The sequence below is a fragment of the Aedes albopictus genome, chromosome 3 (genome assembly GCF_035046485.1).
Source record: "Aedes albopictus strain Foshan chromosome 3, AalbF5, whole genome shotgun sequence".
Classification (NCBI taxonomy): Eukaryota; Metazoa; Arthropoda; class Insecta; order Diptera; family Culicidae; genus Aedes; species Aedes albopictus.
The window spans coordinates 75877535-75949623 of NC_085138.1; the positions used below are offsets into that span (position 1 = coordinate 75877535).

The window sequence follows — 72089 nt, forward strand, 5'->3', positions numbered from 1 at the left end:
CATTTGAAGGCGTTGAATGCATCTTTCCTCGTAAATCTGGTTCGTGAACCACTGTGCAGTGGTTACGGAGAATAAGATGAATAAAGTGAGCAAATCTGCATGAAATTAGAACAAAAATCGATTTCAAATCGTCAGCCTTGTATAAAAAGTCGAAATACTTCCGTTCTACTGTATTTATTTTTCCTCCGGGTTTTCGAACTCAAGGCATGATTCTACACTAAAATAATCATTAGCTTACAGAGATCAAAAATGATATAAACTTGTGTTATCTAAATCCGTTGATCATTCTTGAGCCACTTTGTGACATAATCAATGTTTTTGGCTGAAAATCTTACCACTTCATCATCAATATATTGATATTGTATGATAAAAATTTCAAATTGATAGAAATAAGTTGCCCGTTTTACTCTATTCCACCCTATATTTTAGTGAAAATATCGCTTTCAATCCGATACTGATATTTTAGTAGAGTAAGGTGGGGCAAAAGTTCGACCCTAGTTGAAAATTCAATTTTTCTCAAAAAACCGAAGCAGATGACAATAAATGAATTTCGTGTGGTGAATCTACCATCCATGCGCTAAAATTTTGCTGAACAAAGTTACGCCAAATGTATTATCAATTTTGAGTTACAACACTTTTTGTATGTGTGTGTCTTATTCGAACTCTTGCCCTACCACTGGGGCAAAAGTTCGAATCTAGTGTTTGTGGAATTTCGCTAACCGTAGCACACTATTTTGCCACTTTGGTAATAGGAATATCTGGAACCACTTAATATTTGATGTTGGAACTGGAATACACTTTAAAGTTTGATCTGGATTTTACCCAAATCAGATTTAAATTTAATACACCAAAAATTAGTAGTTTTCCGCAAAATCCAGATAAAACGAAATTTTTTTTCAACTTTGATCGAATTTTTTCACTAATTCCATCATTCTTAGAGATAATATGTACATTTTGCACAATTTTAGTTTTTTACCTAGAGTTGCCACATGACTCGAACTCGATCTTTTGCCCCACAATTCGAACTTTTGCCACACTATGTGTAAAATATGATTTCCTAATCTTTTTTGCAAAAAGTTACACATGCTAAAGCATCTTCAAAAAATACCTAGTTACGCCCCAAAATAAAATACCGAATTCGATTTCATTACAATTCCATTTCATGCGTTGGAAAGACCATGGCATGTTACAGTTTTTTGATCAAAAACCAACATTTTGTTATAACTTTTCGAAATATTGATCAATTTCCATAATTTTTGGAGTGAAAGACTCTTTTTCAAAGAGGCTTCGAACAACCTTGACACCCGAAAGAAATAATTTGAATTTAACTCAAAAACTTCAAAAGAAACTCTTGTTCCACTCGAACTTTTGCCCCACTTTACTCTATAGTCATGTTCAAATGTAACGTTATCAACTTTACAGAATGGGATGGTGCTGATGGACGGGTGTTTCCAAAGGGATTCCAGGAAAATCCTGACAGGAGTTGCAGGGAGAACACTAACAGATAGGGAAAGCCTGGCAGGCAGGGATAACAGAAAAATGCTGACAGGAATTCCGGGGGAACTCAGATAGGAATTTGGGAGGGATTCCAGACCGGAATTTCGGAAAAATCTTGACAAAGATTCCGGAGGGATGCTTAAAGGAATTCCGGAGGCATCCTAACAGGAATTCAGAAGAATTCCTAACAATAATTCCAGAGAAATCCTAACAGGAATTCTGGAGGAATTCTAACAAGGGTTTCTAACAAGAGTTCCGGTGGAATTATTACAGGAATTTTGGAGATATCCTAACCAGAAATCCGGTGTAATCCTGAGAGTTAATTCGAAGGAATCATAACAAGAATTCCGAAGAAAACAATAATCCTGACAGGGGTTCCAGGGAAAATCATGACAGGAATTCCAGGGGATCAGGACAGGGATCCCAGTGCAATTCTGGCAGGAATTCCATGGAAATCTTGACAATAATTTAAGCAGAATCCTGGCAGAAATTCTAGTGGAAATCTGGCAGAAATTCCAGACGATTTCTGGTGGGGATTCATGGGAAATCCTGACAGAGATTCCAATTCAAATCCTGGCAAGGATTCCAGAGGAAATCATGACCAGTAGAAATCTCGACAAGGGTTTCAGTTGGAATCTTGACAGCGATTGCAGTTGGAATTGTTGATATCCCAGGGCGCAGCGGGCGGACACGGTCTCACAAAACAGACTAGATAGCATACCCCGAGGTTCGCGTGATATAAAGAAAGTAAATCACATATTGCGCTTCTTAACGACGTCTAGTACGGACTAGTACGGACTAAATATAAACAAAAATACATTCATTGCATATTAGCTCTTATGCTTCGTCATCGTATTTATACACACATGCAAACACTCATATAATTGTCATGTTGACCAGGGGGTTGACTTCTTTTTCACTCTATCGATCTTACCAGGGGGCTGTCACTACACCACTCCAACAGGAATCCAGACATGGATTCCAGTGGGAATCCATTTAGGATTTCCCAGAAATTCTTGTCAGGAATCCCTGTACAATTCTCCAGGAATCCTTGTCGAGATTTCCCTGGAATCCTTGTCAGGATTCCTCTGGAATCCCTGTCAGGATTCCTCTGGAATCCCTGTCAGGATTCCTCTGGAATCCCTGTCAGGATTCCTCTGGAATCCCTGTCAGGATTCCTCTGGAATCCCTGTCAGGATTCCTCTGGAATCCCTATCGGGATTCCTCTGGAATCCCTGTCGGGATTCCTCTTTAATCCCTGTCGGGATTCCTCTGGAATCCCTGTCGGGATTCCTCTGGAATCCCTGTCGGGATTCCTCTGGAATCCCTGTCGGGATTCCTCTGGAATCCCTGTCGGGATTCCTCTGGAATCCCTGTCAGGATTCCTCTGGAAACCCTGTCAGGATTCCTCTGGAATCCCTGTCAGGATTCCTCTGGAATCCCTGTCAGGATTCCTCTGGAATCCCTGTCAGGATTCCTCTGGAATCCCTGTCAGGATTCCTCTGGAATCCCTGTCAGGATTCCTCTGGAATCCCTGTCAGGATTCCTCTGGAATCCCTGTCGGGATTCCTCTGGAATCCCTGTCGGGATTCCTCTGGAATCCCTGTCAGGATTCCTTTGGAATTCCTGTAAGGATTTCCCTGGAGTTCCTGCCAGGATTCCTCCGGAATCTCTGTCAGGGTTTTTCCGGAATCTCTGTCAGGATTCCTCTGGAATCTCTGTCAGGATTCCTCTTGAATCTATGTCAGGATTCCCCAGGAATCCCTTTTTTGGATTCCCCCGGAATCCGTGCCAGGATTTGCCTGGAAACCCTGCTAGGATTTCCCCGGAATCCCTGCCAGGATTTCCCCGGAATCCCAGGCAGGATTCTCCCGGAATCCCAGGCAAGATTCTCCCGGAATCACAGGCAGGGTTTCGCCGGAATCTCTGTCACGATTCTCCTGGAATCCCTGTTAGGATTCCTCCAGAACTCTTGTTAGGTTTCCTTCGGAATTCCTGTTAAGATTTTTCCGGTATAGCTGTCAGGATTCCTCCAGAATTTCTTTCCGTTTCTCCCAGTTATCTTTGTCAGGATTCTTTTGCAACACCTGTCATAATTCCCTTGACATTCCTGCCAAGATTTCCCCTGGAATTCCTGTCAGGTTTTCCCCGGAATTATTTACTAGATTTACCCGAAAGCACCGCATACCATCATCACCAATTAATTCTGAAGAGCTTTAACTTCAAATTTGAACAATACTATATAAAAAGTATCAGTATCTGATTTAGAGCAATATTTTCACTAAAATTATAAATATAGGGTGGAATAGGGTAAAATGGGCCACTTTTTGAACTCAGCTCAGCACCACCATCCAATACAGTAAAGATAAAAACATCAAGTGTGTACTTTACTATACAAAAAGTCACCAGCATCGGATTTAGGGGATATTTTCATTTAAATTATAAATATAGGGGAAAGACGATTTAAATGGACCATTTCTTAAACTCAGTACCGCATGGCATCACTGCCATTTAATTCGATATTGATGATATCATACAATTTGTCGATTAGTTAGTAAAACATTCTGCAGAAAACTAAATTATAGAGATCTGTTTTGCTAAAATAGGGTGAAATGGGGTATAATGGGTCATTACTCAAACATGTCACAGCATGACCCCATCATCATTTAATATATATAATTCAATACTACTAATATAGGGTGAAATGGGGTAAAATACGCCACTTCTTGGACTAAACATTCCATGATGTCATCGTCATTCAATTTTGTAGATATAATAGCATGAAATTTCTTCATTCAGGTGCAAGAAAATCTGAATGAATTAAAGCTACAGGCATATATTCATTCAAACAATAAATATACAGGGGATAGACAAAATGATCGGGACAGGCAAAATTTTCACCTCTCAAAAAATTTTCAAATAGCTGTAACTTTTCGAAAAGTGCAGCAAATATTCTCAAATTTTTACTGTAAGTTGATCATTTAGTTGTGTATTAGTGGTCCATTTTTGGAAAAGATCGGGCTATTCTGCACGAAGTTATAAAGATTCTAAGAAAAAGGTATATTTTTCCGATAGCCAACTTTGACCTGTTATATCTCCGGATTCAATGAACTGAATGAAATGAAATTTTGACCAACTATGACTTACATAATGAGCTATGAAAAACTTTTGACTTAACTTAAAGTTCTTAACATGAAAGAAAATTATAACGGTTATATTATTTTTCTAATAAAACACCAAATTATCCAAAACTTCAATATCGCATCAAAATTCAAGATGCAAATTATAGTTCACATAAATGCCCTCTAAATGACTTATACATAAATGTGTTTTAAAGGAAAGTAACAACATAGCTGACAGTAAATTGAGAAAGTAATGGGATGCATATTAAAAATAGATCAATTTACTAAAAAATCGTGAAATAACTGAAATCGCTATAACTTTTTCTCTTGTTAAAAATTTCAAGTTAAGCCAAACGTTTTTAAGAGTTCATTGTATAAGTCATAAATGGTCAAAATTCCATTTCAATCGGTTCATTGAATCCGGAGATATAACAGCTCAAAGTTGGCTATCGGATAATTTTACCTTTTTCAAGAATCTTTATAACTTCGTGGAGAATGGCCCGATCTTTTTCAAATTTGAACCACTGATGCACAACTAGTTGATGCACTCACAGTAAAAATTTGAGAATATTTGATGCACTTTTCGAAAAGTTACAGCTAGTTGAACATTTTTTGGAAAGTGAAAATTTTGCTTGTCCCGATCATTTTGTCTATCCCCTGTAGGGTGAAATAGGGCAAAATAGGTCACTAATATTGCTCAGCACTGCATGAACTCTTCCTCAGTCTATTCTGTAAACATAATAATACCATATTCGTCAATTCATTTACTAAAAAAAATCAGCGGCGTGTAGATTTATGGAAGTATATCCATTGAAAACGGCAGTTTGAGATTGAAAACCAGCGGCTTCCAAATAAGTCCAGTTACGGGCCCGTTTCTGCCCACTGTGCGGTGTTTCAGGATGGTCAATATGGAGTGAAAACTGCAGGCACCCACATTGGTACTTCAACTTTGACGATTGATGTGGCCCAAACCACTGGATAAGAACATTTCAAATTTTGACCACAACATTCCCTATATTTCCTGATCCTACAGTGAAATTTTCATGAAGCCACATAAATTTTTCACTGAAATACGGATTTTTGAAAAAAAGGAAGTTCAAAAATGTTTTTTTTTTTCATATAAGTTAAATATCATAACTCAAAATATATCATTTCTATCAATTTTGACCATACAATGTCAATGTATCGATGATGAAGTGATAAAATTTTCAGCCAAAAATATTGATAATTGCCAAAGTTTCAGCAGATTGAACATGACGGATTTTGGGAGAAAAATTCAGCTCGGTTTTTTTTGCTACTGAGTGTACTTCTGACTGCACCTTCAGGACAGACTTGTTAGAATCCCAAAATGGCCGCCACAATGACCAACTTTGGCACCTACTCACGATTTCGAGCGCACAAATCTTCTCGAAAACAAAACCAGCGCACCTGATCTTCTTATTTTAAGCTTTCTTCTAGTGAGCACGAACAGAATTATAAAATGCACTGTTGTTTGAAGTTTGCTTCTTGAGATTTGTGCGCCTGAAGTTCTGATGCATTGTTAAAGCGGGATTTCAAAACGTTTGTCCTTCACAGAATCCAGTATGTCTGTCCCGCAGGCGTGGTCTAATTCAAATACATTCCCTTACCCAACTAACAATCGCCAGCCGCAAACAAGCATGCATGTTGAATTGTTGCATTACAATAGTAATTATAGCGAACTAAAATTATGCTGTACACATTACTGTATAAGTGCTATTTCAATTGAAAGAGTAGTCAATGTTTGGCTTTTCGTATTGGTATTAACAATGATAATTTAAAACCCTTTTCAAGCGTTCAATAAGATTTTTATTCGACTTGCAGTAATTCCTTTACAACAAAGTTGAAGAAGTTTTTTTCTGCTTCTTGTTAAGTTCATGTAAAAATTAGCGCATGCATCTGTATAATGTGTTTTTCACAAGTCAAATAAGCGCTTTCGTTTCATCATACTTTGACTCAGAGTACATGATGAAAAACACGTGGTTTTTACTGAACAACAGCTGAATTATTCTGTTGTTCAGTCGTTAACCATAATTTTGTGCTAATTCACCACTGCTGAATAGGATTCAAAGTCTGATTATTATTAAACCACGGGAAGTTTATGTTTTGATTTGAGCGCTGCAATTCATCATCTCTAGGATGGCGCAGATAGGAAGGCATGCGGCTGGCAATCGACGGGTCTCGAGTTCGAATCTGGACTTAGGTAAATTTATGTGTAGTTATTATTTCACAATATTTGTTCACAGCATTTTTGCTAAAGCTGAATAACAGCTTTACTGTATAGTTGTAAAACGATTTAAAAACAAACAGTTCAGGTGGTACACAACACAATGCTTTATAGTTTCTCCAAAATTGTGTGAACAAAACCCGAACAAAGGTCGTGCCTGAAAATTATCGAAATGTTATTCAGCATCATGCTGAATCAATTCGTCGTAAAGGTGCTTGTAAAATAAGTGATTGTTAGTTGGGTTAACTCTACCTTTATTAGATTTACATTTGTTACATTTGGTCAGTAAGTCGAGGATTGGCGTTAACCCGGGTAGAGGTCAAGTACTGACGATCAAAACGTGATATTGGTTTGATTGAGATAAGAGGTAAAAGTACTGAAAATAATATCTAAAATTTGTTCTTGAACCTTCTGACCAATAGCAAAATTTGATATTTGAATATCAATCAAATAGCTCACTGCTATTGGTTAGATCTTACCAACAGCTAAATGAGCTATGAGGACGATGTTCCAGGAGTAAATTTGAGCTATTGTTTTCAGTACTTTTACCTCTTATCTCAAACAAACAAATATCACTTTCTGATCTCCATATCAAAATAAGTTATTATTGAGCTTTTTTCCTCTGCTCGGGAAGTCAAAAGCTGTAATACATCCTTGTACAAAGTAGTCAGGCATCTACTTAATCGGATTGGTTCTCTGTTACTTAAAATCCCGTGTGTCAATTCATCACGTCCACGCGGTTCTTCTCTTCAAGCCAATAAAGTGTCACCAAATGCAAGCAACTTTGACCCGTGACTGGATTCTCTCGCATTTGCCGGCTTTTATATTTACTGCACGGATTAGCCCCATCGCATCGATCGAGCTTTGCACTTTGTAGAACACAGATTAGATTGAAATCGCCGGTATACAAACAACCCCTTACACAGCAACAACAGCGACAACAACGCCAACGGCGATAATCGAGCGTCGCTTTGTGCTGGTGGCTGATAACCCCCGCGCGAGACGATTTTGGTTTCTATTTTGGATGGTTTAAAAAACAAAATCGCACAAACCCCGAACGCGATAAACGGCCATATAGTTGCGGTTTTAATCAACAAATCGTTGTCAATGCTGGATGGCGAATTTTCGGGCTTGGTTGGCATCCAGCCCAGGAAAAATGTTAGTCTGGAGGCGAGCGTTGGTGGGTACGGATCAAGTGGAAATCCCTGAACGTTGAACTTTTGTGAGTGGGATGTGCCTCGTCGAATTGGATTGAAGCAGTGAAAATGATTGCGCTGATAGTGATTGTTACAGTGCTCGCGTATGTTCTGGGCAATTTCTTCAAGGAAAAACGAAAACTGCAGAAAATTGCCGCTCATTTTGGAGGTCCGAAACCGTTGCCATTGATTGGAAATTTACTGGAGTTCAACACCGACATTCCGGGTGCGTATCAGATACATGTGCGTACGATTGTTCAAGAAATTTCCTAAATAGGATTTTATCTAATTCCCGCAACGACTAATGATGATCGGATTGATTCTTGCACCTCCTCGCCTAACGCCTCATGGCCAATTTGGTATCAAATACTAATAAGATTGAATAATTGTCTCTCGATTTCAGTTTCCGTCTAGTCCACGTCTATTTCGGGCACAACCTGAATTCAATTCTCGGCATACGTCCTACGTGACACAATGCTACACTATGGTGGGATGGACAAAAATTTTGATTTGACCGTAGGTGTTTATTCGAAAAGGCGGTCAAATTCTTCGCAATTCAAATAAAATCATGTGTTCAAAATAGTATTGAGCAAAAAGCTTTTGAATTGAGATGGTCGTAGCTTTAGAATAACGACCAAAATGTTTCAAATAATATTTTTGCCCACTAGATCATAATACGCCCTCACAGTGCAACGGAGAAAGCTTTCTCTGTGGTTGTGAAACACGATGTTTCGTGTGCAGAAAATCCACGCATACGTTTACTTGCATCCTCCTTAGGCGAAGGCAACTTGTGATTCGTTTGATTAATTGAACAGCTTTTGCAGTGAAATCTAACTTTGAGGTGCCACAGAGCTTTTGTGGGGGTGTGAGTGAACTGAAGGTTGGTTCAAAAGTGAATCTGGCGAAGTGAAAATTGAACGGTGATGAAGATCAATTCAGCTAGCTGCTGCTTTGATACGGTTGTTTTCGTCGTACGCAAAACAAGAACATTTTTCAACCCGTAAGTAAAGTGAAACTTTGAGTTCAATAGGCTTCAAAAAGCTCCCCATGACGAAGAGATAAACTGCCGAAAACACATAAGCTCTGCTATCGCTATATATAAAACATAGTTTGAATTTTCTTTGAGGCAATAAATGGATGGACCGATCAACTTGATTTTTGCACGGTTCGAGTCGTCTTTGGCTCGGTTGTGTTCATATATAGAAAAAGTTAAGAAAATCAGCCAATAAATAAGAAAAATTCTAACAGTAGTAAAATTTACATGAGCTGGGAGGAATTTCAAAACGATCGCAATAAAACCATAAGGCAATCTGGCGTTCATCACCCTTCTCTCTCATGCAGCAGCAGAAGATAGCAATTTTTTGTTTAATGTTTTCATAGGAAAACCATTGGCGTAACTAGAGGGGGGGCTGGGGGGCTAGACCCCCCCCCCAGAATCCACCAGCCCCCCCCCCCCAGGAATTTTTCGTGACTTTATGTATAGAAATTAGAAAAAAATCTGAGAGCCACTGTCTTAATGATAAACATAGATCCATAAAAGACATTGATTTGGCACAATATGCGTTTGAATTGATAGTTATTGGAGAATATTCTTAACTTGCCACATTTTACAAGATCATTGTCCAAAATGGACTATGTGATTGACTCTATTAGTTTTGTTTGGAAATATGATACCAGAAATATAAATTATAATTACATATATAAATAGCAATTCTTTGTACGACTTCTTTTTTAAATCGCCGAAAAATGAAATCTTAAGTTTTCACAGGAATTCTTTCTTAGGTATGCCAAAGAAGTTCTGAAATTTCTAGCAGCATCACAGAATAATATTGTTAAATGCTTGGTTAAATGCTTCCTTGTGGAATTCAAGTATCATGTGGAAAAAAACTCTGTTAGAATTTGAAATGGAATACAGCAGAAGTTTTTGGAGCCCAGAGAAAATAGATGTCACATTATAAAAGGCCCATATAGCTGAAGCGTACACGCGAGTGTATTCATTGAAACCATGCTGAAGGTGATTTCTAGTCGATAACTATAAATTTCATTGACTTTCTTCGAGTATTTGCGTGTCTATCAAAAAATGCACAAAAATGTTCATTGAGGAAGTTATAATATTTTTCAACGTTCTCATTAAACTCTAAGCAATTCAGGCGTTATCCTAGTTTAGACGTTACGCCAAAAAGAAGAGAGGGTTGGATTGAGCAGCCTCAGCAAATTGATACCAACTACCTTTTATAACTAAACGTAACACGATGAAATTGGAAATAATAACATTATAAAGCCTGTATCCGCAATAATCGGGACACAGAAATACAGCTGAAACTCTTCAGATTTGTTCATTTCACCTACAAAATTTCAGTTGAGTCGGTGCAGTACTTTTTGTTGTAGCAATGAAAGAGTAGAATGTGTGCCATTGAATTTTGTAGAGCCCCTAGTTTTGCTAGTCAGCGCTGTAACTTTTGAATTTGGCAAAAGAAATAGCTGAAATTTTGAACACAAAGCTCTCAATCTACATTTGTTGCATAGGCAAAATTTCAAAAAATCGATGCGCTATTAACAATTTTATAGTCGAAACATGTATTGGGACTGAACGTGATTTTAGCCCCTCAGACAGCAATAAGTCAGCTACCTTTATTGTTTCGGTTGTACTTTTGAAAGTACTATACCAATAATCATCAAATTTTGCAGGCATAATATATACATAATCAACTACCTTCTGTGAAAATTTCATGGAAATTGGCAGAGAAATTCAAAAGTTATGAATAGGCAAATATTTCACATGAAAAACACGAAAAAATTTCACTAAGATTCACCCCTATCAACACCAGTATTTTGCAAACCAATTGATCAAAGTTGATGAAATTTTGCAAGAAAGTGTCTCTATAAGTATCATAACTGCTAACGAGATTTCATAATTAACATCACAGAACTAAGAACTGTTACGCAAAAGAACCATCTATTATGCGAATGAAAATTGGTCATATTTGTACAAAATGCTTAAAACCATGTCTGTTTGTTTTTCATCCACAATTAAAAGTAATGCATCGATTTTTATAAAATTTGGCACACATAATAAACATGCACCAAAGAGTTCTCAGTCAATTATTTGGCCAATTTTACCGATTCATTACAGAGCTACAGCTGGACTTCTGTGTCCCGATTATTGCGGATACAGGCTCTATTCTTGAAAAGCATTATTGCACTCTTCAGCATTCACGCTGTTGTATTTTGTACATTACGTTAAAAAAAAAAACCTCACCTATCCTATACAAATCAGTGTAGTGCTGGTAGCGGTGATCAATTTCTGGTTTTCCCATATGAACCTCCATACAAACTTCAGACGAGTTTAGCACCGCCCAATTGTGAATTACTTTAGCTGAAAATCAGAACGAACCGAAAGGGTGCCCATCGAACTTTTTGAGATGTAATTATCCCATATAAGCTTGAGGTGTCCTAGTAAGAATCTCGGCAGGGAATCCATGGAGAAATTCTTGAAGAATTTCTTGGAAGTATTTTCGGAGAAAAAATCTGGAATTCCACTGGAGGGATTCCTCGACAGTTCCTGGGAGAATTCCGAAAGAATCTTCTCTGGATAAATTCCTGAAGGATTACCTGGAGAAATGTCCGAAAGCGCTTCTAGCATGTAAGTACTTATATATTTAAAGTTAGTTACAGTGACAGTGTAAGAATCACAGGATATATTTCCGAAAGAATCGCAGGACGACTTTATGAAGAAACTACTGTGCAGGAACTGCAGGGAGTATTCTTGAAGAAATTCATGGATGGATTCCTGAATAAATCTGTGGATGAACTCCTTAAAGATTTCCCGGAGATAATAATGAAAGAATACCTGGATGACTTTTTGGAGAATTTCCTTTCTACTGTATCCCTGAAAAATAATATTGAAGAATTCCAATACAAATCGCTGGAGCAATTCCTCTAGAAATCCTTCAAGAAATTCAAAAAATCTTCAGATAATCCTGGAAAAAAATCTTGGGTGATCCCTTGGAGAAAATGATTGACGGGTTACTGAAATTTTTGAACGAACCCCTGAATAAATTTTTGAAAAGATCCCGAGAGGAATTTCTGAAGGAATCACTATAGGAATTTCTGAAGTAATCCTTGACGGAATTCTTGGAAAACCCCCTAGAGGAATTCCTGGAGTAAAAACTGTAGGAATCCCTGGAGGAATTTCTGAAAGTATCCCTCGAGGAATCCCTGGATGAATTCCTGTAGGAATCCTAAGTAACCGCATCAGGAATCCCTATAAGAATTACTAGAAAAAAAATCTGGATGAATCCATTGAGAAATTTCTGGACGAATTCCTGAAAGAATCCCTAGAGAAATTCTTTGAGAAATCACAGAAGGAATTCTTGGAGAAATCCCTGAAGCAATTCTGGAGGAAATCCTGGAGAATCTACTGGACAAATCCCTGGAGGAATTTTTGAAAGAATAATTGAAGGATTTCTTGGAGGCATCCCTGGACAAATTCCTGGACGAATACCTTGGACAATCCCTGGAAAAATTCCTAGATGAATTTCTGATGAAACCTTTAGAGGAATTCTGGGAGAGCCCTCTAGAAAAAATCCCGGAGTAATCCCCTGGAGGAATTCCCGAATGAATTCCTATAATAATCCCTGGAAGAATTCCTGTATTAATCCGTGGAGGAATTCCTAGAGGAATTCATGCAGGAATATCTGGAGAATTCCTGAAGGAATTCCTGAAGGCAATTCTAAAGGAATTGCTGGGCTAATGCTGAAAAAACCTCTTGAGGAATTCCTAGAAGAAACCTTAGAGAAATTTCTAGAGAAACTCTTGGCAAAATCCCTGGAGGAATCCCTGGAACAATTTCTAGAAAATCCTCTGGAGGAATGCCTGGAGGAATTTCTTGACAAATTCCTGTCGCAAACCTAGGAAGAATTCCTGGCGAAATCCCTAGAAGAGTCCTTGGAGAAACACCTGTGTGATAATTTCCGGAGGAATCCCTTGAGGAGAAATTCTTGGATTATTTCCTGGAGGTAACCATGGAAGAATTTCCGGAGGAATCTTTGGGAAAAAATCCTGGAGGAATTCCTGCATAAATTTCTGAAACAACTTCTGAAGGAATCCTTGGAAGATTTCCAGCAGAAATTGCTGGATGAAATGCTGTAGAAATTTCTGAAAAAAATCGCGGAAGAATTCCTGGACCAATTTCTGAAGAAATTCCTGGATGAATTCCTGAAGAAATACCTGGGGTAGTTCCTGAAGGAATTCTTGGTGGAATTCCTGGAGAAGTCCATCGAGAAGTGCCTGGAGGAATATCTGCAATAATTCCAGGAGAATTGGGGTAATTTCTGAAGGAATTCCAGGAGGAATTCTTGGAGGAATTTCTGGAGGAAATACTAGAGGAATCATCGGAGGAATTCCTGGAGGAATCTATGGAAGAATCCTCATAGGAATCCCTGAAGGAATTCCTGGTGTATTCCTGGGGCAATTTTTGGAGGATCCATGAAAAAAATCCTGGCGGAATCTCTAGAGGAATCCCTGGAGGAGAAATTCTTGATAAAATTTCCGGATGAATCCCTGAAAAATTTCCAGAAGAAATTCCTGAATGGTAAATCCTGGAGGAATTCTTAGTGGAAATCCTGGAGGAGTTCACAGAGAAAGGCTTGGAAGAAATCCTAAAGGAATGCCTGGAGGAATACCTTGAATAATTCCTGGATAAATTCCTGGATAAATTCCTGGAGGAATTTCTGGGGAAATTTTTGAAGGAATCCCTGGATTCCTGAAGAAATCCCTGGGGAAGTTTCTTAAGGAATCCCTGGAGAATTTCCAGGAGAAATTGCTGGAGGAACTGCGATAATTATTTTTGAAGGAATTCCTGTAGGAATTCCTGGGATACTTCTGGAGGAATCCCTATAGAAATCCCTGGAAAAACTCCTAGGGGAATGCCTGGAACATGCCGCCTGTAAGAATATCTGGAGGAATCTCTAGAGAAATTCCTTGAGAAATTTCTAGAGAGGTTCCTGGAGGACTCCCTGCAGAAATTCCATGAGCAATCCCTGAATTAATTCCTGGAGAATTCTCTTAATGACTCACTGGAACAATTGCAGGAGGAATCCCTGGTGGAATTCCTGGAGGAGTCCCTAGAGGAATCTCTAGAGGAATGCCTGGACGAATCCCTGTAGAATTTTTTAGAGGAATCCATGCAAGAATCCTTGAGGAATTTTTGGAGAAATCCCTTGAGCAGTTCCCGGAGGAGTCCCTTGAGCAATTCCCGGAGGAATCCCAGGAAGAGTTCCAGAAGAAAATACAAAGTTTAATTTCTGAGGGAATTCCAGAAGAAGTTTCTGAGGAAATCTCAGTACTGAAGAAATTGCCGAAATTCCTAAGGAAATCCTGAAATCGTGGATTAATTCCTGGAGGAGTTTCCGAAGGAATCCTAAGAAGAGTTCTTGCAGGCATTTTTCAAATAATCCCGGAAGTTGTTCCTGAAAGAATTGTAGAGGGAATTCGCGGGTGATTCCCTGCAGGAATTCTTGGAGAAATTTCTGAAGAAACCCCATGAGGAATTCCTTAGGGAATCTCAGGAAAGCTTTCTTAGCGAATTCCTGGTAGCATTTTTGTAGGAATCCCTGGAAAAAAAAATCTGAAGAAATCCGTGTCTGTAGTAATTTCTGGGCGAATTTTTGAAGGAATACTTGTATGGACGCCTATTGAATTTTTTGTACTAATGTTTTAAGCAATTTCTGGATTATTTTTAAATAATTGCTAGTATAATTTTCTGAAAGATTTTTTATCAATAAATTCCTGCAAAAATACTTCGCATCATTACAGATGGAATTATTGGAGCAATCTCTAGCGGAATTCCGGAAGGAATATATGGAGAAATCCCTGTAGATATCTCTGAAGGAATACCTGCAGAAACCTCAAAGAGGAGGAACCACTGAATATATCCCAGGACAAATCCTCGAAGATATATGAATTCTCGAAGGAATCTCTTGAGGAATCCATGATGGAATCGCTGCAACAAGCTATGGAAGAAAATCCTGGAGGAATTATTTATACTCATATAGTTTACGAAACTATGAACAAATCTAAAACAGTCATTTTGATTCCTCAAAACTGCAATGCCGATTTGCATATTCACATATCTGGCGCCCATCCCGCTTAAAAGTCATTATAAGTCAGGCCCCCCCTGGGCCCCCTCCAGAAAAAAATCCTAGGTACGCCAATGAGGAAAACGTTTCCCTATGAAAACAAACCTATCCTCCTCGGGAGCCAAAAAGAGAAAGGTGATTGAACGTCAGATAGCCTTATTCTAGAGTGCGGTGCAAAAATGAGCTCGCAATTGTCAAATACAAATTGACAATATCACGTGTACCGGGACAGCTAGTTATTTATATAGTTGGTAGCCCACAGTGGTCATGGTGGCTGAATGGCAGTATGCCGAATCGTTATAGACGAATTTTACGCCAACTCATCCAGTGGTTGGCAGAACCCTATCAGAATTCAATGAAACTTTGTGGGTATGAAGACTTTGTATTTTGAAGCAACTTTGTGTAAATACTTGTTTTTTTTTTTAAATTTATGTACCCTAATATTTGATAAGTGGAAAAGTTTTTTGACCGATTTTTTTAATCAGTGTAGCTCAAGAACGGTAAGACCTAGAAAAAAGTGATGTAGACTTTTAGAAAATTGTCTGAACTTTCATGTAAAAAAAAAAATGAAAAATCGGTTCTTACACACTAAAAATAAGTATTGAAAATTATAAAATAAATTTGCAAAAACTGACCATTTTTTAAATCAACGACATTTTTTCGGAAGAAAAACAACATAATTGTCTAAAAGTTCGCCATTTTTTTCCTGGGAGTGATATGAGTTACCACAAAAGTTCAGCTTATTGAACGCAGTGGCTTAATTTCCCCAACAGTGGGGAGGAAAAAACAGAGGTGAGTTACTGAGTTGGTGAGTCAGTATGTTTGGTGAGTGAGTTCATGTAAATGTTAATGATTTGGTGAGTGAGAGTTGATGAATGAGTGATTTGAGAAGTGAATGATGTACAGTGTATCAAACAATTGTCCGTACAGCAAATTTTTTGTCAAAATAATTTTCCATTCAAATGTTAATAACTTTTTTATGCGTCAATCAGAAACGCTGAAATTTTGACCAATCATGAATAAAATATTAAAGCTCCATTAGTAAAATTTTGAGCAAGATCGAATAAGTTTTCTGAAAGTTATAGAACATTATATCTCAATATGTACTCGATGAAATTTTTACAATTTTTTTTTGTGTTACATCTTAAACCTAAGGCTTTCATAGGCAGCCATGTTTGGGGTTTTATATTCACTACAAAAAATATGAAAGGGAACGTCCATAAATTACGTCACGCTCTTAGGGGGGAGGGGGGGTTCAGTGAAGTGTGACAACCCATACAAAAATTTCAGAGGTCTCATACAAAAAGTGTGACATAGGGGGGAGGGGGGGTTGAAAATGGGCATTTTTTGCGTGACGTAATTTATGGACGCTCCCGCGTATGTAGTTGACAATGTTTTAAAATTTACCATATTTTGCACATATAATCTGCCAAACGTTTTCCACCAATAAAAGTGCATTAACTGAACGAAAAATCCATAGGACCTACTCTTCATATGTTCATATGTTTAGTAGGTCCTGTATAAAAATATATCATTAAGAGAGTTTAAAAAAGTTGAAAACACTTGGCATTTTTATTGATCAAAATATGACAAATTTCCAAATGACACTCTAAACATATACATATTTTTCATATTTTTTGTAGTGAATATAAAACCTTAAACGAAGCTGCATATCAAAGCCTTAGGTATAAGCTGTAACACGAAAAATATTGAAAAAGTTTCATCATGTACATATTGAGATATAATGTTTTAAAAATGTATTCAAAAAATTTATAAGTTTTACTAAAAATTCTATAACTTTCAGAAAACTTATTCGATCTCGCTCAAAATTTTATCAATGGAGGTTTAATATATGGGTTAATTGGTCAAAATTTCAGCGTCTTTGATTGACGTATAAAAAAGTTATAATCATTTTAATGAAAAATTATTTAGACCAAAAAATTGCTGTACGGACAATTGTTTGATACACTGTAATTAGTAAGTGAGTTGGTGAGTAAATAAATTGAAGAGTGAGCATCCAAGTCAGTGAATTGAAGATTAAGTGGCCTGGCGAGTGAGGTTTTATGAGTGAGTGGGTTGATGAGTAGGTTATTCAGTTGAAGTGCGAGTGACTTGATAAGTCCGACAATGAGTGTGTAAATAAAGTGGTATCATTCACGCATACATGTTTACACATTAATTTACTCACTGATTTAGTCATTTACTCACACTTCCACTCACTCATTCACAAACTCACTCGCTCATCCATTTACTCACTTACCAACTCACTCGCTCATTAACTTACATCGCTCACTTACTTACTAACTCACTCATTAACTCACACATTCACACACCAACAGGCTCACTCACTCACTAATTTACTAACTCACCAACTTACTAGCTCACTCATTTGCTCAATAGCTCACTTGCTCACCTGTCCACTAACTTATCGACTGTTTCATTAATCAACCCTCTCAATTACTCACTACATCACTTACTAACCCATTCACTCATTGAATGATTAACTGACTAACTCACTTACTCATTTATACACAGATTCACTCATCAACAGGCTCAACATCTAACTAACTCACTCGCGCACTCTCTCACTTGCTCATTAACTTACTTATTTCTCTACATCACTTACTAATCCATTAAATCACTCATTAACTCACTTTCTCATAATTACCCTCACTTACTCATTTACTCACTAACAGGCTCTAACTCATTCACTAGCGCACTAACAGGCTCACTAATCCACTAAATAACTAGCTCACTCACTAATTCACTAGTTCATTCATCAACATATCATTTATTCATTATTCCATCACTTTATCACTAATTGACTAGCCCGTGTAACTGTCAGCTCAGAATAGCACTACGGACCCTCTGTTCCGTACCTTCCGTGACCTTTAACCCATTAACGCCCAGTGATCTACGAAAATCTAAACTGCTGTATCTCGAGAATCAGATCACATAGAAGAATTTCATCTACGACAAAGTTGATCAGAACATCAAGAGCTGTCCGAAAGTGAACTTGTTGATTCTAGGTTCATCCGCTAGGTGACGCTAGTGAGTCTTAGAAATTCTAAACTTCTGTTTCTCGAGAATCAGACCACATAAAAGAAAATCGGATTCTATAGCTATCCGATAAGACAGCATCCATTTATTACGTAGCGCTGAAATCGACATTTTCTGACCCACCCCCTCTCCTCTCCGTTACGCCTTTTTGCATGAAATTCCTAAACTTTTTGTATGAGCCGGATCGCTCGACCGTACTTTCCCCCTTCCGTAGAGCGTTACGTAATTTGTAAACGCCGCCTGATGCACTAGTTGATTCTAGGTGTATCCGCTAGCTGGTGCTAGCGTATCTTCCGAATCAGACCACATAGATGAATTTGGTCCTCGGCGAAGTTGATGAGAACATCAAGAGCTATCCGGTAATGAACTAGTTAAATCTAAGTTTATCCGCTACGTGGTGCTAGTTAGTCTTAGAAATTCTAATCTACTGTATCTCTAGAATTGGACCACAAAGAAGAATTTCGTCTTCAGTAAAGATGATCAGGACATCAACAACTATCAGATAATGAACTCGTTGAGTCTAGGTACAGGGGATGGCCAAAATGTTTGGGATAGGCAACTTTTTTTTCTCTCATAAAAAAGTTCAACATGCAATAACTTTTCATAGAGTGCATCAAAAAATCTGAAATTTTGACTGTTTGTCAACCTAGTATATGTGCATCTTTGGTACAAATTTGGGCAGGATTGATTAATGTTTCACAAAGATAGAACCGTTTGGGTAAAACACTATTTTTTGGACAACTCATTTTTGAACTGTCATATCTCGGAATCCAGTGAACCGAATTGAATGAAAATTTGAACGTACACTAACAATGTGTAAATGCTTCACAAACTATTAAAACATAGGTACTTTTTAAACGTTGAAAAAAGTTATCATGGATTGATACTTTTTAGATTTTTCTCGAAAAAATGTATTTTTTTACATCAATGTCAATAAATATTAGTGTTGATATCCAAAGATTTTCCACTTCTGTTCTCAAGTAATCTCTAATCAGATATATTAGAGCCTATTTAGATTAAAGGAAGAACACATTTAATAATTTTTGTGTGGTATTGTAAATTTGACTTATTTTCCTCTATATGGGTAGAAATTTAACCCGTAACGTGGGTAGATCACCTTGGAATGGTGCGTTACGGTGTAAGATCTACCATTTCAAGTTTTGATCTTGCTATTTTCCAGCCTGGTTCATTTAAATGCAGGAACATTCCAGGATCAAGATTTGGTGTACTTTTTTACACTATTTATTTATTTATTTATTTTATTTTATTTATTTTTCACTGCTAATATACCGTTTGTTTCAGAGGGATGGATGTAAATTTAAACTATATATAAATAACAATCTACAAAAATATAACAGTGGAGAACGTATCACAATTTAATACTTTTTTCTATTTCAGATTTACAAGCAGGCAATCAGCGATCAAAACGGCGAAGTATCTCTTTCTTTAGAAAGGTCAAGATTACCGTACGATACAGTGACAAGTAGACCACGTTTTCCGCGTCGATTTATTCGTGCCGAGTTCCATAATTTCGATATCTTTTTCGAATATTTACGATAATGTATTTCTGTTCATCACACCTTCAACTTATATTACGCGTTGCGAACATTCGCGGATAATAAATATGTACAACGGTTTTATCTTTTTATCCCAATCTTATTAACACGGGAACGCGAAAAAAAAGTAATACAAGAACATAGATGAAACTTAAAAGCAACGATTCTAGTTGTTTAGTTGTCCAGTTTTCTCGTAAAGCTACGGCGCGGTTTCGGTTTTTCAGCATTGGCAGTAATACTAAACGGAATTGCATACAGTTTATTTTCTGACTGAGAAACGATAAGCTTAAAACGTGCGTTATTACGAGTGGATCCGACATAAGCGTGGTTTAAAAAATATTCATACCTGGTATAAAATTAAATTTAATTCACAAACATACAATAAAATTATTGTATTCTTCCGACAGCCGGCTGGCGGAAGACTAAATCATATCAAGGGTTGCATAGCTCACATCACTTACCAATGTGAATCCAGATCTATGTAACTTTCTATCCCTTCCCTTCCCACTAACAAACGTCCTTCCTGTGACAACCGTGGGGATGCGGAGGTACACACGGTCTCTAGTAGCAACGGATGTCACACCAACATTCCTTCCCTTCCCCGATGACCGTAAGGACGTGGCCGGCGCCGGTACTGACAATATAAAGTTTTGAACCTTCAAAATTGCACATTGAGGATGGAAAGCTACACCCAGGCCCCATCCATTTGGTTCCCTGTGCAATGTTGACTGTTCTGGTCAGTAACGGAGTAGCAACTACGAATTGTACGGTCATCTCATGCTCATGCTCATGCTCATGCTCTATATGGGTAAAAATTTCAACCCGGTATAACTTAATTCGCCGAGAGAAAATATTGCATTTTATAACGTCGTATTAAGTTTCAATATATTGTTGATAAACGATAAAAAATTCATTCAATTCGGTTCACTGGTTTCCGAGATATGACGATTCAAAAATTAGTTTTCGAAAAGATAGTGTTTTACCCGAACGGTTCTAACTTCGCGAAAAATTAATCAATCGAGCCCAAATTTGTAATAATGATGCACATATAATAGGTTGACAAACAGTCAAAATATGAGATGTTTCGATGCACTCCATGAAATGTTACAGCATGTTGATTTTTTTTTTGTGAAAAAAAGTTGCCTATCCCAAACATTTTGGCCATCCCCTGTATATCCGCTAGGTGGCGTTAGTGATTTTTAGAAATTTTAAACTGCCGTATCTCAAGAATCGGACCACATAGAAGAATTTAGTCTTCAGCAAAATTGATCAGAACATCAAGAGCTAACCGATAGTGAACTTGTTGATTCTTGGTTTATCCGCTATGTGCTCTTAACATTTCTAATCTTCTGTATCTCGCCCATATAATATAATTTCGTCTTTGGAAAAATGATCGGGGCATTAAGAGCTATCCGATAATAAGCTTGTTGGTTTTAAATATATCCGCTAGGTGGTACTAGTAAGTAGTAGCAATTCTAAACTGTTGTATCACGAGAATCAGACCACATAGAAGAATCTCGTCTTCGGTAAAGTTGATCAGGACATTAAAAGATATCCGATAATGTGCTATTCATAAACTACGTAGGCTTTTTCCACACACATTTTTTTTTTTAAATTTTTGTAAAGACGAAAGGGGGAAGAGGGGCTGAAATGACCACAACATGGTCATCATCATGGATCATGAATGGTCACAAATGAACTAGTTGATTCTGAATGCATTTGCTCGGTAGCGCTAGTAGGAAGTTCTAAACTTCTGTAGCTCGAGAATCAGACCACACAGAAGAATTTGGTTTTAGGCAAAATTTATAAGGACATCAAGAGTTATTCGATGATAAGTTATTTGGCGCCAAAAGGTCTTAGAAAATAGGTTAATAGAATTTTATTTTCGGCAAAGTTGACCAGAATATCAAAAGCAATCCAATGATGAATTAATTGATTCGATAAGTGCCTCTACTGAGAATTAGAAATTGTATACTTTTGTGTCTCGAGAACTTTTCAGGGCCTGCTGACATATGGATCTTATCTCCCAAGGACGTGGTTGGCTTCATAAAGCTAGTTTCGCCAGAATGGGGGAGTCACATACTGTAACTCAGGATCTCTATTCATCAATAATAGATGGTCTTGAGTTCAATCGATACCAAGGTATCTCAGTGACAAACATGTTACTGAGATAACTTGCGTACCTCACAGCAAAAGGGTATATCACAATAGTTCTAAAATCTGGACGCAGTAATTTTCACCCGACAAACGAGAGAGAAGTACAGTGGATTATGTAACACTTTAACGTAGTGGTAAATGCTATTATCACAAGTGTAGACCTGAAGCTATGGTCTTCGGAGTAGTGATGTTGATCTGGAATATCTCAAAACTATCATAACAGATTACAGTCTAATGTTCATTGTGAGACTAACTACTGTTACTATCAAGAGTTAGATTTCAGGATAGTTTGACGACCCTCAATGTCCCAAAGGTTCATAAAAATATATAGTAGACTTTAGGTTGGTCCAGTCATCGCTATTGATTATGAAACGTTACTCAGTATGTCAAATATAGCTGATGTTACGAGTGTAGACCTGAAGTTCTGAACTCATGGATAGTTTGGCTGACCTGGAACATTCCCATAGTGTCTCTAAATGACATTTCAGATTTCAAGAGCTTCATGGATCTCAGCAGAAAACACAAAGTTTTTCTTGTAGATTGAATGTGAATGTCCCAAATGTTTATAATAAAAAAGTAGACTTCAGATTGTTCCAGTAACTGCGGTTGATTATGCAGCGTTACTCAGTATAACAGATATGGATACTGTTACGAGTGTAGACCCGAAGTCCTGAACTCCATGGAAGTTTGGCTGACCTGGAATATTCCTTTAGTGTCTCTAAATGTCATTTTAGATTTCAAGGGCTTCGCGAATCCCAGCAGGTTATGCAATACTATTATTTATGGCGAAAACACATAAAGTTATTCTTGTAAATTTGCAGGACTTCATTATAGAACAGTTTGGACGAACCTGAATGTCCCAAAGGTTTATAATAAGCTCTTAGACTTCAGATTGGTCCAGTAACTGCGGATGATTATGTAGCGTTTCTCAGTATAACAGATATGGATACTGTTACGAGTGTAGACCTGAAGTCCTGAACTCCAAGGTAGTTTGGCTGACCTGGAATATCCCTGTAGTGTCTCTGAATGACATCTGAGATTTCAAGAGCTTCGCGAACCCCAGTAGATTATACAATACTATTATATATGGTGAAAACACATAAAATTATTCTTGTAGATTTGAAGGACTTTATTATAGAACAGTTTGGACGACCCTAGATGTCCCAAAGGTTTATAATAAGCTCTTAGACTTCAGATTGCTGCAGTAACTGCGATTGATTACATAGCGTTTCTCAGTTTAACAGATATGGATACTGTTACGAGTGTAGACCTGAAGTCCTGAACTCCAAGGTAGTTTGGCTGACCTGGAATATCCCGATAGCGTCTATAAATCTGGAGCAACATTTGAAAAGGGCCCAAGAGGTCTTGTGTCTTTTTTCTAAAACGCTCCGTAGGGCATAACAGCAGCCCGCCCACGCAAATGAACACCGTTACCCGAAAGATCGATGTTTGCTCTATCTGATAACGGTCTTAGTTTTTGTGAATAAGCTGAGGCGGGCTCAGGAGCGACGTGTGAAGTCATTGTTTACCAATGCTTGTATGCCCTTTTCAAATGTTGCTCCAGAAATGACGTTGTAAATATCAAGAGCTTCACGGATCCCAGTATCTTATGCAATGCTATTAGTTGTGGCGGAAATACATAAAATTATTCTTGTAGATTTGAAGGACTTCACTACAGGACAGTTTGGAACACCTAGAACATCCCAGAATATAAAACACCTTTTGATATTATTTATGAAGGCTAAATGGATACATATAAACGAAACCCACACCCAAGTTTAGCTTTTAGAACAACTGGTATGTCAATTATTTCGTTTTATTAAATTTCATGGTGTTCAGGATGTTCTACACACTTAATTTTGAATACCGTGTTCGATAATTTTTTGACGAAATTAGAACAGCTGAATACAGTTATAATGGATTGTTTACCTTTTGCACCCGTTTTTGACAGTTGGTGTACTGAGCCTCAGTAAAATCGATTACCGAAACTACCGAAATCGTACTGCTGTTCTATTTTCGTCAAAACCCGAGCAGAAGAAAAAAAAACTCAATCAAAGTATATTTTGATATGGAGATCAAAAAGTGATATTGGTTTGTTTGATATAAGAGGTAAAAGTACTGGAAATAATAGCTAAAATTTACTCCTCGACCAACATCATCATAACAAATTTAGCTCTTTTGAGAGCTAACCAATAGCAGCGAGCTATTCGGTTGATCTTCAAATAGCAAATTTTGCTATTGGTCAGACGTCCTAGGAACATTTTTTTGCTATTATTTTCAGTACTTTTACCTCTTAAATCAATCAAACCAATAGCACGTTTTGATCGTCAGTACTTGACCTCTGCCCGGGAAAAGTACCGAATAGGCAATTCAGGATTGAGTGTGTAGGTTATCAATGAAGTCCCAAATACAAATATCCCAATTTTTCCCTAATCGAGGACTCAATTTGCAACAACTTTGCCGAAGACAGTATTCTGTTTTATCGAATGGGTGAGTTTATACAGCCGTTTCTATGTTGGGGTCATATATGACCCCTCCGGCTCCAAAGGGTTAAATCTATCAAATTCGAATTGGTAAAACGAAATATTTTGCATGAGTCGTTAATTTAGACGTTAATTGACTAATTTACCTGTTGATTGCTTTAAAAAAATAATTCCATGCTCAATGGCTTGCAGTCAAAAAAGTCCAAAATCGCATATTTTACCCTATACATTGAAGTATAGCTCAAAATGGTGACGTGCTGGAGCAAATCTGAGCCCGGATTCGGAATCAGCGGCCCAAAACCTGTCAGAGACACAAAAGTTTGCACTTGAGACAGACCAAAAGTTATTTGTTTTTACGCTGTGTTATTCGGCCTCATATCAATTCAGCCTTATGTCCCTGCATCATAATTGATTGATTGCATTATTTGTTAAAATGTTGCTATTTGTAAACCGTGTAACCGCTTAACCCTTAAGCCTGGAGCACATAGCGTCCGTTCCGTCGAGGTTTGCGTTTTTTTGACAGTTTTCCCATGGGAAATGTGTCAAACTACTGTCACGCACACGCAAACGTATGCATTGTGCGGGGCACTTTAGGTCAAGTAACACTCCTTAGTGGTAACTTTATCAGCTTTCTCTTCTTTTTAATGTTCTAACTAGCTTATACTGTTATAACAGAAATCAAAACAGTTCTCATTTTTGTATCACAGGCTTTTCCATGTATTTATCAAATATAGTACTGCAATTTTTCGACAGGCCTTTATGATGACAGCGATATTTTGTTTTTTTTTTCATTTTCTCGGTTTTGGTTTTCCTGTCATGAGCCATTTTACGAAGTGACAACAATGTTGATGATGATATTGATTTTCACGGGTTATTGGACGCTACCTCCTGTCAAAATTCATTCATAAAATCGGCTCGTAAAATGGACTATTGTTGCTTTCCGATCAGCAACACGGGAGCGAAATGAAATAGGTACTCACACTCGCACGCAGCGCGCTGAAAGCGAGAGCTGACAGGGCTAAATTTCCATTCAATTTTCTGTAGTTGAGTGTTTTCACCCGTGGTAGCGTATAGGGCACTCACTCTCACAAGCCACCGCTTGAGACGAATGGCCTGTGGGCATGAGTAGTGTGTGGATGATTGGGAATTGACCTTGTTGGGCCGCTCACGAATGGAGCTCTCGGACTCTGTCAGTTCTCACATCGAGGAACTGAAACGACCGCCGCAGTCATTCATTTTCGGCTGAAAAACAGGCACTGAGACTGATATTTAGCAGGCCTGCAGCTTATATTTGAATCAAATATAAGCTGTTATTTTAAATCAGATATTAATCGTTCTTCTCTTCAAAGGCTGTTCTTTCATAAATATGATGCATTATACTTATTTTGGAATAACAACTGCTATACTAATATTATCGAAGAATTTTCCTTCTTTCATACGTAGGCTGTTCTTTCATAGTATACTCATACAAAAATTGAATTGTTGATATGAGACATTCCATATTTCATTTACCGGTTTTATATTTGAATCTTAAATTTTATCATAATGTAGTCTCTTGATCAGTTCAATTTTTCTCTCTTCCCGGAAAATCGTTAATCCCACGAAACGGAACATTCCGCCAAATGGTTTTTGATAAAATGGTGCATTCCGCGAAATAGTTCATTCCGTCAAATATCATTCCGCGAAATGTTACACCGCAAAAAGGAATTCCGCGAAATGGTTTTTGGCGAAATGCTATACAACCGTAAACTTATATCTTCTTATGCCAATAAATAATTTTGCTTTCAGGAATTTTCGAAAAAGGGATTCACCTGATCAAGAAGCATGGGCCCAATGTTTTCCTTTGGGGCCTCCTGAACGAGAACATCCTGATCCTGGGCGACACAAAACTAGTCGAAAAGGTCCTTCTGGCGAAGCAGACACAGAAATCACTACTGTACACCTTCTTGAACAGCTGGCTACGTACCGGACTACTTCTATCCAGTGGCGAGAAATGGTTCCAAAGGCGGCGGATCATCACTCCGACATTTCACTTCAAAATTCTGGAACAGTTTGTGACGGTGTTCAACCGCGAGGCGGAAACCATGGTTGATCTGATGAGAAAACATGTCGGCGGGAAGGAGTTCGACGTTTATTCGTATGTGACACTGATGGCACTGGATAGCGTTTGCGGTAGGGTTTCGGGGAAGATACAAGAGATGGTGGTATTCATGACTGACAATAATGTTCCTTCCAGAAACTTCAATGGGAACGACGGTGAATGCTCAGCACGATCCCGACAATCGCTACGTGCGGAACGTGAAACGGTAAATCTCAACAACGTGGGTTGATAGTTCAGTGCAAGACTTCAATAAATTTGTGTTTCAGAATGTCTGTCCTATTCCTGTTGCGGGTTGTTAGCCCACTTGCTGGTCGTCCGGAGATATACACCGTTGTGCATCCCAATGCCTATGAGCAAAGGAAAATCGTTCGGGAGCTACACGAATTCACCGACAACGTGATTACCAACCGAAGAAAACAGCTGCAGTCCGAACAAACGTTGGATATCAATCGGAACGTAGAGGGTGTGTACACCAAACAGAAGATGACTTTCTTGGATTTGTTGCTGAATGTCACGATCGATGGTAAACCGTTGAGCGATGAGGACATTCGAGAGGAGGTTGATACCTTTATGTTTGAGGTTTGTGACAGTCGTTAGAGTTCTGAACTTCCAACTCAATCAATTTGTTCATCAATTTCAGGGTCACGATACCACCACCAGTGGCATATCCTTTACCATCTACCAATTAGCGTTGAACCCCCATGTTCAAGATAAAATCTACGAGGAGATTGTAGCCGTTCTAGGGAAGAATCACAAATCGATTGAACTAACGTACCAGTTATTACAAGAGTTCAAATACCTGGAGATGGCGATCAAGGAAGGTTTGCGCCTATTCCCTTCCGTCCCATTCATTGGACGCAATCTGGTGGAGGATATCGAACTGGATGGCATCACGCTACCTGCCGGGCAGGACATTCTGATCCCGATCTACATGATCCACCGCAATCCGGAGGTGTACCCCGACCCAGAGCGGTACGATCCGGAGCGCTTTTCGGACAGTGCCGAGTCCAAGCGGGGTCCGTACGACTACATTCCGTTCAGTGCTGGCGCACGAAATTGTATCGGACAACGGTTTGCCATGTTGGAGATGAAAACAGCGCTGATCAAACTGATCAGCAACTATCGCATTTTACCGGGTGAATCGCTGAGAGAATTGCGCGTGAAGACGGATTTGGTTATTAGACCCGATGCAGGTGTTCCTATTCGGTTGGTAGATCGAGTGTAACTGGTCGAAGGGATTTGCATGCGTCGGTACTTGAGTTATATAAGTTAGACTGTTTTTAAATAGTTGGCAGTACTTGTAATTAACTATATTCAATAAGTTAAGGATAAGGATATACGGGAAAAAACATTTCTCAGACCGTAATTAAATCAATTAGACACACTTATGTCATTTTTTTTAAAGATGTATCATCATTATCATCCCCATCATCAACATTATCACCGTAGCATGAGGTATGAAAAATCTCACCGTCCATGGTACATATTGAGAAATTTACAGGAAAAATCCTTTCAAGTTTAGCGGAAGGTGACACAGCCCCAGTAAGTTTTGATTGATGTTGGCTGTAATTAGTGACGAGCGGATGAGCGCATCCATTTATACCGGTGCCGTCGGTCAGCTCCCAAGCCAAGGGCCAGGGTAAGTTCAAGAAAAGTGTAAAAAGGTACAGATTTAACGCAAAGCGCCGCACCGCCCCCTCCTTGCTGGGTGTAAAACTTCAAGCTGAGCAATTTGCGGTGAGACACGGGTGTGTCACCCCTCAGTTTATGTTGTTACAGCTTTGGTGTCCTATTTTAATGAGATCTAATTGGTACTTCCTGTTCTAAGAGGCTCAATTACGCTCGCAGTAAATAATGCACATGAGCTCTAATTAATATCTTCCTGGGAAATCTTTTGAGGTGGCAAATTTGATAACGAGACAGAAGTAGGAGATGGGCAATAGAAGCATATCGATACAATAGGAAATTATCAGCTTTCAAATCGATAAGGCCTGTAGTACACAGGGTCAAATATTTGACAAGGAAAGTACTCAAGAATAAAGTGACCAGATATATAGCGCATTTAGTTCACCACTGGACTATCGCACTACACACTTAGAAATTCAGAAATTTGCACGAAACGGAATCACCAAAGGACGTAAACATTTTCAAGACTAAATCATATATTGGACTCAGTTTTACGCGCATCATGTAAATGCTGGTTGGTTGCGTTAGATGCTAATAAATCCGTTTCACCAGAAACGTAGAATCAGTATCACGTTCATCTGCCACATTCTAACTCGGCGAGACAGCCGAGTGTTTAGAGATGTGGCTCACGATCAGCACATCCGGTGTTCGAATCCATGCATGACAATATTTTACTTTTCTCTGTTTTAAAATAAGTTTGATTTTGGGGTGTCTTGAGAGACATAAATGTACATGTTTCAACCTCTTAATTTATGTTCTTGAAGATGCTCGTATATGTCAGGTTCAGGACACTTTAAATTACATGATATTTTCTAGGTGTGTAGTTTTCAAGAGTGCTAAAACGCAAATAAAAGTGCGCGATTGCATCCAATCGACTCGGTGCCTTCAGCGCACTTAAAAAAACACGGACACGTTTAAGGACAGGCTTGTTAGAATCCCAAAAAAAAAAAAAAATGTGGAGCGGACCTGGTGTGATGGTTAGAACACTTAGACTATCACGCCGAGGACCTGGGATCGAATCCCACTCCCGACAAACTCACCAAATGTGAGTTCTTCCTTCGGAAGGGAAGTAAAGCGTGGGTCCCGAGATGAACTAGCCTAGGGCTAAAAATCTCGTTAATACAGATAAAAAAAAAGAATCCCAAAATGGCCGCCACAATGGCCGACTTTGGTACCTACTCACGATTTCGAGAGCACAAATCTCTTCGTAAACAAAACCAGCGCACATGTTCTTTTTATTTGAAGCTTATTACAAGTGAGCAAGAGCAGAATAATAAAATGCACTGTTGTTTGAAGCTTGCTTCTTGAGATTTGTGCGGCTGAAGTTCTGATGCACTGTTGAAGCGGAATTTCAAGACGTTTGTCCTTAATACTTCCAGTGAGCTATTCGCTCTTTGAAGGAAGCACGACACTAGACAACGGACTAGCATTCAACGCCCAGTGGCACAGCCGAAAGCCGAAAACTTTTCCTGACAGCTGCGGCGGGAATCGAACCCACGCTCCTCAGCACGATACGACTAAGGGGCTGTTCATAAACCACGTAGACTAAAATTTGGCCATCTCAGACCCCAGCCCCCTCCCCCCTCGTAGACTTTTGTCGATACAAAATTTTTAAAATTTGTATGGAGCGTAGACTTTGGCTAGACCCCCCCTACCCGATCAGAAAGGCATAACAAAAATGTAACAAATTTATATCAGCGGTTGATAGATATATCAACGTTTGTTATATTTAGATATATTTGACAAAAAGGACAAAAAACCCAGATTTAATTATATCAGAACTATAACAAAGTCAGTTATAATACAAATAAATTCATTTTGATCATCTTTATATGAACATTATAACAAACTCAGTTATAATTTTGAAAATGCAGTTTATATCAAATGAACATTTTACAAGTGGTGTTTGGTACGCAGTTACGCCGCTGTGTGGTGGTACTGTGCTTGTAAAATACAGGATTTTTGACAAGTTTGAATCATGATCCAGACCTTTAAGAAAATTCAGGTTACTCATTAAATTTATTTATTGACATACTTGTAGATTGAGGATTATCCCTTATTGGAAGTTCAAAATCGATTTCTTGATTATCTAGGGTCAAATTCACTAACACAAATTGAAATTCAAACCTTAAATAAACTAATGTAGTATTTTAGAAAAGTTTGAATCATGATCAAAACCTTTAAGAAAGCCCAGGTAGATATTGCCGCGTTAATCTTGGATTCTCAGCCAGCTGCGTTCGAAACGCGCAGTATTAGATCGCGCTAGACCGCGCACCTATGGTTTGTACACGGTGTGCACCTTGTCTAAAACTGTTTTTGCAGCCGCCGGGTGGGAGCTGTCACGTATAATCAGCCGCCTTGTACAAATCAAACGGGCGCAATGTTTCCGCGATAAACTGCGGCTGGTTAACGTTGAACAATTCGTCATTAAAGTGTAGAATTAGCTTAGTGTTGAAATACACATTAGTAAAAACAACAAACAAATCGTGATTGAAATCATCGTCATCATCAAATATTTGAAAGCAGTTTTTTCGATCAAAACAAAAGTCTTTGCTATGAAAATATATTCACTGTACTCTATGAAAGTTTTTATTCTGAAATTAGAAGTTTATTATTGTTATTGAATTAACATGATACAACTGGATCAATTAGTCGTCTGCAAATGAAAATCACCTTAGTTTTTGAAGAATTGATTGATTACAAATTATTTGTGGAGCTTTGAAATTTATTTATTTCTAGTTGAGACACGTTTCATTACCATGCAATTAACGTCCATATTAATTCAGTAGAAATACAGCTTCCTATGATCTGCAAACATGTGGTGTGGGTATTACATACTTTCAAAGATGAAAGAAGGCTGTTGATAAATAAGACTAACATCAATGGTCCTGAAACCGATCCTTGTAGCTCTCCCGATAGAGTACCGATCAGGCTTCAATGATTTCCTTTAACTTCCACAATTTGAAAGCGGTTATTCAAACAGGATTTACTCAATAAAACAGAATCTCAACTGAAATCAAATAGATGTGATAATCTGTACAGTAGTTCAAAATAAGAAACTCTATTAAAAGCTTTTCAAAACCAACCAATAGCAGAAGGCTATTTCTTTTTTACCGATATGGACATCGTCATGCATCTTGAGCAAATGCCGAAGCAAATGCCGAACAGGTGTTTTCAACTAGTGGAAGAATTTCTTGTTTAAACTCTTTTTTGCTGAAAATGAAAACATTATATGAGGTCACGAGGCAAAGCAAACGCCACAGAATTGCATCAGTATGTCAATTCTTGTACCATGTAATATTAAAATTGTGCATTAAATACTTTATTATTTAATTCACAAGCCATCTAAATCTGACAATCTCACAGAAATGCACACTAACGCCACAAAGCAGTGAAATTTCTAACCACCAGATTACTGCATAACTTTGCCATAGGCAAGAAGTTCCTTGATGGTGAGGAACATTAGATAATTATTTAATAACATATGTCAAAATGTTCTAATTTATTTGCTCGCAAGCACCAAGAGAAGGTGAAATTGTATGCCACTCTTTCCACTGTTTAAGAGCCATTCACTATCTCTACAACTTTGATGAAGATACGACATTTATTTCTGGTCTGAATCATGAGGTAAAGCATGCCAAAATGCAGAGCAAATTCTTGAGTTACAATTATAACTAAATTATATCCACTTTTGTTATTGAGGAATTCCACGGAGTCATGTCAGTCGATCCTGAGCGACCATTTCAAAAATATCTGAAACTTTGCACAGTTTTTCAATTTCATATAAATCGCCATTTTTTGATATTAAACCTTCATATTCACTCACGACTAACTTTTCAAAAGGGTGTATGCGAAAATAGTTCAAAAATATTCTAAAAGCTGTACAGCAAAAACGGATTGTTCGATTGTTAAAAATTTTTCAGCAAAGTTAGATAACTAAATGATGATTCCTTAGAAAATATACACTGTAAAAAATTTCTTTTTCTACTTTGAAAAAATATGATATTTGTCACAAAAACTCAAATATCTCAAAACCCTATCTTTTTACCAACTTCAATTTTTTAGGGGAAATAGCCCATTATATCAGCTATCTACCATAAAATTTTGGTGATGGTAAACTGATAAACAAAAAAGTTATGACATTTCAAACATTTCACAATTTTTACATTTAGTAACAAAAAAAAATTTTTTCTGTGTAAATTATTTCGAGAATTATATTTTGATGCTGATTTTATTGTAAAGGCTACCGCCTGAATTAAACAAGTTGTTTTCATGATACTTTAGTTTGATTATTCGTAATTACTATAGTATCTATTTGAAACTTAGACGCGATCCAGTGTTGTGATCAAAAATATTGAGATTGTCATACTTTTTATTGTACGTGACTGGTGAAAAAATCCCTTGATAGTGTTGAAAAGCTGTTGATTATAAGAAAAATGGAATTGAATTTATTTTTAAGACAAAAGCTGTATAATAAAAGTTTTTTTATACGCGTATACGTCTAGTTTATCCGCAAAAAAAATCCCTCTTACACACTTATTTCTGAATTGCCTGTTCGGTACTTTTTTGACGAGATTATAACAGCAGTACGATCTCGGTAGTTTCGGTAATCGATTTTACTGAGGCTCAGTAAAACAACTGTCAAAATCGTATGGAAAAGGTAAACAATGCATTTTTGCTGAACGAGTTCGGTGCTCAGCAGTTTTAATCTCGTCAAAAAATTACCGAACTCGGTACACGGCGTGTGTATGGGAAAGGTTTATAACAAAAAATTGGGCATCGCCAAATTTTTCGCTATTCAAAAATAGAGACTTCCAGCTTTCATTTGCACGGTCCCTCAAAAAAATCCACCGAGGGATCTCGAACAACTTTTTCAGAATACTGTTTTTCCCCATACAAAATGAACGGTTCCAAATTAATCCCTATTTCTACTTAACAAACATACCCAATTTTTGTATGAAAAAGTTCCCCCGATGGAATATTTCGATGTTGGGCTTGAATGAAAGCTAGTAGCGTCAACTTTCACGTAACGTAAAAATTAGCGATGCCTATTTTTTTGTAATAAATTTCTTATACCAGACACACCGTGCGGTAATCAAAATTAAGTGTGTAGAGAACAGACTTTATGATCGGAAGAATGCGAGTAACTTCAACAACAACAAATGCATAAGAGGTACATACCACAGACAAACAGACGAAACGCCTAGAACAATTTTAGTGAAAATTCATCGCCCAGTTCACACTATCACCACCTGGTGGAAATGTTTCACGAAACACTGCGTTGTGCAATATCGTCATCAGAAGGCGCTGAAACGTCAAACGCAAAGAAAAACGATGGGCGCTCTTCTTGTTATGAAAGCCACAACCAAGATTCAAAATGATCGTTGAAGGCGTGGTCAATGAAAATTTCGCCAGTGTTACGTTTGTTTGTCTGTATACATACCTGACAATGCTCACGAAAAAAACAAAAAAATACTACCGCTATGAATATTAAAAATTGTATAGTATTTTTTTTCTTCAGCCACCAACACCAAACAAGTAAGTTAAAATTAATAAGTGATTTTGTTTATTATAATCTAACGAACAAGATGAACAGTCGCTTTCTCAAAGGTCTTCAACTCAACGCTCTCTTGTAGACCGTTTGATGAAAAAAAATGTTCAAAAGAGTTACGAAATCTCACCGAAAGCACCATAGATAAACTGAAAGAGACTGGTTATGCCCAAATGTCCACATTGTGTACAAAATTACGCATTTGCACGTCCTGCCGTCTAGAATTTGACAAACGAGCCATCTGTATATCATCGGTAAAGCAGGGCGCAGGAAGTTCGAAAACGACAACAACTGAGAAATTGCCATCAGCGACATCTGTTTAAACAATTTAATTACGCCCCTTTTCAAAAATGCCCTGTAATATTCTTCAACATCTATACCCATTTCAATATTTTTAACGTTGCAAAACACGCTTTCAACATTCATCTTGAAGAAGAGGGAAAACACTTGTCCTCAAATGTAACAGCAAATTAATGAATAAACGACTAATGCGCGGAGGGCGTGATAAAATCGGAACATTACGGTACATAGTATATTGTATTATATGTATATATAATATATAATAAAAACAACTTGTTTTACTCACGCAAGGCCATTAACAATAAAATCAGCATCAAACTTCAATTTCCGGCCGAAATAATTTACACTAAAAAAAATTATTACTAAATGTGAAAATTGTGAAATGTTTGAATTGTCATAACTTTTTTGTTTATTTTCATGGTAGATTGCTAATACAATGGACCGTTTTCTCTAAAAAATTACGTTGGTAAAAAGATAGGGTTTTGAGATATTTGAGTTTTTGTGACAAAAATGATATTTTTTAATGTTAAAAAAGATTTTTTTCACAGTGTATATTTTCTTAGGAATCGCCATTTAGTTATCTAACTTTGCTGAACAATAAAATCAGCATCAAATCGCGATTCCCGGCCGAAATAATTTACACAGAAAAATTTTTTTTACTAAATGTAAAAATTGTGAAATTTTTGAAATGTTATAACTTTTTTGTTTATTAGTTTACCATCACCAAATTTTTATGGTAGATTGCTAATACAATGGACCGTTTTCCCTAAAAAATTCAAGTTGGTAAAAAGATAGGGTTTTGAGATATTTGAGTTTTTGTGACAAAAATGATGTTTTTCAATGATAAAATAGATTTTTTTTCACAGTGTATATTTTCTTAGAAATCACCATTTAGCTATCTAACTTTGCTGAAAAATTCATAACAATCGAACAATCCGTTTTTGCTGTGCATATTTTTGAATATTTTTGAACCATTTTCACATACACCCTTTTGAAAAGTTAGTCGTGGCTCTAAATAAAAATTTGATATCGAAAAATGGCGATTTAGATGGAACTGAAAAACTGTGCAAATTTTCAGTTCAATAGAAAATCATGAATTAAAAATTTTCCTTAATTTTGATGCTGTTGCTTGGAATCGCTCTATTATATCCTAAGATGACGTAATTGCGATCAAATGTATCAAGAACACTTTTATGTGACGTCATATTTTCTCTCCCCTGTACGTTGGACAAATAAGTCTATTTATAGACCAGCCGCCAAAACGAAGAACCACTTGATCATATACCGCCCTTCACTTCAAGTGCTGCAATGGCCTCATTGATTAAGGCGCCGGATTGCAGGTGAAGGTTGGCGTCCTTAGTTCGATTCCCGTCTGGGTGTGGGTTTTTTATATACTACGTGGGGCAAGTTTTTTTATACAAAAAACTTTGCGCTTAAAATAAATAACACTCTTAATAAAAATTACCCAAAAAATGAGTTAAATTTTACCCAACTTATTTTTTACCCAATATATTTATATCTAATTTATAACAAAATGTGTTATAATTTATTGATCATTCCAATATTTTTTATATCTCACTTTGTTATAAATTTGTTAAAATTGTATCAACACCTGTTATAATTATGTTATGGCTAGAGCAATTTCAGTTATAATTTTTGTTATTTTAACACCTAACCGGCGATTTTTATAACTCATTCTGTTATGAAAAATCTTTGAAATAAATAACTCAATCGGTTATAATTTTGTTATGCCTTTCTGATCGGGTTCCAATACTTTTGAGTTGAATTTTATACAAATGACGTATCTTTACACGCGAAAACATTAGATCGATTACAATAAATACCAAAACAGTACTGCTGTTCTAATTTCGCCAAAAATATATACCAAGTAGTGAATGTTATTGAGCATGGAGAAAGCAAAAGTGGGACTAAAAAATATAACATGAAATTTGTTTATTCTACCTATTTTGCTTCGCTCTTAGGGAACATCTATTAAGTACGTCACGATAAAATTGGAAATTTTCAACCTTCCCCGCCTCATCCAAAAGTGACGATAAAGTTAATGGATGACCCCTTATATGATAGATTCCATTGCATTGCTTAAATTTAAAAAAAAATGTGGAATATAACTAAATTATATCTACAGCTGTTATCATATCTGCATATGATATAATTGTGATAGATTAAAACAAAATCACTATCGACAAATCAAGTCTATTATGCGTCAACGAGCTCAATGTGACGTCATACTACCCCGCTCGTGTGCGTCTGACAAACAAGGATTTGAATGAGGAAACTGGAAATACGTAGAATCAGTAAAGCTTCTATCACCGCCCTCTTCAAGTGTTGTGATGGCCTCATTGGCAAAGGCGTCAGATTGCTACCGATGGTAGGTGTCTTGGTTCGAATCCCGTTCAGATCCGAAAATTTTATAACGTTCTGGAAACTATTTTTTTATGTTACCTACTTTTCTAAAAAATAGAATAACACACTTAAAAATATTTACCCAAAAATGAGTATAAAAAATAGTTTTTACCCTAAAAGGTTGCCAAGGAATTATAACACAATTTGTTATAATTTTGTTAAATTCTATCATATTTCATGGAACAAGTTTTGTAATATTTTTGTTATGTTCATAACAAAAGTTATTACATTTTTGTTCTTTTCTTGTGGGAACTTTGTTAGAATTTTTGTTATTTTAACTACTAACGGTACATGTTTTATAACAACCCTTGTTATAAAAATTTATTGTAACAAAATAGCACAGCTTGTTATAATTTTGTAATGTCCATCTAGTCGGGACACTATTCATCAAAGCTGCCGTATTTTAAACACCAACGCACTGATTTTTCAAAAGTCTTCCATGATTAACGGATGAATGTATGTAGATTCTTTAGCATACATAGAATTTTAATTGTAATACTTTACAACTCTGAGGTATGCCTGGTCAAAGTATAGATTTTTTAAGCGTTGTAACGTCACGGAAAAGCAACCTTTATGAAATTTATTCAAATTCAGAACAAGTTTCAAATATGAAATTTTGTATGGTCTTTGTACTCCAGAATATCTTTCAAATGAGACAAAAACAAAGTAAATCGGTTCACTGACGCCTGAGCTTCACCTGGTTGAAGTTTGCGTTGTAACGTAACGAAAAAAAGTTCTGTGCAAAACACCAAATTTCTCTGGCTTGGACGGCTCCTGCAGTGGACAAAGGTAGTTCTATATTCAATAATGTTCCCCTCTCGTAGTGTATGAGCCCTTTTTTAAGGTATCTTTCATAAATTACGAACCATTAGGGCCCGTTCATAAACTACGTAGACTCTTGAGAGACGGGGGGAGGTGTTGTTTGGCCAAAATCTACGCTGTATACAAATTCCAAAACTGTGTAAATTGTAATTGTACTGCGATCTTGTAAAAATTTTAAATCGTAATCAAATGCCACTCAAACCGATAATTTATATGATATCAGAGCCAAACAGACGAAACACTGACAAAATTACCATATATCTTGGGTAGCGTGGCTCAAAATACCACATGTCAAAAAGTTCGATGGGCCCCCTTCTCATTTTGTTCTATATGACGCCACTATGCACTGGTCAAATTTTCAGCTAAATCCGTTAACATTAGGGCGGTGCTACACTCATTTGAAGTTTGTATGTAAGTTTATATGGGAAAACATCGTTTTTAGCATTTTTCTCATGAACGGCACTATTTTTACTTAAAACACATAATCGATTATATAGAACTATAGTCTTACATGTGCCGAAAAACTTTGTCGAAGACCGCAAAGTCATCCGAGGCTTGTAAGAAAAGATATTACATGCAGACCATTTGGTGGTGCTTAACATTTAACATGTAAAGGAATAACAATAGCAATAAAATCTCATTCAATGGGCCCATACTGTCTAGGCTATAGCTTTTTTCGCAAGTGTCTGATTACTTTGCGGTCTTCGACAAAGTTTTTCGGCATATCCCAGGCTATATTTCTATAGGATCTATTACGTGTTTTAAGGAAAATCTGAACCCCTCACGAGAAAATTGCAAAAACCGATGTTTTCCCATATAAACTGCCATACAAACTTCAAACGAGTTTAGCACCGCTCTAATGTTAACGGATTTAGCTGATAATTGGGGCAGAGCATCGTGGCGTTATATAGAACGAAATGAGAAAGAGGCCCATCGAACTTTTTGCTATGTGGTTTTGCCATACAAGCTTGAGATTCTTGGGGTATTGATAACTTCGAGAGTTGGTGTTTTCAGCAAAGTTGTTAGGTTGGTCAAAGACTTACAGTTGATGGATAGTTTGGTTTAATGTTCCACCAGAAAGCGGCGCTAGAGAACTTACAAATTTTAAATTTCATATATATCTGGTCCCCGACTACTTAGAAAGATGGTTTCTTCGGCAAAATTGTTTGGTAAGTCAAGGACTTGCAGTGGATTTACCATTAGATGCGACATTTCGCTACTACAAGAAGCTAGTTTCTATTTTGCAAAAGCTGGCGATCGATTAGAATTTCTCAAAAAGTATTTTACAAGCTGGAACTGTTTTCACTTTGGACATAGGGTAAGCAGGTATTTTGGACCCCTTAGGAAACGGATGAACAATTCAGCGATAAAAGAAGGTTTTCACTATAAAACATGAATAATTTCAGTAGGCATTACGTACACTCAGAAATAAAAGTATACACGGAATTACTATTATTTATGCATTTTGTATTCGCATCTCTCTCATTCCCTTTCTGTTTCCATGCTATCTGCCGTTTAGCCTGGGTTGAAGCGAAGTGATTTGTCAACCCAGACGAAGCAGCGGATAGCATGAAAACAGAAAGAGAGTGAGAGAGATGCGGATACAAAATGCATAAATAATAGTAATTCCGTGTATACTTTTATTTCTGAGTGTAGAGGTACATGTGTTCTGTCAAAAGGAGCCAAATATAACTCAAAATTGTTGTAGTAAATACAAGAAATATCAAAACTCCTGAAGGATCTCGGGCTTCTATTTTCGACCACCTGATTTTATATTGGCCCACCTCATGAAATTTTGTTGCATGATGAAATGATGGAACCACAGCGAAACTTTACACATAGTTAAAACTACGTGAGTTTTACATCTTTTTTTCCCTTTCTGAAGCAGGGAACGTTTCAAAACTACGTAACGTTAAAAAATGAAGACATTTCGTTGCAATAGGTAGTTTTTAGGGTTTTACACATTATAGTGTGATGTTTCGTAAAAACAAAAAGTTTCGCAAAACTTGCGTAACTATTGGATGACTTCAGGCACCATGCATAAATTACGTAACGCTTCGAAGAAAGTGTGATTTTGCCTAGGATTTTGCTAAATATAAGGGCATTCCACACATATTGTAATGAGTGGGAAGGCCATTAAAAATAAAGTAATTTTTATTTACAAACTAATTACCGAGAAGGACAACTGTTCTAAACTGGAGGATGATTGAAAACCTGAAATTTTGAACTTGGCTAAAAGTTGTTAGGACACAAATTGAACCCATAGCCATCTCATTATAAAATAAACGTATAACAACCCAAGTTACGAGAGGCCCCAACGTATTCCATTTATCCGTTTTCAGAGTACATTACGTTAGCATGAATGTTTTCTCCCTTTAGAAGGAACTGGAGGAATGAATCTGACAGGTGGGTCAAAATATGTCCTCATGTGATTATGCTGAATATATTTTGGACATATCTCAAACAACCATTTTAGTAAATGTCATCGCTCCACCGAGCTTAAAAACAGTTTATTTTGATGATGATTAACCTGGGCTTGTTAGGGGAATATCTGTAAGTAAAAAGCAAATCGTGTTAAGTATTGTTCCTTTGAATTTCACTAAGAATTTGCATCCTTTGACAGATACGTATTTCGACCTCAACTGTAAGGTCGTCTTCAGTGTCTGTGTACGAGTCAAGTACAAGACACTGAAGACGACCTTACAGTTGAGGTCGAAATACGTATCTGTCAAAGGATGCCAATTCTTAGTGGAATTCAAAGGAACAGTACTTAACACGATTTTCTTTTTACTTAGTTTATTTTGAGTTCTAACAAGGCTTTAACTACATTCACATCATCAAAATGTTCATTTGTGAAAAGTAATTCTCAATGCTTTTTCGCACATTTCATTGGAAGTGAAAACATTTTCTCTATTTTTTGATACTGAACAGCATATTTAACTGACATCCGAAATGGAGATCAGTACAAGGATCAGTACATAGTTGATTACTTTTCGTGTTCCAATAAAAATTTACCAAGATTTAGTACATAATAAATGTAAAAAAAACTCCCTAAATGGGCCAAAATACCTGCCCGGGCCAAAATACCTCCACTACCCTATTGTATTCGAATCAAATGACAATCAAAGTTAGCCTAGTGTTAAGGCTGTGGATCGCCAATCCGGAAACGGCGGGTTCGATTCCCGTTCCGGTCGGGAAAATTTTCTCGACTCCCTGGGCATAGCGTATCATTGTACTTGCCACACAATGTACAAATTCATGCAATGGCAGGCAAAGAAAGCCCTTCAATTAATAACTGTGGAAGTGCTCAAAAGAAGACTAAGTTGAAGAGAGGCAGGCCAAGTTCCAATGTGAACGTCGAGCCATAAAGAAGAAGAAGAAGAAGAAGGCAATCAAAGATCAATATATTAGTCATAAATGTTCAAAAATTGATTTGATTTGATTCACTTTGTCCCAAGATATAAGAGTTAATAGAACTACAATATGTATTCTGCTTGAAGCGCCCCATCTTCATGCAGAGCTAACCAAACAAGTGGTATGCTTTTGAAAATTTGCAAATTGCGCCACGGTGCAGCATAAATTAAAACCAAACGGCAATTAAACTGAATGTTCTTGATTTACCAAACAACTTTATCGAAGCAACAATATTTCTAACTATTCAGGATCTTGAGATAAACGAAACTAAAAATGTGCCCTCTAGCGGGAAGAATTTGAAGTCATACCATCAATTGAAAGTTCTTGACCAGCCAAACAACTTTGTCAAGGACACCAACTGTCTAAATAATATAAGGATCTTGAAATATATGGGATGGAAATTATGTCAGTGTTACGTCTGTCTTTGATATCACAAGAATCACCGACTCATACATCTCAGGACCCTGATTACTTAGAGAGTTGTTTAACTTTTCAAGGATCTTCACTTTAAAAATCGTTTGGTTTAAGGTTCTACTTGCCTAGTGGTAGTTGAAATTTTGAAAAATCATGCACTTTATATTTATTCAGAAAAGAAAAGTTGTAACTTTTTAAAAAGTGCCCACAAATTTTCAAATTTTGACTGCTAGTTTCTCAACTAGTCAAAATTTGTAGGAAACTTTTTGAGAAATTCCAATCATTTGCAAACTATTATAAACCTTTAATTAGCGTCGCCCAGTTGCGAAATCTCACGTCCATTGGTAAATCAGCTGAAAGTCTTTAACTTATCAAACAACTTTGCCAACGACACCAACTCTCTAAGTAATTAAGATTTTTTTATCACTGTTGGGTCTATTTGTCTCTGAGATCACAGAAGTTGATCTTAGGGTCCTAAGTGGTATGCAGATCCTGTGGTATGCCTTTGGTTCAATAAATTCTCGCACACATCTTAAAGCGTTATAACATGAATTGTTGACATTGCATAGATTATTCAAGAAATGTTTATCTCGACGGCATGATGAGTTCTATGATAAAAAATCTAAATATCTGGCGGTGCGAAGTAATGGATCTCAACGGTATAGTCTTTGGGACAAAATTAGAAGAATATGGATTAGGGTGGGTCAAGGGTTATATGGAAAAACGTGAATTCGATCGTATCTAGCCAGATCAAGGTTTTTTCGACTCCATTTGGGGTCCTTAACAACTGGCCAAAATTTGAGAGGGATCGGTTACGCCTACGTTTTGCGCATCGCGATTGAAATTTGTATGGAAATTCGTATGGGAAAACGTGCTTTTTTGTATTTTTCCTATTTCATCTACTAATTTAACTAAAGTCATAATACTAAACCCGTTAAAGTATAGTTCATGATATACCTTACAACTTTGCCGAAGACAGCAGGGTGCTAAAATGCCCACAAAAAAGTTATTATGCTCCAAAGTGAGGTATATCGAAATATATGCTGAAAATGACTTTTTCTGCCATCACTGCCCGCTGGGTCAATTATAAACTGCTATAGCACTTTGTGGATGCATTCTATCAATTTGGTGTCTTCAGCAAAGTTGTTTGGATTTATATGCTCTTTGAATTGCATTTGGACATTAGTTCGAAATTTCACCGCATAGGTGGCGCTGCGATACAAACTTTTTTATTTCGCATCTTAGAGCTTTGGCGTTTTCGGCAATGTTGTAGAACACGAAAAATTATGAAAGTTTGTCGAAGACACCAAAGCTCTAGCACTCAACCCAGCGAAGTTATAGCGAAAATAGTAAATCATATCTCAAAGTTTGCGTTTTTGTACTACGTGTGACATATGTACTACATTGCAGCTACCTTGAAAGTAGGGAATTGTACACTCACTTAAAATAATCCGCATCTAGTTTGTATATGCCACGCACATAGATTTTTGCAATCAAGCTTTGCACATAAATTTCACTGGCCTTGCACATAGTACCAGATTTCTAGCCCACCGTAGTTTCTACATGCCATGCACATAAATAATAAAGGTCTGTACTAATTCATTTTAAAGATCAACCAATTGCATTTTATATGTCATCACAAATAAATACTATATGTAATTTTGTAGAAATAAAATAATCCAGACTAATTATTTTATGATGAAAAAATATATTTGGACCAGATTCAAAAACTAAACTTAGAAAGCTTTTTGCCCGGAAGACCATGGTGGCGCGGCGCGTTACGGGTACTGCAGCCAAACTCGTAATCCGTTTCAGCGTTTTTGCTTCACGACCAGCACCTCCACTTGAGCAAAGCTGTGATATCAAAACCCTGAAAGAAAATGTTCATTTAAATCAAATGCTGTTATATCAATCAAAACGAAATATATACTTACGGGCTCTTGTATCCAAGCAAAAATCCGTTGGTAGATTTCACCTACTGTTTATGTCGGATTCTGACAAATCTTCCAGAAGATCGTCTTTGGTCAACGTGCATTGCCGCGTGGTAATCTTGATCTGTTGGCATATTTTGATCATTATTACGTAATGATAAAATGATTAAAATACGTAACCCTAAAAAAAAAACTGCTGGAACTCGACCGGGAGACTTGAAATATCGACCGTAAACTCGGCCAGCAACAAAAGTTTTTTTTCTTGCTCCACCATTTTTCCGTTGATGAAATGTTTTGAACGTTTTGAAATATCAATCGATGCACTCAAAATTTAAATTCAGTTAACATAAGTTATAAATGTATCATTTTTAGAATTTATAGCTGTGCATATGAAAAATATGTGCAATTCAATTATATTTAATGTAAACACTTTGAAATCCAAATGCCGCACATAAAATGAGGATTTGAGCCACCGATTCGCTTTTATCTGCTTTGCGCACATAAAAAATAATGTAGTTTTCATTCCCATGGGTATTCTAGATACTACACACGAAATATAAAACAAAACTTCACCGTACTTCAAGAAAACTGTATTGGGTCAACAACCATCAAGACAGCCGGCATGCACATCGCTCGTTTTTGTTTGGTGTGTAACCTTCACCTCTCCGGACAAACCTTGACTGAAGTAGATATGAATGTTTTACTGTTATTCCAGGCGTTCGATTTGAATAGGTCCCAAGTTTGCTGTGATTCCTATGTAGATTCGACCTATTCAAATCGAAAGCCAGATTCATTCTCAATGTTTGTTCAAAACAGCGAAAACCCCGTTACTGATTGAATTTTATTACGAAACATGTAAGTTGTTGTAATTATTTTATGTTTCTATGGGAAGAAAATGGAATTGAACTTGTATGATTTCAATGTGAAATAAATATTAATACCAGTTACGCTCTTTCCTCAACTTCGTCCGCAGAAAGCGTTGTTATGATTTTGGGCTCGCTTTGACAGCTCATGACAGCGAAATCTCGGCTTGCCGTGACACACACATTTTTCGTGTCGGTTTCTCCCTCCCAGATTGTACATATTAAAATATATATTTGAGGATACTCCTTCCTTATCTGCCAATATAACTAATATATTACGAATGATATTTCTTTTAACCATTATAGTGCGAGGTAGATGTATGTTCAAGTAGTAAACTCTCAGCGTAAGCGATCTACCAACGCTATTGAGGATGTAGCCCCTTTGATTTTTTTGATTCACTTCCTGTATATTGACATACTAAAACATTTTTATGTGCACTATACTCGATAATAAATCTTTCAATTCCTATTGTACTAGTGATATCACATTTTCCGAAATAACACTTCGTGAAATGTCATTTCCCGGACTGTTTTCCTTAAAGTCAAAGAAAAGCCAAAGAAGGCAATGCTTCGTACTATGTTAATATAAACATCCTATCCATCCTATCCTATTCAAAGAGATCGATCATTCCGGCAAGTGTGCCATTCCAGGAAATGGTATTTCGGGAGATAAAAGAGTTATATTTGGTATAAAATACAAATATCTATGTATCTATGTATATAAAAATTTATTTCTGTCTGTCTGTCTGTCTGTCTGTTTGACCCTTATGCATTCGGAAACTACTGAACCGATCGGTGTGAAATTTTGTATGTGAATTTTTCTGGGGCCGGGGAAGGTTCTCAGCTTGGTGTGAGACGTCTCCGGTCTCTGGAACGGGGGCTCCCGCACAGATAACTTTGCGGGAAACGTCCATATGGAGCTGTATGTCAAAAAACACAGTAGGCAGGCTGTACGACGTTTATCGGGACAGCTAGTATTGCGCAGTTCCCACCCAACTGGACCTCTTTCGCAGTTAGTATAAGTGCGGGATCGTGAATAAAACTGCGATTTTGCATCGAATCGTTTCGATGTCTTCTGCGCACTTATTCAGCACTTTGTAATGCATGAGTGCGCAGAAGACACCGACACGATTCGATGCAAAATCGCAGTTTTATTCACGATCCCGCACTTATACTAACTGCGAAAGGGGTCCAGTGGGGTGGGAAATGCGCAATATAAGATAAACGATTCATGGCACTATAAGAAGTATATAAAAAAGTGCAAAAACGTAAATTTTTGAATATGATTTACTATTTTCGCTATAACTTCGCTGGGTTGAGTGCTAGAGCTTTGGTGTCCTCGACAAACTTTCATAATTTTTCGTGTTCTACAACATTGCCGAAAACGCCAAAGCTCTAGGATGCGTAATAAAAAAAGTTTGTATCGCAGCGCCACCTATGCGGTGAAATTTCGAACTAATGTCCAAATGCAATTCAAAGAGCATGTAAATCCAAACAACTTTGCTGAAGACACCAAATTGATAGAATGCACCCACAAAGTGCTATAGCAGTTTATAATTGACCCAGCGGGCAGTGATGGCAGAAAAAGTCATTTTCAGCATATATTTCGATATACCTCACTTTGGAGCATAATAACTTTTTTGTGAGCATTTTAGCACCCTGCTGTCTTCGGCAAAGTTGTAAGGTATATCATGAACTATACTTTAACGGGTTTAGTATTATGACTTTATTTAAATTAGTAGATGAAATAGGAAAAATACAAAAAAGCACGTTTTCCCATACGAATTTCCATACAAATTTCAATCGCGATGCGCAAAACGTAGGCGTAACCGATCCCTCTCAAATTTTGGCCAGTTGTTAAGGACCCCAAATGGAGTCGAAAAAACCTTGATCTGACAAAAATGTTCCGATGACCCACCTCAATATGGATGGTACTAAGCCGAAGATGGGTGCCGGTAGGGCAGTTCAAACTTTAAACATGTCAAAAATTCAAAGCTCCTATATGTTCATTACAATCCTTGGTGCAAAACTAGAGTCCTGTCAAATTTTCAGCCATTTCGGTGGTGATTTAATGGTGGCCCAAAAGCAAAATAGGTTTATATGGGAATTACTATGGAGAATTTTCGAAAAATATTCTCCGCGCTGTACAGCATTAACACATGGATGAAGTCATAGGGTCAAAGCCAAATTGAATTCTTCAGATCTCAATTATGAATGTTGCCGAAGACCGGAACTTATTTCGATAATCGGGTAAAAAGTTATTGAACAAATTCTCACTCGCATGCGCATCTTCATACATACACGATGTCCTTCAAGGTGTGCAAGAAGGTAACGCGCATACTATGATTGCGTGTCAAGCGTGTCGATCGAGCTGTGATCTTCTGTTCAAGCATGCATGGACGGTAATTGATTAATAACTTCTGTCTCGTGAGTCGAAACGAGTTGCGGTCTTCGGCAGCATTCATCATTGAGGTCTGAAGAATTCAATTCGGCTTTGACCCTATGACGTCATCCATGTATTGATGCTCTACAGCGTGGAGAACCTTTTTTGAAAATTCTCCATAGTAATTCACATATAAACCTATTTTGCATTTGGGCCACCATTAAATCACCTTCGAAATGGCTGAAAATTTGACAGGACTCTAGTTTTGCGCCAAGGATTGTAATGAACATATAGGAGCATTGAATTTTTGACATGTTTAAAGTCTGAACTGCCCTAGTGCCGGTGTTATTAACCTTCATGAAGGAGTATTCATACTGCTGATAGCAATAACTTGGCCCTCCGAGCCATTTATCACAAAACGGATTTTCAATAGAATAAAGTTCCCCTTGAAACAGTGATGATAATGCAATAATATATCCACAATTTCGGGCAAATTTGGCTGATTATTCTGATTTTAACAGGATATGCATTTTCGTGACGTTACAACGCGAGCAGAACCCTGTTTAAAACTGAACGGGCGTTGTAACGCCACGAAATGTAAAAGTCAATTATCCAAAAACAAATCCAAAGTTTATATGTTTTATTTCATTGAATTGACGAACAAACCAATAAATTTCAATGGTGGAAAAAAATCATTATAACATAAAAAACCGAGCAGATTTTTTAAAATGTTGGTAGTGCAGTAGAGAGGGTCGGATTCTAGCGCGGTGTAACGTCACGCTACAAATACGCATTTTTAACACGTTTTTCTAATGAAAACTAAATGTTCAATAGGTCAAATACATCAGAAATTTTACAAGGATTCCGAATATGAAAAAATATTTTGAGGTTTACAATCGTTTTCATGAGTTATAGTGGAAAATCTGACTACGAATGCTTCAAAACGTTGTAACTTCACGGTAGAATGTGTCATATACTGAACTTCGGCCTCTACACCAAATATTTTTCAAAAAATCCATAAACATTCTAGAGACCTAGAATTCCTGGAAATCTTTAGGGTGCATCCCCCAAAATTCCTCTTAGGATCTCTTCTATTATTTGAGAGATCCTTGTGGATATATTTCCATTTTTTGTGATATTCTTCATTTTAAAGAACCGTTTAACTTAAAGGGCGAACACGAAATTATTGCGACATTTACAAATTGCTGTAACTTTTTTCCCGGTAGACAGAAATTGATCAAATTTTGTACAGTCACTCTGAGAAGTATTTTGTTAATATCCTGTAAATTGCTTAGCCGTGTGGTTTGTTGCGGTAAAAATGGAAGTGATTAAAGAGAAAATGAGTGTAAAAATGTTTTACACTCCTAGCATGATCCAGAGCTGTACCATCTTGGTTTGAAACAAAATATGCTGCAAGATTGCAATTCAACCGTCTGAAAAGTGGAAAAAAAGTCCAAAGATTATTGGTTGACTTTGGAGCACAAACGCGGAAAAAAAATAATCAAAAAATATTGAAAAGGTGCGGGATACCAAAATTTTAAATCTCTTTTGGATAGCGTTAATCGAAAGTGTCACAAATTTTATCATACAAAATTTTACCCCCAGTTACTGCTCCAGTATATGTAAACTGAAGTAAATATATGTTTAAAACTGCCCTGCAATTATTCGATGAATACATGCAATTTTAAAGTCAATTAAAGGTGTCGCAAAACGGGACATGCCACAAAAGTTCAGCCTATTGGACGCAGTGACTTAAGGGGAGGAAAAAAAAGGTGTCGCAATAATTTCGTGTTCGCCCTTTATGTGGCTGAAAATGCATCATGATGGTTGTTCAGTCATTGTTAACTTCGGGATGCATTTTCAGCCTATATCTGTTTAGCCGTTCTTTGAAACGGTGCTCTAGAAAATTCAAGCTTTGTACTCCAAATTAAAGACACTATATTCTAAAGACACGAAATCTGATGATTGTTGATGATTTCAGCATCATGCCGAAGTGTAGAATTAGCTCACAGTTAAAATACACGGTAATAAAAACAAAAAACAAAAAAAAAAAACATCATGCCGATGATGCTGCCGAGCAATGCCTTTAAAGCGCGTTTGACAGGTCTCCTGATCGATTGGGATGACATTGAAGGTAAATTTGGAATTCAAATTGGAACATTTCGTGTCTTTGTATATAGTGTCTTTACTCCAAATACCTTGTCTTTAAATTCATCTCTACAATTTTCAAGCGAATTCTTTCAAAATGTCTCCAAGAGAGTGGACTGTATAAACCGAACAGGGCTCAGCGCAAGCGAAATAAAAGTCGACCGCACGCGTGAGCTTCTGAACAATGAACTGATTTATTTCTTCTCTTTCATACACTGATTGAAAATTGCATGTGCGTTTGTGGTTTGATCTACACTAGAACAAATGGACCTTTGAAATCTAATACGTTAACAATGTCTGAATGTGTTTAATGAAAAAAAAAAACCCAGATTAATCCACCTAGTGGTGATAGTGCCTTTCTCGTCGAATATGAGCTCATGATCTACGAAAGCCAAAGAATTCCTGAATTCTGAGATTACTCTATTTAGAAAAGGAAGATTTTATTTCCCAAAACCATCATCGAATTGGGAAACTGATTGAGGGCACATGTTCTTGACTAATGCCAAGTAATGCTCGCCGCATAGGCAGAGCTGAAAAATATCAGATCTCTTCCCGAGCAAAGTCTGATAGCAAATTGATAACTAATTTTAATATTGTGATATTGCAAATTTTGATAACTCAGGTTGTTGTCGTTTTGGTCGTTTTAACGGTTAAAACATCAAAAATGAGAGCAAAAAAATATTCCTGTGACAGCAAATTGAAAACAATTCCTGCTATCGATGATAACACATTGATAACTGTTTTTGTTATCAGCACAAGAGAAATTAAAAATCGTTAAATGTGGAATTTTTCGGTTGATATCATAATCATAAATGCAATAATGCAATTGCACTAACGATATATCCCTAGAATAACTTAGTTTACTAAAAGATTTAAATCTATTGTAACACTAAATATTTACATTAATTTAAAATGACAGCAACCCGAAAACAAAATTTGAAATCAAATTGAGTAAAGATAAATTGATATCAAAATGTGATATCAATTTGTTGCTGAGTACAAATCATGTTTTCGATTTGCTGTAATTTTGTTGTTGGACTTTGCTCGGGTTAGTTGACTGCATGACCACTAGCGTGGGACATATAAACTGTGGCAAATTTCAGATCGATCGAGAAAACTATAGTTTTATAGAAAACTATAATTTTTATTCACCACTCTTATGAAATTCATAACCTTCGCGACATAATTTTTATTTGTGACAAGTTTATTAAAAATTATGTTTGCGAGCATACTTTTTAAAGGTGATGCCAAATTGCAAAAAATTATGTAGTTTCACACATAATAGTTAAACGGAAAATCTCCTCAGTGTATATTTTAGCGCCCGCCATTCTTAGTTTTTCATAGATTGACTATGGGAAAATTTACTTCTTCAAAGCAAAATCTCTTGAGGTCACTCCTTGATCACTAAAAATAAATCGATGAATGGTTTCTATAGAAAACTTTTCAAGGATTCAGACCACCGAAGACCGCACAGCGATACAAAGTTTGTGGAAAAAGTTACTAAGCTTTTCCCGATCCATAAAATAACGAGATTTTATTATTTATTGTTTTTCCTTACATGTTAAATAGCGTTGCCATGCTATTCGGTTTTCAATCAATTACTTTTTCCACATGCCTAAATCGCTTTGCGGTCTTCGAAGAGTTGGTTCCTCGTAGAATGTCCAACAGAAATCATTCATCGATTTATTTTTAGTAGTTACGGGGCCACCTGTGGCGATTTTTAAAGCGATTTTCCCTATTATAAATCGTATAAATACTTAAAACGACTAGCGCTTAAATATAGTTTCTCCAATCGAGCTGAAATTTTGCACGGTTGATATGGGACCAAAATGAAAATCAAAAAGTACAGGAGTGAAATGTCCCTTTCTCTCCCATGCTAATGACCACCTTCACTATCACTGGAAGCTCATCAAGCTAGAATATAACTTTTTTCGCAATCAAAGATCACTTTGTGGTCTTCGACAAAGTTTTTTTCTGCACAGCAAGTGAAATTCCCCATACCAAACCCCATTCCAATTTCATTCATTACAGAGTGCGAGGGTGCAACCAGTCGCATCAATGCTTTGCGCAGTAATTGGGGATTGAAAAATCTTTGTTTCAAGTTGTTGCGATTGAATTTTAATTTTCATATACAACATCCATTTTACTCTATAGTTACACTTCATAAATCTGAAAAGGTATGATTTGATGAGATCGCTCTAGTTTTCCCAAGATTTTGTTCTCTTACACTGCATCGATTTTGTTCACTTTCGTTATTCCATCGAAGCACCCAACGCTGGTTCTATAACACTAGCGATAGTATTTAATGGAGTCTGAGCCAATCGTTTATCAGGTTGTCAAAAAATCAGCGATTGGATGTATCGCATTGGTTTGGTTCACTTTTACATTTGGTCAAATCCGGCGGGACACCCTGATCTGGTTCCGAAACACAGCCGGTTGTCCTAAATATGGTTTGAGACAATTTTCTTGCTATCCGTTCATTAGGTTTTCCAATAAGCTGCTATTTGGTGTGCCGCACGCATGAGTTTGGTTCATTTTTACATTTTACCACTTGTCTCAAAAATGATCTGCGACTGCTTTCTTGCAAACTGTTTATCAGGTTTCCTAAAAATCCGCGAATCGTTGTGGCGAATGCACAGCGGGACACTCGGATGCCGGTTCAGATATGGTTTGAGACTATTTTCCCTTTTACCGTTTATCAGGTTATCGGAAAAGCCGCGATTTGATGTGCCGTATGCATGGGTTTGATTCACTTTTATATTTGTCCACTACCGGCAGGACACCCAAAACCGGTTCTGGAACACTACCGGTTCAGATGTGGTCTGAGACTATTTCGCCGCTTTCCGTTCATTGGGATATCGAAAATGCCGCAGTTTGATGTGTCGCATACATGGGTTTGCTTTACTTTCATATTTGGCCACTCCCGGCGGGACACCCGGAACCGGTTTCGGAACACTATCGGTTCAGATATGGTCGGACACTATTTCCCCGCTTTCTATTCATGAGAATATTGAAAAATCCGCAGTTTGATGTGTCGCATACATAGGTTTTTAGAATTTTCATATCTGGCCCCTTCCTGGGGTACCGGTTTAGAGGAAACGGCGGAACACGTTTTGTTCGTGTGCCCGTGTTTTCGCACAATGCGTGACCGCATGCTTGCCACATGCGGGGAGGACACAACTCCGGACAATTTGGTCCAGAGGATGTGTAGGGATGAGGTTAGCTGGAATGCCGTTTCAACGGCTATCACCCATATCGTCTGGGAGCTACAGAGGAGGTGGCGCGTGGACTCGAAGAATGGCTAGTCCAGATACAGTACAAGAGGTGGTCCAGGGGTTCGAAGTCGGCTTCGTAGATCATACCGGTGCCCTGCGGTAGAGATCGACCCTTACAGCGATTAAGTGGCCGCGGAGAGGAGGTCCCGGTAGCGGTGCTGTCGTGGCGTCGGTCTACTGGGTTGGATCCGAGCCCGAGGTTGGAAAGGGGTCCCCGGCAAGGGTCGGGGTAGGTGAGACCCTGCTGTCTGCAACCTTCGGGTGCATCTGATAGGGCCTGAAGGGTAGTGATACCCTTCCTTTGCGGGCAGGTCAGATCGGGTTGCACGTGGGCATTAGTTCTTGATGTCTGCTAAGCAGTTGGGCGCGGGCGGGGTTGACCCTGCCCGCCTTCCGAGGACAAAGGGAGTGGCGAGGACCACTCGGGAAACTGGCTAAGCGCCAGCATGCTACCGTGATGGACTCTCCAGAGCGAGTCATCGATGTTCGTTGCTGCTAGGCTACGGCAGCAAACCTTGTGGGTGCGATATGCACTAGCCCCTCTCTGAAGCAATACCTTCTTGGTGGTTCCGGAGAGACGTAGGGTTTGGCGACCATAGGAATGTGTTTTAGTGGGTCGAGGAGAGAGTAGTCCTGGCTTTTACTAGTGTTGTAGAAGACGGCCTTAACCCCACACTGCCCTAACCTTCCTGCTAGGGTGTCTGTTGAGCAGATTTATTCCCCTATGGTTTAGAAGATAAAAAAAAGACATCACCTCAATTCATCGAGCTGAGTTGATTGGTATATGTGACTCAACTGTCCGGGCCTTCTATCAAAAAGTCATTTTTGGAGTGAACATATAGCCTTTCCAGTACACTTAGTGTACGAGAAAGGCAAAATGGTAAAGCATTGAATGAAATTGCTGGAGAAAATTCAAGAAAGAGTTTATGACAAAACAATAACTTTTATAGAATCCCTTGAGCTCTTGATACGAAGACCAGAAGCAGTTCAACGTATATGTCAGATATATCTGTCAAGAAAAAATAGCAATTGTTGAAATCAGGGACATTTCCAGGATAATTTACAATGCGGGACGACTAGCTTGAATCCGGGACGTCTGGTCACTTTACTCGAGAAACAACATCAGTTTGAAACAAATAAAAAATCGAGTCAAACAATATATTTGAGCATTGGTTTCTTTTTGGACAAATATTTGACCCTGTGTACTAACAGCTTAATCTAGGGTTTCAAACTACTTGGGCACCCGCGTCAATTCCCGGTACCTCACAGCAAAACAAATGAAAATATCACTTGTCGCATATTTTCCAATCGCACTTTCGTAGGTACGCAACATTTCCTCAACGGAATCCACAGTGAATGAGCTACTCGTTCACTCTGAAGCCGCACAAGTGCTTAAAACAACTCGACAATGATTTTTCATAAGGGCCTAACTGACTTGATCGATTTCTCTTCGTCGACTCTCTCTTTCGCTAATAACTTGATCAAAACAAACAAAATCATTATTCTTTTTGTTTCTATAGAAACATGTAGTCGTCTTCTTCGCGTTTCAACCAAAAAATCTTTGAAAAACTCAATACACATCCTGTGATAACACAAAGAGAGGATCGATGAAGAGAACTCGAAAATGTCAGTTAGGCCCAAATGAAAAATCAGTGTCGAACTTTTACACGCAGACGAGTGCACTTCGTCAGCGCAAAGACGGGTGCCGAAGTGATTTCCCATTTGATTTTGCCGGAAGTTCGGCACTGGTGCCAGAAATTGGCGCTGGACTAGGTGCAGTAAACTCGTTCAAAAACAAATTTCCGGCAGATAATCTGCACAACAATCACTGTTAACAACAAGTACAAATGGAAAAAGTAAACGAAAACGGTCGTTTCGTTGTGAATTTAGGTAATGCACAATTTTGTTTACCTGTAGTGCCGGAAATGGGGTCAAAAACCCTATGTAGAGTATTAGAGTAATTATATCCTGGTTCATCTAAGCATCCATTTAATTCTCATATTTTCTCAGAGAATAAAGATCTGAGCCTCCAAATGACTTAGCAGGTTGTCTACTGTTTTTTTCAGGTTTTTTCCAGGCTTTCAGACCGCCAAATTTACAAGGCAAAACAATTTGCTAAATTATGTTAGAAAAAACTTTTGTAGAAATTTATGGCGGCATTACTAGTGTTATTGCTCAAAGGGTATAATCCCGAGACGCTCGCTGGGGACAAGACCTAACAAGCCTGGCTACCAGGGGTTCCCAAACTCTTGGTAACAGGGTCGGCTCTTTGCACTGATCAAAAGTCCAAAACCACTATATTCAATTTTTCACTTATTCACTTACTTTCACTTTATTTAACTTACTGTTGTGTCGGTGTAGGTGTGTAGGGGGGCGGCCGGCAGAGTTGGGCTGTTCGGGGTGATCGGGGATGGCGTAGGCGGTTCTTCGGATGACTCTCGCTCGTGGCCGTTGGTCGGGACGGCTGTCGCAGGACGTTCTCACCACGTGGGCGGCCAGACAGGGTTTGCGTACCCCTGGCCTTAGGATGAACACTCCACGTGGGTCACTATTTACGGTTTCCACTGGCTACTTGCTCCTAACTGTTTCGGAGCGGACGCCGGTCCTAGTCGGAACTCCACGGGTCCTAATGGGAATTAGGGGAGGTCTTATGATACAGGAATGCCACTCGGGGTTTCTATAGGTTAGGTTACCTGACTCAATTGGATTTCGCTCAAACAAGGTTCTTCTTTTCCACTAAATGGTCAATATCTGTGGCTACTTCTTACTGTAGTTCACTTCACTGAACATGTGGGCCTCAAAGGTGGCTCTCGGTGAAGAATAAACTTCTCGAACGATATTAAACACTTGAAGTCTCGAGTGGAAAAGAAATTCGATTTTCTCTTGGCAAACCTTAATCCATACCTCCCCTTCCTTTTCCCAACCACCATTCATTCCTCCTTCGCCCCTCCCTCGGATCATTTCAATCGTCACTCCTTCATTCCTCGCACCTCTTTATGTGTATGTGTATGGTGTTACGTGTGTAACAATTTTCCTTCCTATTTGAATTTACAGTTGGGATTGGGAGTGGGTCTTATAGTTATTCTCATTGGGTATTGTTTATTATAGACTTTCACACAATATTGCTTACAAGTAATAAGTGATTTACAAACTAAACAAGCAGTTAATCAACTAAACCCTATGGCTTTCTTCTTAAATAGCATTGGCTCGGAGATCCAACTCCTAGGGTAAAGTACCCGAAACGGTAACACTAGAGGGATTTTGGGTTGAACTTCTAAACAGAAATGGAGCAGCATTTACGGTGAAATTCCTAAAGTAATAATGAGGTTTCAACTAAAACTAAGAATAAACGTCTAATGAAATTATCTAGCCATTAATAAGGACTTATGGTTTATTTTGTTATTAAGAAAAAAATGTTTTGAAGTTCATTGAGACTTCGATGAGATTCTTCAAGAAATTTTTGACAGAATTTTTTAGTAAATTTATGGTCATGATGGTGGTAAGGAGTGTATCTGTAAGAAAACGAAAAAAAACGTAGGAACGCGACATCATGGATGCGGAGGAAATTCGATTTTGTAAAACGAAATATTTTCATGAGTCGTTAATTTAGATATTTATTGACCAATTTACCCTTTGATTAATAAAAAAAAATATATTTCCATTCCTAAGGTTTGCAATCAAAAAAGCCCAAAATCGCATAGTTTGCCCTATAAATAGAGGTATAGCTCAAAATTGTGACGTGCTGGAGCAAATCTGAGCCCGGATTCAGATTTAGCGGCCCAAAATCCGTCGGAGACACATAAGTTTGCTCTTGAGACAGACAGAGGCAGTTCATTTTTGTTACGCTGTGTAATTAACCCCTGAAATTTCCCTAAACCGCCTGAGAAGCTCATAGATACCCACTGACACCCCCTGGAATCTCTCTGGAGACCCACCAAAACGCTTGCAACTTCCTTGAAGCCACTCTGAAATCCACAGAGAGCTCTTGAAACAGCAAGAAACCCCCTTGGGCGCAGTCCTTACTACGTAGACTTACTTTTGCCCATCTAAGACCCCTTCCCTGCCGCCCCATCGTGGACTTTTGTTCATATTTCTTTTCGAAATTTGTATGGACTATAGACTTTGGATAGACCTCGCCCTTCCTTCCCCACAGGATCTACGTAGTTTATGGACGAGCTCTTGAATAACTCCGAAATGCCCCAGAAGTCCTTTGAAACGTTCCTCAATCCTACTGAAAGGTCGACGATGAATCATCTCTGAAACCCCCAGGAATGCCCCAAGAACTCCTGAACCTTCTCAATCGCCATTGAAACTCCTTAAAGCGCTCCTGAAAGAACCCTGTAAACCCTATCTGAGCCCTTTCGAAACTCCCGCCCTGGAACTCGTTTAAACCCCGTGCGACTCCTTGGCGGTGTCTTAAACATCCCTGGGACTCCCCTTCCGCTACCTACTTATGATTGACCAATTCTCACTTTTGTCCCTCTTTTATTTAGATCTTCCTGAGACCTTCCTAAAAAAACATTGCATAAAATGAATCTGCATAAAAACAGATTTTTGGGTAAATCTAAGAACATACCTTTAAAGTCGACCAAAGCATCAGCTCTGAAGTTTACAGAATGCAAAGAAGTTTCTCTATTAAATAAAAATACAAAAAAATTGCAACTTTATTAAATCGTTTTATTTTTCTAAAATTTTATCGCCATTTTTTATTTGCGTCACATCTAATCTGATTCAACACGAATTCGAGTTCCCAGTGCATTCTGGTACGAAAAAATAGTAATTCAATTATTTGATTCCTTAGCATCTCCTTTAGCAGCACATGCACCCACTTAGGATGCCGGTAATAATTGGTCTTTCCGTTAACAAATTGGATTTCTACATTGAGTCCTCTGTTCTAACTTCTTGTCTACCTTCAGGTATCGCGCTGATTAAAGCTATAATAGTGTCATAATCTCTGTTCTACCAACTACAGTCAACATAGTCACTAACCTACAGTCGATCGCGCTCAAAATTTGTGATCCCCTCCTCCGAGACCGTCGTCCGAGTGGGAAATCTTGAGCATCGGCTAGAACCCGGATGTGGCCATCATGATCCCGTTGGCGCCGTTTTCGCCCCGTTCCCAGCACGGGTGGAACATCGACGTGCTCCGGCTAATGGGCTGATGGGGCTGGAGTCGGGGCATCGTTTCCCGCGCCGGGTAGTACACTATCGGACCGGGCGATGGCGCTCGGGTACTTCGGATCGTGGTCCGCGTCGTGCGTATGCTGCCGAGCGTGCTGTTGGTGATCTTGGTCGAACTGCTACGGGTTGTACCCACTCGCTGGAAGCGACCGCTGTTTCGATTGCTTCCTTCGCCGTTAGAGAATGAACTGTCCTCATGGAGAAATCCGTCCGGCGATTCCCGGCCGAGGCGCGATTTACAAAATAACAAAAGAAAAATCCGCTTGAACTTCTCGCCGAAGATGACGTAGATGATGAAGTTCACGGACGAATTGATGGTGACGAGCAGGTTGGACGTTTTGACTAGATAATCGTTGATCTTCGAGTAGGCGGCTTCCATGATGTTGTTGACCATGGCGAGCAGGTTGCACAGCAGGAATACGACCACAACGCAGATTAGCATGGTAGCGAGGCCGATTTCGCGCTTTTCGGATCTGGATAGCCGCTGACGTTCCCGGTTCGCTTTGCGGACCTGCTCGTAGATCATCGTGTTGAAGAAGGAGATCGATGTGAAGGGAATCAGGTAGATGAACACCGTGTACATCCAGTGGACGTAGACTCGGATGTAGACCTCCTGAGTTCGGAGGCTGGACGCGCTTACGCAGTAAGCTCCCTCGTAGCCAGGGTGGTCGAAAGCCGATACGGACACCTCCCAGAATCGAGGCAGGTTGTAGAGGAGCGAGAAGATTAGAATTCCTATCACGTAGATGCGAGCTCGGCCGTACGTGCAGAGGGCGCGAGCTCGCAACGGATGACATACGGCTACGTATCGTTCTAATGTAACGGTAAGTGTTAGATAGACACTTGCGGTCTGAGCTGTCATCGCCAGCGGATATACTACTGGCGATATGACCGGATGTATCACATAATAGTAATAGAAGAGATAGCCCGTGTACGGATAGATAGCCGGGATACCGAACAGCAACATTGACGTTAAAATCACTATTGTATCACAGCGGGCTAGACCAATTAGTAGATAGTTGATGCTGGAACGCATCTGTGGCCTGGAGAGAATCACCATCGACAAAATGTTGCCGAGGATGCCTAGCAGAGATATTATATTCATCAGGACACCACTGACCCAAAACTCAAACACCGTAAGCTCTTCTTCGATTTCCAGTGCGTAGTAGCACATCGACATATTTTGATCATGGTGAGATCCATTCGAACCGTTTGCCGCCGATCCATGCAGGAAGAAGTGGTTATCCTCAATTATTATACTGTAGTCATAGTCGACGTTTGTGGTGTTCATTTTCATGCCTACCTAACCTAGCTTAGCAGCCTAGCATTACCGTAAAATCTTAAATCTTAGTCTTTTTTTCTACCGTGTTCTACTATAGCCTCCACGCGTATTTACACTCCTGCCCTACAACTATATTAAAGCTGCCGTTAAACTGATTCTTAAAGCAATGACGTCTTTTCCTTGTGCTGAATGCAATCTCCGGTCTGGAGCAAATAAAAAAAAAATCCACTTTTTACTTCTTCATAATCTCAAGAGCAAATCTCGCGATAAAATACGCTCCGGAATTTTCACTGCCTTCTGCTATGCAGTTGCCTTTTTAGTCTTGAATACCACGATTCCTTTTATCCTGCTGGCGGTGGTGGCGTTGTCGTGGGTTCACCAGAAGTTCAAACACGTGTCCTTGGAGGAACGTTGGAAAATAGATGGAACGGGGAACCGTCAACCGTTAAGTCGTTCGCCACGCGATGATACCAGCGGCAGCCGCGCGATAGTGGTAAGGATAGAACGATGGAATGATGAAGAAGTAGAAGTACGGTGGCATTCGTTGTTTGCCGTGCTGAGAATTGACACACCCGAACATAAGGGTATCCGGTCGCATTCCGGTAGTGAGCGGTAGCCAGATGTTTCCACTTCCGGTTGCATCCTGGGGAATGGAGAAGGAGAGAGAAAATTGTGACAGAATTAGTTTTATTGTTTTTGTCGCGACTTTTCAGTTTTTCTTTGGCTATGAAAGTGAGATGGATTTTTTATTGGGAAATTGCATTGAATAGCACTAGCTTGCAAAATTTTCGAGATCTGTAAGCTGATGATCATTTCTAGGGTGAAATCATGCCCTGAGTTAGAAAATGACTTAAATATTAACAGTATAACAGTAAATCCCTGCCGGGGCCCGTGGCGCAGTGGTTACACGATCACTTCATATGTGGATGGTCATGGGTTCGATCCCATCCCCGGCATTTGCAATTTTTCGTGAGCTGCAATAGTAGAATTAGGACAGAATACATTTAGGCGCTGTAGCAAGTGTAACTGCAGCTGTCAATTGTAATCGCTCACGTAGTGCCCAAGTGGACAATAGAGCTTTAAATTAGGTTAAGCGGCTAAGAATAAAAAAAAACCCTAAGTAATCCACCTAGCGGTAATGATGCGTTTCTCGTGCCTTCGAAAACACATTTCAACACAACTCAAGTGACATGTTGATGAATATCGCACTTTCATACGTTTAACAGAAATCCATTTCATGGCATCAGAGATCATATCGTTTATCTGGTTTTTGATTTTTCAGCCTTACCCGACTAGAGGATCATAACAAGAATATATCATAATTATATCTTATTGTGATATGACTAACAAATTATGTTATAATTTTGTTATGACATGGGCTGTTTATTACTTTTTCGAACTAAATTATAACAAAATATATTATAATCTTTTGTAACTAGTTTTGTTATAAATAATTCAAAACAAACTCTGTTAAAACTTTGTTATTTTTACAACTGAATAAAATGATTCGTTGGAGAAATAACACAATTATATCAGAATATGAAATAATTTTAATTTTTAAATACATTACAAAAAATAAAAATAAAAATAATATGTATTCGTTTTTTGTGTTTTTTTACTGCGCAGAATGCCGGAAGCGTATCCGAGTACTCCCAAAACTAAAAGGTACTCTTATTTTTTCCAACTTTGAACCGATTTAAGTGAACTTCGACTCGTTAAAATAAGAAACTATTTTTATTATTGATTATGCGAATAGAACGGTTGGGTCATGCGGTATTACCAAAAGTACAAATTTTCTGGAACATGTCCTTATACTATTGAGCGGCCCAGATGCAAGGGGGTGTAAGTGACCATTTTGAGCTGAGCATATTAAAAAAAAACTTCAGATTTCAAGCTCTCAGGAACTTTTTTAAGATTATTTTTATGATGATTTGAAAAATTACAATATATTAGAGAAAATTCGGTTTATTTTTGAAACTCCATACATTTTGTATGGGATGAAAAATTGATGAAAAACTTCAAACCTCATTTACTCAAAAGTGGGGTTTTGTCACTTACATCCCTTTGTTTCTTACCCCCTCTATTCTAATATCGGAGTTGGAGTTAGCGTATTGAAAAGACATGGTCTCTCGGGAAACATGTTCCGTAATGATTACTTTATAATCAATGAACACGTACTGTATAGCAGCAAAGGTTTATTGGCTGGGACTCTTATTCGATTTGCACATCTTTCGGCAAATCTTCCGGAGTCAGATTTAAGTGCAATAAAAGCAACCCAAATAATTTCACAGTATTTGTGTAGTAGCTATATATCCCGCTTCAAGTTAGATTTGACAATAATGTTTACATCCGACAAGCCGTGTTGGTATACAAACAGTTTCTTTAGTACAGCTTCTAGCTGTAATGATATCGCATAACGGCCTTCAAGGCGCTGCTGGTTTGTGGATTTGTTAGTATTACAAATTGTACTATATAGTAGCAGCTGTTTCGTTAATGGGAACTCCTATTAAGTTTGTTCAAGTTTTCACATCTTTTGGTGTTTCCGTATTTGATACTTGCATTTCGAATGCCCACAGCAATAACTATTACTTATTTTATCTACTTAAGTTTATTGACTGCTGCATCATATTATTTAGTAAAAAATAAAGGCATTGCACCTTCTACAAATTTTATCAGATTCTTCCATTTTTTTTTTATTTTACTCAATGCTTCAAATTCATTTTTTGGGTGAATATAGTATCATAGCTGCTGATATGTTTAATCTAAGTATTTCCTTCATTTAAAATCCCAGTCCGGTTACGGTGCAAATTCCTAACACTTTTCTACGATTCCCAATTTTGACACTCTTAGTGTAAAATGTCATAAAAAAAAGAAAACGATTCCCAATTCTTCTAGACTAACTTTTAAGCTTTTAGATTAACTAGAATTTGTAGCTTCAAAGCGTGAAACATCTACACGGAAAAAAGAAGAAACCTAAACATGAGTTTTTTTTTTAAATCTCAAAATTGAGTAAAGATAGTTATATTTGTATGTCATATTAACAGTACTGCTATTCTAACTTCTAATTATAACGTCAAAAAGTACCGAACAGACTATGTATTAAGAAGTAATGGATGTTATTGAGCGTGGAGATAGCAAATGCGGTACTAAATAATCCTAAACAATACAAATGTGAATGATAATTCTGCTCAATTGATCACTGCATTCTCTATTCAAACTTTTTTTTTATTACGACCTATTATCATTCGACCATATTTGCTTTGACATTATGTCAACTTTTTCATTTCTAAAAATAATCTATATCTTAGAATACTACTAAACTAAATAGCATCTGCAAAAGTTATCATATCAGCCTATGATATAATTGTGATCAATTAAAACAAAGCCACATTTTACCTTCGCTCACGTAGGTACGTGTATGATCGTCGGTCTCGCAGCGCAAAGAAAAAAAAACCAAATTAAATCATCTCCGTCCGTAAAGAATCACGACTACAGCAACTTTGACGCTGCCAGAAGGCACCCCATGACGAAGCTCAATCATAAATAGTCGACTCGCTATTTTTTCGTCGTTCTCTTTGTTCAACAAACGACGACAGGCCATGCGCACGCCACCACTGTTATTAGTGTTTCAGTGCGCAAGTCTGCGCACCGCGATAGCGCTGTTGGTAAGAGAGAGGGGTTCATTGTTTGATCTTGCATTCAAATCTCTGTCTATTTTTGTTCTGCGACTGACAAACAAGAGATGGGGGAATAGGGAAACTGGCAATACGTAGAACCAGTAAAGCTTCTTTCGCTACTCACTTCAGGTGCTGTGATAGCCTCATTGGTAAAGGCGACTGAAAATAAACGATGGCAGGATTATTGGTTCAAATCCCGTCCGGGTTTGTAAGTTTTATAATGAAATCGAAAGTTTTTTTATGTGACCTATTATTTTCTAAAAATAGAATAACACACTTAAAATAATTACCCAAAAATGAGTATAAACATTTAGTTTTTACCCTATTTGATTTTTACCCTAATTGAAAATATCAAACTGTATTATAATTTTGATATATTTTATCAAAAACTTAGAACAGGGCTTGATATATTTTTGATGTATTTGTAACAAACTCTGATACACTTTTGTTAGAACCCTTATGATTTTCAGTTAGAATTTTTGTTATTTTAACAACATCCTGCATCTAAATTATAACTGCCTATGTTAGAAAAAATCTGTGTAACATAATAACATATTATGATATAATTTTGTTATGATCGCTTAGTCGGGTAAACTCTTAAAAAACAGCCACAATCTTGAATTTTGGGCCGCCATTTAGGATTTGAGTCCTGCAGCTTGGAAATTCTGTTCGCTATTTTTGGTCTCCATACTTCTTCCCCATACCAGATACACCCATATTAAACGGTTTTAGAGCCTAAACCTCCATTAAACAGCTGCCATCTTGAAGTTTATGCCGCCATCTTGAATTTTGAGACGCCATCTTGGATATTTTAATCCAGGACAGAAAAATCTACTTTTTGCGTGCATTAAAATATTTTACAAGCGCATTGAAATTAAACTCAAAATTGAAAATATTTTGACCTTGAAAAAGTTCTACACCACCTATATACTTCTTAACCCCCAGGCCTGACGTAATATACAATAATACATAGAACTAACAACTTTTCAGATGAATCCATGTGAATTCCAACTAATGGGGTTTTGCTAAAAGGAAGGTTATGCAATTTTTACCCCTCCTGACCCAGACGTCCACCGGAATAAAACCTCGTGGCTCCAATTTTTGTGGCTCCCAGCATAATTGAAACTACAACTAATAGTGAAGTGAACTTAAAAATTTCATTGAAAAATATTGATGTCTGCGTCTTTGGCAGCGGTTTAAAGTTTTGTTGTAAGCCCCGTAGCCTACGGGTTAAACAGCCGCCTTCTTGAATTTGGAACCGCCATCTTGAATATTAGGCTGCCATCTTAAATTTTGGACCGAAATCGTGGAATTTCTGGTCTCCAGAGTTCATTTCCGCATAAAATTCGTAAACCATGCTAAAGGTTACAAAAAATTGTCGCAGTTTGATGTGTCGCATGATAGGTTGGTTCAGTTTTATATATGACCAGTTCCACCGGTGCTCGTCCGGATCACTTAAATGATCATAACTCCGGAACGCCTCAATCGATCCGAACCATTTTTAATAGCAAACAGTGTGGTAAAATTCCGGTTCGATTCGAGCTATAATCCGAAAAATCCGCCAATGGGAACTGCCTTAAAAATGAGTGAACTTTTTTTTGCGCACAGACACACATACATACACAACATACACACATACATACATACACACATACAGACATCATCTCAATTCGTAGAACTGGGTTGATTGGTATATGTTACTTGACCCTCCGAGCCTTCTATCGAAAATTCGTTTTTTGAATAAACATATAGCCTTTCAGTACACTTCGGTGTACGAGAAAGGCAAAACAATACTTTCGGGCTTATTTGCTTTAGAAAACTAAGTTATTTAACTGAACCAATAGTTTGAAAGATCTTTTTTTGATAGAAAATTCAATAAACTTTCGAATGAGGAAGCTGCGATAAATTTGACCATTTTCAAGTTATAGCCAGTTTGAGGCAAGCAAAGTCAAAAACATGTAAAATTCAATTACTACGTAACGGTGGAGATTTGACCATATGCGTAAACATTTTTTTTCACCATTAATGATCCTCTATAACTCCTAAAAAAAATTTGCATTCACCCATCGGGACCCCCCGGAACACTACCGGTTCAGATATGGTCTGATACTGTTTTCCTGCTAACCGTTGATCAGGTTACCGAAAATGCCGCTGTTTGATGTGTCGCATGAATGAGTTATGTTCAATTTTATATTTGGTCACTTCCGGCGGAACACCCAGAACCGGTTCCGGAACACTACCGGTTCAGATATGGTCTGCTACTGTTTTCCAGCTAACCGTTCATCACGTTATCGAAAATGTCGCTGTTTGATGTGTCGCATGCATGGGTTTGCTTCTCTTTTATATTTGGCAACTTCCGGCGGGACATCCGGAACCGGTTCCGGAACACTACCGGTTCTGATATGGCCTGATACTATTTTCCTGCTTACTGTTCATCAGATTATCGAAAATGCCGTGGTTTGATGTGTCGCATGCATGGGTTTGGTTCTCTTTTATGTATGGCCACTTCCAGTGGGAAATCTGGAACCGGTTCTGGAACACTACCGGTTCAGATATGGTCTGAGACTATTTTCCTGCTTACCGTTCATTAGGTTATCGAAAATGCCGCGGTTTGATGTGTCGCATGCATGGGTTTGGTTCTCTTTTATATTTGGCACTTTCCGGCGGGACATCCGGAACCGGTTCCAAAACACTACCGTTTCAGATATGATCTGATACTATTTTCCCGTTAACCGTTCATCAGGTTACCGAAAATGCCGCTGTTTGATGTTGCGCATGAATGAGTTAAATTCAATTTTATATTTGGCCACTTCCGGCGGAGCACCCAGAACTGGTTCCGGAACATTACCGGTTCAAATATGATCTGATACTATTTTCCTGTTAACTGTTCATCAGGTTACCGAAAATGCCGCTGTTTGATGTGTCGCATGAATGAGTTATGTTCAATTTTATATTTGGCCACTTCCGGCGGGACACGCAGAACCGGTTCCGGAACACTACTGGTTCTGATATGGTCTGAGACTATTTTCCTGCTTACCGTTCATCAGATTATCGAAAATGTCGTGGTTTGATGTGTCGCATGCATGGGTTTGGTTCTCTTTTATATTTGACAACATCCGGCGAGACATCCGGAACCGGTTCCGGAACACTACCGGTTCTGATATGGTCAGTGACTATTTTCCTGCTTACCACACACATACACACACAGCAGGGGCAGCAGGGACGGATGTCCTGGGGCCTGACGCACCTTGCGAGTCAGCCGCGTAGTTGCCGGCTAAGAATAGGACTACTAACCTCAATTCAAGGTGTCAAGCGACCCGTGCCGAGGAATGAGTGATGCTCGATCTTTAACGGAGCCTGTGGGGCACCTGGGCACCCCCCACAGTAAGCTGTCCCTTACCGCGTTAATGCAGAGCTCTGGCGTGGTGGACATTCTTTCTCGTGCGACTCGTGGGAATAAAATATGAATAAAAATCCAATTCAAAAATCAGGTGTAGCAGGTAGTAGTGGTGCGATCAACCCCTTCGCAAGAAGCGGGTTGATGAGGTCTCCAACAAGGAGAAGCGAGGAGTCAGGTGCTGGAAGCTGCTTACGCAGCTCAAGCGTGGGAGCTCCTGTCCACTCCACGGCAAGCCAGCCGGCGGAGGTTATGGACGGAGCATGGTTGCTGAAGGCCATCAGCCAAGTAGCAGGAAAAGGACGGCCCGCACTAGAGGTAGCTGAGCAGCAGCTTGGCAAAATTATCGACTTCGCGACAACTAAGTCGAATATAAGCAAGGACCTGAAAACGGCCTTGCTTCGGCTTAGAGCGTCTGTCGATGAGGCCAAGCAGGAGCACGCGGTCGCGTTGCTGGCTGCATCAGCGGCGGAACCCGCAAAGGAGAAAGCGTCTAAGTTTACACAAACGGAGGCCTTCTCCTTCGCGGGTAGTCCGAAGAGAGTGGAAGCGAATGCTCGTGACAAACGTGACAAGCATTCGCAGAAGCGGGCGAGGCAGCCGTCAGGTGAGGAGCTGTCTGGCGGCGCCCGCAAGGCCAGGCGTATAATAACCGCGAAAGCCGGTGGTTATGCCGGAAAGTCGGACCCCAGCCAGGGTTCCCGGAAAGCTGGGAAGGGTGGGCCTGAAAAGGCCGGCCCGTCCCGGAATGATGGGAACAAGGGGTTGCGACCGCTAGTGGGCCCTCAACAGCCACAGAGTAGGGCGATCCAAGGGGAGGACCCCCCTTGGACGAAGGTAGAGCGGAAGAGGAAGAAGAAGGTGAATCCGCAGGCAGAAGTGCAGGACGCCAAGCCAAGGCGTGGGAAGGCAGGTGCCAGGCGCGAGAAAGGCGACGCTATCGTCATCAAGACCGAACAGTCTAAGTACTCGGACGTCTTGAAGACGATGCGAAGCGACGCCAAGCTTGAGGGTCTTGGAGCCGACGTACGCAGTATTAAACGTACTCGTACGGGTGAGATGATCCTGGAGCTGAAGCGCCAGAAGGAACACAAGGGCGCCGCCTACAAGAGGCTGGCAGAAGAGGTCCTTGGTGAGGGTGTGCAGGTGAGGGCTCTGACACATGAGGCGACTCTGAAGGTCAAAGACATTGACGAGATCACCGAAGTGGAAGAGCTCGTCACGGCACTGCGGCAACAGTGCGATGTGCAGGTGGCCGCCGCAGCCGTTAAGCTACGGAGAGGGCCAGCAGGGACACAGATAGCCTTGGTTCAGCTACCTGTGGCGGATGTTAAAAAGTCCGTTAAAGTAGGAAGTATAAAGGTGGGCTGGTGTGTATGTCACCTGACATTCCACGAGCCACCTGAGGTTTGCTTCAGGTGTCTGGAACCAGGACACAAGTCGTGGGACTGCAAAGGCCCCGACAGGCGCAAACTGTGTAGGCGATGCGGCGCTGAAGGTCATAAGGCCCAAAGCTGCACGAGTCCGCCCATCTGCATGATCTGTACCGGGAAAACCTCGAAAAACAGACATACGATGGGTGGTCCAGGGTGCCCGGCCTTTAAGAAAGCCGCAGTGAACAACAAATCACAGTGCAGGTAACGCAGCTGAACCTGAACCACTGTGATGCGGCTCAGCAACTGCTTTGTCAGGCGGTTTCTGAGTGGGAGACGGATATCGCCATCATTTCGGACCCATACCGAGTACCCGCCGGCAACGGCAACTGGGTCGCGGATGGGTCCTGAAAAATGGCGGCGACATGGACAACGGGTAAATACCCCGTCCATGAGTTGATGTCTACTACCTATGAGGGCTTCGTGGTCGCCAAAGTAAACGGGGTCTTCTTCTGTAGCTGTTATGCGGTGGCCGATCAAGCAGTTTACGCAGATGCTGGACCGCATGACGACCGTGCTAATAGGGCGAAGGCCGGTGGTAATAGCGGGTGACTTCAATGCCTGGGCCGTGGAATGGGGAAGCCGTTTCACGAACCAGTGGGGTCAGATCCTGCTAGAGACACTGGCCATACTAGATGTCGGCCTGGCCAATGTCGGTACCAAGAGTACCTTTAGTCGATTATTGACGTTACTTTTTGTAGTCCTGGCTTAACAAGTAGTTCGAACTGAAGAGTAGACGATAGCTACACTCATACATCACCTGGCGGTTCGCTACAGTATCGACTACAACAATAGCAGGCAGCGGGTGGGTAGAGGAAGAGGCAGCTAGGCTAAGGCCAAGCCCTCGAAGGTGGAAGACATCATACTTCGACGAAGGGGTATTTAGGGAGGCGCTCCGCCGTGAGCGAAACCTACTTGGTTTAGACGGCGACGAGCTGGTAGCGGTGCTCTCGCGTGCGTGCGATGTGGCCATGCCTAGGCGAGTCCACCCTAGAAATGGGAGGCCACCGGCTTACTGGTGGACTCAAGCGATTGCGGACCTGCAGCTGCACCGCGCCTGCCTACGGGCTAGGTGGCGGGTGCAGCGAGCACGATCTGAGGAAGAGCTAAACGAACGGCGGGTGGTGTTCGCCGCTGCAAAAGCCGCGCTGAAGACCGAGATAAGGGCAAGCAAAAATGCCTGCTTTGAGGGTCTCTGTCAGAGAGCCAATGCGAATCCGTGGGGTGATGGCTACAGGATCGTGATGGACAAGACGAGAGGTATAATGCCTCCTACAGAGCAATCTCCAGAGATGTTGGAGGGGATCATCGAGGAGCTTTTTCCGCGTCATGATCCTAGTCCTTGGCCTCCTTTCGTAGGACAGCCGGGGACTGGGGCTAGCGATGAGGAGAGTGTCACCGATGTGGAACTTGCGGGGATAGCAAAGTCCCTTAGCGTAGGTAAGGCCCCAGGTCCGGACGGGGTTCGCACCTGGCCTTAAAAGTAGCTTTTGCAGAGGCTCCCGAGATGTTCAGGTCTGCTATGCAGAAATGCCTGGACGAGGCAGTTTTCCCAGAAGTATGGAAGATGCAGAGCCTGGTTCTATTGCCAAAGGTGGGGACACCACCCGGAGACCCGTCGGCATATAGTCCAATATGCTTGATTGACACGGCGGGGAAGGTACTCGAAAAGATCATCCTTAATAGAATGTTGAGGCACATCGAGGGTGTAAATGGCCTCTCGAGTAGCCAGTACGGCTTCCGGAAGGGGAGGTCGACCGTAGACGCTATCCTGTCGATTATAAAAACCGCCGAGATAGCGCTCCAGCGTAAGAGAAGGGGGATTCGCTACTGTGCAGTAGTGACACTGGATGTAAGAAACGCGTTCAATAGCGCCAGTTGGCTGGCTATTGCCGATGCACTCCTGCGTCTGGAAATACCCGGGTACCTGTATAAGATTCTCGGAAGTTACTTCCAAAATCGAGTACTAGTTTACGACAAAGAGGTGAAGTCGGAAGTGCTTTCACATAACCTCAGGAGTCCCGCAAGGTTCCATCCTGGGTACGGTGTTATGGAATGTCATGTACGACGAGGTGGGGGTGGAAATCGTCGGCTTTGTTGACGACATTACGCTCGAAGTCTACGGTGAGACGATCGAAGAATTGGAGTTGACCACCGACCAGTCGATCAAGGTTGTGGAAGCGTGGATGAGGTCCAGGAAACTGGAGTTGGCTCACCACAAAACTGAGGTGACGGTTGTGAAAAACCGGAAGTCGGAGCAGCAGGCGGTGATCAGTGTAGGCGATTGCACTATTACATCGAAACGCTCCGTCAAACACTAGGGCGTGATGATCGACGATAAGTTCACCATCGGTAGCCACGTTGATTATGCCTGTAAAAGAGCCTCCACAGCTATTGCGGCACTGGCCCCAATGATACGCCAGTAAGCGCAAGCTTCTAGCTAGTGTCGCTACGTCCATACTAAGGTATGGCGGCCGTTGAAAAGGGGTCCCCGGTAAGGGCAGGTGGAGACCCTACTGTCAGCAACCTTCTGGTGCAGCTGATAGGTCCTGAAGGGTTGTGATAACCTTGCCGTCAGTAGGTCAGATCGGCTAAGCGCCAGCGTGCTATCGCGATGGACCATGGCGACCATGGGAATGTGTTTAGTGGGTCGAGGTTCCTGTTCGGGTGTGTGTTGAGCAGATTTTTCCCCCATGGTTTAGAAGGAAAAAAAGAGCGATGTTGAAGAGTAGGCATGAGAGTCCGTCACCTTGTCGCAGTCCCCGTCGAGATTCGAATGAACAGGATAGATCACCCGAAATCCTTACGCAGTTTTGCACATCGTCCATTGTTGCTTTAATTAGTCTAGTCAGCTCCCCAGGAAAGCCGTTTTCGTCCATGATTTTCCATAGCTCTGTGCGGTCGATACTGTCGTATGCCGCTTTGAAGTCGATGAACAGGTGATACGTTGGGACCTGGTATTCACGAAATTTCTGGAAGATTTGATCTGGTCCGTTGTCGACCGGTCGCCGATGAAGCCGGCTTGATAACTTCCCACGAACTCATTCGTTTTAGGTGACAGACGACGGAAGATGATATGGGATAGCATTTTTTAAGCAGTATTCAAAATGGTGATCGCTCTGAAATTCTCACATTCTAAGTGGTCGCCTTTCATGTGAATGGGGCAGATTACCCCTTCCTTGCACCCCTCCGGTAGCTGTTCGGTTTCCCAGATCCTGACTATCAATCGGTGCAGATAGGTGGTCAATTTTTCTGGGCCCATCTTGATGAGCTAAGCTGCGATACTTTCCTTACCAGCTGCTTTGTTCATTTTGAGCTGGTGAAGGGCATCCTTTACTTCCCAAGCGTGGGAGTTGGTTAATTTCCGTCCTCTGCTGCATTGGCGTAGTCGTTCTCTCCGTTGTCGTGGTCTCCCGTGCTTACGTCCTCCACGCCATTTAGGTGCTTGTCGAAGTGCTGCTTCCACCTTTCGATTGAACTTCCGTGTTTCATTTTGGGGTCTTCGAAGAGAAAGTCCATCAATCAGTAAGTAAAGTGGAAGTACACTAAGAACACTTATTTGCTGAAAGGAAGGCCAAGTTCCATTGGTAGCGGATAGCCAGGTAGAAGAAAAAGTTGCATTCAGTAAAATTTTCCCCGTTAAATAAAATGCCAAAACGAAAAAAAACAAACTTTTTTATGTGAAATGGTATCTGATAACAATAGTCTTTTTATGTTGTGCCTATCAATCATGCTAGCGCAAAGAAAGGTTAATCGACCAATTATAATTAAAAAGGATAAAAAATATAAAAAACTATATTAACCCTTTGGGGTTGGAGGGGTCATATATGACCCTGGCGATGAAACCAAGCATAACAAGCGTATTCGGTGCCAGTGAGGTTACGGCATCAGCGGCAAAACAATCGAGCCCGAAAAGGTTAAATATAAGTTCATTATATTGAACAAAATAAAGCAAGCAATGTGTAAACATCAACATCCGCATCCGTTTGATTGTCGCCCCAAAATTTATAAAAGCCTATCGTCGAGTTACACCTCCACTCGATTTAATGAGCCGCCGAAGCACAATAGAATAACCATAGACAAACAGACGTGACACCTTGAACGATTTTCATGGAAATCCATCGCCCAGCTCACACTAACATCACCTGGTGGAAAAGTTGCACGAATCACTGTGTTGTGCAATATCGTCAACAGAAGGCGCTAGTGTGAAACGTCAAACGCATAGAAAAACGATGCGCGTGCCTCTGGTTGTGAAAGTCACAACTATGAAAATTTGAAATGATCGTTAAAAGCGTGGTCGATGGAAATTTCGCAAGTGTTACGTCTGTTTGTCTGTGGAATAACCATCGACAATGCTTGGAATGATGGAAATGAAACTAGGAAGGCGACCAGGATTATGTTACGCGTCAGACCAGCTCTCTGCTAGCATTATCAGCCATCGTCCGCATAAACATCGACGATGACGACGACGGTACTAATTAAAGTGGCTTTTACGGAAGGAGACGGAAATGTGCTGGCATTAAAATGTTTTTCTTCTGTATTTTTTGCAGTGGTTCTTGGGTGAGCACTAGAGTAATGCGGGGCAAAAGTTCGCACCTAACAGACTTCTCAAAATAACTATTAAACGAAAAGAAAACAATATCGTTGTTCTTCGTAAAACGGGTCCTTATCATGTTGCCTTCAAAACGTAGTACTAGATTTTTTCGCATTGCTTTTCTAGTTATAGTAATACAATTTTCAATACAAGTACTCCAATGCGAACTTTTGCCCCATAGTGGGGGCAAAAGTTCGCATTATGCGGGGCAAAAGTTCGCACCTTGTAAAGGGTAGTTTATTGGTGTGATGATCATTTATTTCATGTTAATTCATATTCGTCGTTTCACTCTTGCCATGAAATCTGTTTCTTTCTGTTCTTAGCATCACGGCCCAACTGGAATACGACCTGATGTTCAGCTTATGTATAGAATGTGTTTTATGAAGACTTCCACAACTATTAACTAAGAGCTGTCCTTTCCAGCGTTTCTGTAGTTGTCAAAATACATTGTGGAGTAATCATAGATATACGTGTTGCACAGAATACATGAAAAATAAAATTACATATGCAGCAAAACTGTTGAACGGGACCGTAATCGAATCTTATCCCCGTCAGTATGGTGATAAATTATAACTGTGAATTTACAAATTAAGCTATGAAAGACTCCGGTAAAGTAGATGAACAAAAGACCTTCAGAAACATATGGAAAGACACGACGAGGATGACGAAGAGAATGTTTTAAAATGTTTTTGGCCATTCTTCATTTTTTGATTAAAATGGGTGAACATAATGTTTGCCTTACAATCAATCTTCCTTCA

General features: G+C 39.2%; 2 protein-coding genes across 7 annotated transcripts in view; one reads left to right on the forward strand and one right to left on the reverse strand.

Moving 5' to 3' along the window:
• Positions 1 to 7992: 7992 nt before the first annotated feature.
• Positions 7993 to 28033, forward strand: LOC109402034 (probable cytochrome P450 4d14). Its single transcript, XM_062856574.1, has 5 exons — positions 7993 to 8286; positions 26244 to 26627; positions 26692 to 26761; positions 26823 to 27135; positions 27197 to 28033. The coding sequence occupies exons 1-5, from the start codon at positions 8130 to 8132 to the stop codon at positions 27779 to 27781; spliced, it is 1509 nt and encodes a 502-aa protein (XP_062712558.1). The 5' UTR covers positions 7993 to 8129; the 3' UTR covers positions 27782 to 28033.
• A 28390-nt stretch (positions 28034 to 56423) lies between these two features.
• Positions 56424 to 72089, reverse strand: part of LOC109399758 (FMRFamide receptor) — a 728822-nt gene continuing 713156 nt past the window's right edge. For all 6 annotated transcript variants that reach the window (XM_062859894.1, XM_062859892.1, XM_062859895.1 and 3 more), the window contains one exon: positions 56424 to 58873. In XM_062859894.1, coding sequence (XP_062715878.1) covers positions 56833 to 58245 — 1413 coding nt within the window. In that variant the 5' untranslated portion in view covers positions 58246 to 58873 and the 3' untranslated portion in view covers positions 56424 to 56832. The remainder of the gene's footprint in view (positions 58874 to 72089) is intronic.

Excerpts from the sequence above, each read along its gene's own strand:
- LOC109402034 (XM_062856574.1), top strand. The coding sequence starts at position 8,130 with ATGATTGCGCTGATAGTGATTGTTACAGTGCTCGCGTATGTTCTGGGC. Across the intron at positions 26,628-26,691 it reads GGCACTGGATAGCGTTTGCG|AAACTTCAATGGGAACGACG; the intron begins GTAGGGTTTCGG and ends TGTTCCTTCCAG. Across the intron at positions 26,762-26,822 it reads TACGTGCGGAACGTGAAACG|AATGTCTGTCCTATTCCTGT; the intron begins GTAAATCTCAAC and ends TTTGTGTTTCAG.